Consider the following 72,089-nt stretch of genomic DNA (forward strand, 5'->3'; position numbering starts at 1 on the left):
TTGAAGGCTTTACCCAGGGGAGCCGACTTACAAAAAATATTGGTGGGGCCCAAACTGGGACCTTGCCCCTGTAAATTTTATAAGTAGTGAATTTTAAGTTTTTAAGTATTTTAGAAGAGTCAAATGATCAACATTAGAACCTTATTCCCTCGAATCTCGATATCTGGACACTCCGGGAAAAATCGACAAGCCTCACACATTTTTTCCTCACATCCGTAACGAATTTTTGGGGGGGCTCGGGCCCCATGGAGTCGGCGCCATTGGCTTTACCTCATCAATTTCGATCGAGTGACGTAATGATATTTTATGTTGATGTTGCGAGAGAACAAAATTTGGCGTTCCATGCAATTTTTATCACACTGGGGCTAGGTGTTGCAAGAGGCGGCCTTCATGTCCTTTCCATCCCATCTCATCTGACGCACTAGGAAAACCTGAACCTCCCCACGCTCAACACTTCCTGCCGGCCATCTCGAACGCTTAACCTTTTCCCTACCGTACACGTATATATACGTGTGGACGTTTCCTGACCCGGGAGACCACGGGCGTATATATACGTGTGAGATTTTCCCGGTCAAGAAAACGAAACCCGTATATATACGTTTTCTAGCTCTCCCCCTTTCAGGATGGTCGTGGGTTTAGGTCACCTTTGTCTCGGGACCCAAAGCTTCGGGGTTCAGGATTAACCCTCCGAATCCGGGAGCAGGTACCCGGACCCTTCGTCTTTTATAACCCCTCTCAGCGGTAAGGGACAGCGGTCATACACTTGTTTATAGAGTCAATTTTCGAAATAAATGTTTGTTCATTTCTCAAGAAATATAAACTAAGAATTAAATTGTTTGTCTTTTGAGCAGCGTTTAGAATTTTTAAACGAAATTCTACGACAAATATTAACATATATCTCGAGTTATGTATAAACATCAACATGGAAATTGTTGGTGCGTTAAATGCTTTGATAATGGCCTTAGAACTTCGTTTAAAACTTGACAATTCTCAGATAAAAATGAGGAATTATATTCAATGTCTGTTATTTACGTGCAAGCAACAATTATCCATTTGCTAAATACATATAAGCAATACATAAGTTGACCGCGAACCAATGCCGCAGGTATGGTCGTAAACCCGGAAAGGAGGGAGCACAACTACTCTCGGAGTCCGAGATAATGCGGAGTCCCACCGTGGAGGGATCGAAAAAGGTTCAGCGAGACCCTTCTTAACGAATGCCCTCCAAAAATGCTCCGTACCACGAGAAAGAAGAGTCTCTTGGGGCTCGGTACAGCAGTCAAGCTAAGACGAAAACTCCGCCGTCTCGAAAGGGTTAATTTCCCAAGTAATGCCTCGTTCACATTACGGTTCTCCGAGCGATCGTCCTAACGATATTTGGCCGAACCAGCCGTGTGAACGCATGTCCTGACAATAGTTAACGTAGTTCCGAACGTTATCACTTTACGATTGTTAGGCGCCGGGAGACCGGAGACGGAGGCGACAAGAGAAAGACAAAAAGTTCAGCTCTTTTCGCTTTATTTATTTTCAAGGATTTGTCCTAGAAAGGAAAAATATGGGCGGAAGAAAAAATATTATGCAAATACACGGTGAACATAATAATATCTTGACCCTTCATACCCCAACAGCTTTGCCAACAGTCAATTTCTCGTTCGCTTTAGATGTCAGCACTAGAGGGCAGCTCAGGTTTTCACCATCGTCGTGTGAATGCACGATTGTTCCGACGATTGCTGGAACAATCGCAATCTCAACGAGGCATAAGGAGAAGTGTCCTTTGGACCCGAAGACACGAGGGCATGCAGGACAGTGGGGAGAATATTCTCTTCCGGACTGAATGAGAGAAGGAAAACGACGAGAAAAAAGTCTCCTGTGAATGCCTTACCTAGGAACAAGTAATATGTACTGTGTTGGATACAAATATGGTGCCTGATCTAATAGGTAATTAATTTTTTTAGTAAAGATACTTTTTTATGAACAAGCGACCATTATCTAATGAACTGTGGTGAATCAAACACAGGGCATAGTTTTAAACGCAGCAATCCGTGCGCCATTTTGGGAGACGTGTGTGACGTCACATATGCCGTTGGGTTCCGATTTCGCTTTTTTATACTCAATCTGAGTGAGTTACCGGAGTTCTTTGAGCTGTCAAAAGTTCTTCCTATGGTTTGTCTCATTATCATTTATTGGAGTATTCTAGAGGATTTTTCGTCGTCCTCGGAAGCCTGATCCGTATCGTTCCCCGCGTCCTCCTCTTCGTCGGACTCGTCACTGGTAGTGGTCCAGGACTCGGTGGACTCGGGCTCCGCCGAGTTGCACCACTGGAGGTAGACAGATTCATTAGGACCCAACTCTCTCTCTGGTATGGAGAGAAGGTGGAAATAGGAGGTGCGTCTTCTCCCTCGCCGTGAGCTACATCCACGGCTTGGGGCGGCTCGAAAGGGCTGCCTGGGTTGCTGCACTGGTGGTTAAGGAGCGGGTTGCTGCTGACTGGGGGTGAATCCGGGTGGTAAGTGGAGAATTTCACTTGGGACGTTAGGGGCTAATCTAAGGGCGTCGGGCCACCCGAAGGAGGCCACAGTTAGCAATAATTTGGCTCTGTTATAGGTTGCAAACTGTGTTAGTTCGGAAAGGGGGTCCCAGTCACTGGCCACGGTAAGGATGAAGTCAATCTCGTGCACATCCCTAGGCTTTAACTTAAGGGAAGATCTATTTACTTTTAAATGAGAAAGCAATTGCAATACCTCAGCTTCCTCGGGGACTGGGATTGCCCGGTGGTCTGGTTGGTGCCAAGGACTTAAACGTTGTGGGTAGTGCTGCAACGGGCTGCTGATTCTGCTGGAGAGCGTTGACCTGCCGTCAGCCAGGTTGTAACTTGTGTGAGTTGCTCCTCCATACTGTTTTCTGAGATAGATGATAACTGGCACTCCTCCTGCTCGTAGTCTGCGTGAAATGTATCCTCCGACTGTGGATCGATGTTCTGTTAACGCGACTTTGCCCGTGTATGCATTCGGCACACGCTAATGTTGTTTATCCACACTGCTGCTGACTCTCCCTGTCATCCCCAATAGCTCAATCCCAACTAAACGAAAAAAAAAACACTCAACTGTCACTCATAATAACACTCATGATTTACAAATTTTTTCCACATGATTTGGTGGAATTCCGATAGAAGACCCAAAGTTAAAAACTTTCTGAAGCACATGTTCACAGGGAACAATCACGGAGGTATTTCTTTCCTGAAAGTTCATAAAATGTGTAAGAGCAAATCCTGTTTCTTTGTGTACAAATTTGCGTAACTTCTTTTCCATTTTAAATATTGTGATGACAGCAAACATTTTATTTCCACATCGTATGAAACACTGCACTTGCCCGAAGGACTCACATTTCCTGTCGGTAAATTTTACTGTGCTACTTGATCGCAGCTGTTCATGCTGGTCACATTTAGAAGTAATAACTCCCAAATTAGCTAGTTCAACGCGAGCATAAAATATTGCATTACCCAAATCATTTTCAGCACAGTACAGACAAACAACACGTTCAACTTCATCATTTGGGCAATTTATGGTGGCACCAAGAGGTTTTGCTGCATCAGTGCTGGAAGAGCTGTGAATATTGAGCACTTGCTTCATTGTCTCTAGAGAATGAATAATTTTTACAGCATTCCCTATCTGCTCGGACACTCTCTGAGTCCCATGAGTGAGGGATATTAACAATCCATTTATGTTTTCAAAAGGGAAACACGATGTTGCCCACAAGGGACCCCAGTTTTTAACTGATTCCCCTAGGTGTAGGAGTTGATGTACATTGAAAGACATGTACCGCTTACTGTACAACTCCTCTATGCCTTCACAAAAAAGGTGCAGAAGGTGATGAGAGAGCTCCACATCTCTAATAGAAATTTCTTGCTGCAACAATATATATACAGCACCAACCAGCAAAAGCCAATGCTGAAAGAATTCTTTTGGTAGAATTTCTATGAGACACACGGGAGAATAGAAGAGCAACCAGTTCCTAAATTCTGACGTTTTCCAGTATTTCCCCATTGATACACTGCGAGGTGTTCGGCAAACGTCATTTGGTGGCCTGATGCTCAAAAGGATCTTATCCACATCACCTTTCCTTTTCCCAATATATCATGCTTCCCGGTAATGCTGACTGTCAAACCACAGCCAAAAGAATTGGCGAACTACTCCTTGTGCCACACAATGCATATAATCGGGAATGAATGATGCAGAAGGATCAATACTGGGGACAAGGGACAACACTGTGGGGCGAACAACACCATTTTTGCTTACACCTGTCTCCACAGCAACTTCTGCCTGCTTCATCATTTTCTTTCCATTCCTCAATGGAGGTGGAGGGGTAACAATGGGGTATACTACCACGTGCGTTTTTCCTGTCGCAACTACCTCCCCTTCATGCTCACAAAAAGAGCAGCCATATCTCCCATTGCAAGAAATCATCCCTTGCATAGCACTGCGAGCCCGAGCGTCCACAGTGATAATAGGTGCACTCACTTTAGAGTTTATAACATGGAGACTTTCGGGATGTTGCCACTTCAAACCATGTTTTGCCAGATTTTGGAGGGAATCCACAAAAGGTTGAAGGAAGGTATTCATGATGGGTTTCTTGTGACCAAACCAAAGACCTGCAATACATACATTTTGTTGCCTTACATTTGGTGGCAGGTTTGATACACTAAACAAAATGGGCCAAATTTGGGCATTTGAGCTATTAAACACTGGCACACCATCAGTGTTCCATAATAAAGCTATGGGGAACTCATCTGTAAGATGCTGTGATGCCAGGCCACCATCACAAATGTCCATGATTATGCCACTATCTGACTTCTTCGACGTCAAATATTTGTATAGGTGGCGAACTTCCATTAAAGTTTTAAGTGTGTCCTCCAGTGGAACTTCCAAAACAACTCCCCCTACCTCCACAGACCCACAATATGGGCATTGCTCTATATCAATAGTGGCATTAAATACACCAAGGTATAGATCACAGTCACTGCAAAAACGATGTTTTCTAAGGGACAAATCATCCCCGTGTTCAATAAGCAGTTTATACAACCAGTACTTTCTTCCTGGAAAACAATTAGGGGGTGGCAAAAACTTCCTGATTAATTTCAATATGTTATCCAGGCATGCCTTTGTCAGCTTGTGCCTCATGTATAAAGTGATGACATCTACTACCGCCTCACACAGAAACACATATGTCCCAGAATGCAATGGCTTTTTCCATACATTTTCTCCTTCATCATCATCATCAGAAGACAGTGAGTCATCATCTTCAGATGATAATGGGGAGGTAGTAAATGATGTGTCTGCAGAGTGTATGCTAAAGTCTGCCTCCGATGAAGGTGCTTGCTCCATGTCAGGTGTCGATGAAACAGGAAACCTCAAAAAATCAGGTGATGACGGTGCCACATCCGACCCATCTTCATCAAATGCAGACGGAACATGAATTGATGAGGAGTTAGGTGATATTTGCTGCCAGGAAAGTTCCACAGATGGATTACTGCTGGGCGATTGGCAGGCACGTTCAGAATTTTGACCTAAACCAATGACGTAATTTCAATAAGACAGGCACTGTGAGGTAAATACATACCTATATGACATTCTTTTAACGATCATTAAATCAGGAATTGAGCGGAATATCGTCAGAACTTACTGTGGTCATCGAATACGCCTTCATTAGAACTTGTACAAGCATCTCTGGTTGCTTGATTTTTCCTTCAGAGGGTCTGGATGGGAACCTACACGAGAAACACAATGATGATATCAATCAATCAGTTTATTTGCCGTTAAATGATGTAAGACACAGTAGAAATTGTGAATAGATAGACAAAGAAATAAAAGGAAAAAACAATATGAAACAAAATTGATACTGTTAAGTTATACGCCTCACCTCGTTAGGGAATCTCTTTTGTAGTTCATTACTGAAACCATGAATGAAACACACGAGTTATTTGTCAACGGTGGTGTCCGCCATGCCACGGGAAGGGAGCCAGGTAGACTGCCACGAACGATCGGGAGAAGAGGGGAGAAGAAGGGAAAGAAGGGGAGGCATGAGCGAACTCACCAATCGCCTTTATTCTGCAACAATGTGCATACATAACACATTCCTTCCCCTAATTTTTGACTTCCATAACCAAAAAAAATTGTAACATAATACATATCTATGATTATACAATCAGCACATCAATCACATTCAGATAGGAGAAAGAAAATACGATTTCACAATAAACCACAGAGAAAATAACTAATAATAATTTCACAGACACACTTTTACAAGTTCAACCGAGAGATTGGCTTTCTCTCTCTAGCTGGATAGCGACGTATTGGGCTTTTTGGAAGTTGCACTTGTTCAACCACCTGATCAGCTGATGTTAGGGGCACCCCTGCAGTGGATTCACCCGATGTTTTCTCCACAATGGAAGTGTTCTCTTGTGGTGGTGAACCATGTACCATGCCCATTGGTGATTTAGGCAAGTCATTACTTGGTACTGTACCAACATCATTTTGGAAAGGCAAATCAGGGCTTTTGACATCAATTCCGTCTAACCAAGATTGGATGCCAATCAACTGGTTAATATGGCGCTTCCAAATGATGCCGTTATCCAATTGGACTAAATATGACACTGGACTCAATATCTTTGAAATTGTACCATCTATCCATTTACTTTTGCCTCTATAATCTCTACAGAGTACCGGTTGTCCAATGCATAATTCTCGGGTGTTATGCACATTTGAATTATGAGTTTGCCTCGTCTGACTATTATGAACTGTTTCTTAACAATTGTAAATTGGGTCGGATCAAATCTAATCTGGTTCTTAAAATACGATTGAACATAAGTTTAGCAGGTGTCTCTTTTGTAGTGCTATGAACTGAATTCCGGCAGGCAAACAAGAATTGACTTAATGCCATTTCTGCATTTTCTTTACCCAATAATATACATTTTAAGTATTTCTTGACAATTTTTACTGAGCTTTCAGTTTGCCCATTACTAGCTGGATGGTAGGATGGTGTGAACGTATGTCTCACTTCATTCTCCTTCAGAAATTGGTCAAATTCACTAGACGAAAAGGGTGGACCATTGTCTGTTACACAATGCTGCGGAAGACCAAATCTTGAAAATATGGGTCTCAATTTGGAAATGGTTTGCTTTGCGGAGGTGGAAGTAACTTCTTCTACTTCCAACCACTTGCTATATGCATCCGTAATAACCAGATATATATTGGCATTGAATGGCCCTAAAAAGTCTAAGTGAACTCTTTGCCAGGGTGTCTGTGGGTATTCCCACACATGCAACATACTTTTCACTGGGTTTTGCCTCTGTGATAAACATGATAAACAGGAATTAGCCAGTTGTTCAATATCAACATCAATACCCGGCCACCACAAATATGATCGAGCTAATGCTTTCATTTTTACGATGCCTAAATGGCCAATATGGAGCTCATTTAAAATCAATTTTCTTAAGGATTTGGGTATTATGACCCGGTGACCCCACATTAAGATATCTTGCTCAATGGTGAGCTCACTAATCCTTTGAAAATACGCCTTCAAGGCATCATCGACATTCCTTGGCCAGCCATACAAAACATAGCCTAAAATCTTACTCAACTCAGGGTCCCTTTTAGTTTCCACCCTTACATCCTTAAAATTAAGGGGTATATTACTCTCCTTCAAACACTGTAAGTAAGTTCCCTCACAATTTACATCTATCCACTCCTTTTGATTTTTGGGGGGTTGCGTTAAATCCTGTAAATTCAACGGTAGTCTAGAGAGTCCATCAGCTGGTCCATTATCTTTAGAGGGGGCATATTCAATGTCAAAATCATAACCTGATAGGAAGAGTGCATTACGCTGTAGTCTACTGGCTGCATAGGCTGGTAAGCCTCTCTTAGGACCGAAAATAGATAATAAAGGCTTATGGTCAGTGACCAGCGTAAATTTCCTACAAAACAAGTACTGGTTCCACTTTTTGATACCAAATACAATGGCTGTTGCTTCCTTATCAATCACTGAATAATTAAGTTCATTTGGGGTTAACGTCCTGGAAGCAAACCCAATAGGTTTTTCACATCCATTAGCTTGAATTTGAGCTAATACACTTCCTAAACCATAAAAACTACTGTCTGTGTACAACTTAAGCGGTAGATCTGGATTGTGGTGAGCTAGGATGGTTGCTGATATCAGCTTTTGCTTAATGATCTCAACAGATCTTTTACAAGGCACACTCCAAACAAAGGGTACATCCTTTTTTAACAAATTATACAACGGTGCTGCAATAGAAGATAACTTAGGCACAAACTCAGAGTAGTAATTAACCAGGCCTAAAAAACCTTTGAGTTGGGAAACATTTTGTGGAATAGGTGCTTTAACAATAGCTTCAATTTTGCTGGGTGAAGTCTGAAGACCCTCTTTACTTAGTACATAACCTAAGTATTCTACTGATTTTTGAAAACATTGACATTTCTCTTTACTTACTATCAATCCATGGCTACTTAATCTAGAAAACACTTCCCTTAACTTGGTTAAATGATCATTCTGGTTTTCCCCAGTTATGAGAATATCATCTAAAAAACAAACTTCTCCCGGTATTCCCTGTAGCAACTGCTCCATTATCCTCTGAAAGAGCCCAGGAGCGGATGTTATACCAAAGGGCAGGCGATTAAATGCAAATAGTCCTTTATGAGTGCTAACAGTGCACAGCTTCTTAGAAGCTTCATCAAGTCTAAGCTGGGTATAAGCTTGAGAGAAATCAATCTTTGAATAAAACTCCCCCTTTTGTAAACCGTTCAACAGATCCTCTATTCTAGGGATTGGAAAGCGATCAATTTCCAGGTATGGATTCAAAGAAACCTTAAAATCCCCACATATTCTTAACTGACCATTCTTCTTTAAGATAGGAACAATAGGCGTCCCAAATTCACTGCTTTCTATGGGAGTCAAGATTTTATCTTCAACTAACCTATCCAGTTCTTTTTCTACCTTTTGCCTCAACGAAAAAGGGATTGGTCGGTGTTTGAAAAACTTTGGCACAATATTAGGTTTTAAGTTTAGCTTAACTGGCTCACCCTTGTAACATCCCAGTTTGTCTGTGAAAACAGCAGGAAATTCATTGAACAAACTCGTTACTATCTTTTGGGAACTGATCTTAAGCTTACTTGTCTCGTCATCTTCCACCTGGTTCACCATCATTGGAATGCTGATGGTAACATGAAATTCCTTGATCCAGTCACGACCCATTTAAGGATTTGCACCTGTTTTGAGCACAAAAAGATCAAGAGTTTTATGCAGATTAATATGTTCCACATTAACAGATAGTTTACCAATTGGTTTGATTTTCTCATTAGTATATGAACTCAAAAGCAAATCAGTAGGCTGCAAGGTAATATGATTGAAATATAACTCATAACATTTCTGAGATATTACTGAGACACAAGCTCCACTGTCCACTTCAAATATCAAGGTTTGACCTTCTACCTTTAAATTAACATGAATGGGTTTGACTCGTACTTGATTGATGGACATTTTAACATTTTGCAAGTTAAACACACCACTCAAGTCAAAATCATCATCGTCATTGATATCAGTTTTGTCCTCCTCAACATAATGTTGGCGATCTTTGGCAAATTTAGTACCCTTATTTTGCACATGCTTTGAACATTCAGCCTTGGGTTTCTCATAACATACAACGTTTGATGGCGAATTAGTAGACTGCTTCTTACAAATACAAGCCTTCTCCAAATGGCCTTTCTTACCACAGTAATGACAACTGTAACTTCTGAACTTACAAACATTAGTCGTGTGACCACTTTTACCACAGCAAAAACAATTCACTTTTTCACTTCCGATTCCCTCCTCACGGCGGAAAGGACGTTCCTGCCCCACCGACTGCTTCGGCAAATGCTGAGGTCGCCTTGGAGTTAATGCCTGAAGTCTAGATGGTGTTGCCTGGCCGGCCGTATGATGGTAGGTCAGGGTAGATGAGTCCCGGTCCGCAGCCTCCAGTGAAGTAGCCAACTGCACCGCTTTCTCGAACGTCAGCTCCGGTTCCCCTGACAGACGTTTCCTGATAGCCTCGTTACGTAATCCACTAACCAGACGATCTCGCAGATAGTCAGAAAGCCTATTACCAAATTCACAATGAGTAGACAGTTTTTTTAGTTGTACTAAGTACTCAGCCACCGTTTCATAATCGTGTTGATTACGTTGACTAAACTTATATCGTTCAACTATGAACGATGGTTTAGGGCTTAAATGCTCCTGTAACACTTTGACTATTGCCTCAAAAGACTTAAAACTTGGCTTTTCGGGTGTACATAGGTCTTTTAACAAATTGTACGTTTTCACACCCACGACCGTCAAAAGAGTACTGACTTTCTTTTCCTCCTTAATGTCATTACATTCAACGAATAAGTTAAATCTTTCGATGTAAGATTCCCAAGATTCATCTGCTCCCTCAAATGGGCCTAAAGAGCCTATAACGCCATGTGCCATATTTGGATATCTTTGATAATGATGCGCGTGCCTTACTACGCGTAACTCACTATAAAGTTCAATGTCACAGTCATTTGCACACGCTCTCCATTACTCGTCGCCAATTGTTAAGTTCTACGCCTCCCCTCGTTAGGGAATCTCTTTTGTAGTTCATTACTGAAACCATGAATGAAACACACGAGTTATTTGTCAACGGTGGTGTCCGCCATGCCACGGGAAGGGAGCGAGGTAGACTGCCGCAAACGATCGGGAGAAGAGGGGAGAAGAAGGGAAAGGAGGGGAGGCATGAGCGAACTCACCAATCGCCTTTATTCTGCAACAATGTGCATACATAACAGATACAAAAACTATGTATACGTCGGGTATTACAAATATATTACAATAATTGACATTTTAGTCACAAAGACCTTCGAAATCCCCTGACATGTATTCTTCAATTGAATACAGGGGTTTCCCGCACAACCATTTCTGGGCCACTTTTTTAAAACCTATTTTTATCTTTTAATTTCACTTCCCATGACAGAATGTTGTATGTCCTTATAGCCACGTTTTTTAATTATTTTTTTGTTTTTGACAGTCTATGGAATGGTGTATCCAGGTCTCCAGGCCGCAATGTACCATTGCAGTGTATTCATTGGCTTCGAAACCTTCCATAATCTTAGCACAAATACTTTCCACAGCATGAGGGGTAAATAGGCCATCAGTTGATTTTTCAATATTGTTTCTATTATTCTGGACATGACAGGTACTATGGACACTTGTCTATAGTTGCCTAGATCTGTTTTAGTCCTTTCTTGTAGATGGGTGTTATTTTTGATAGTTTTAGCATGTGTGGAAATTCGCCTTGAGAGAGACAGCTGTTTATGAGAAATGTCAAAGGTATTGCAATTATATCAATTATTTGCTTTATTAGATTATTAGAGAAACCAAACCTTGTGACTAAATTGATAAATTCTTGTGGTTCAACATGTTTCCATTGAGAGAGTTGGGAGATGTTACTTTTATCGGTAGATTGCAAAAATGTTGAAGGTGATGGTGGTAATTTTTTCTTGCTCTCTTAACCGCTTCAATGAAGAAATCATAAAACTCATTCGGGTCTATGTCCAGCTCTGTGTATTTATACAGTTGATTGCATTCTTTCTTTATCACTTGCCAAGCCGCCTTACATTTATTGTTTGCATTTTCAATGAATTTATCATTAGTTTCTCTCTTTTCTTGCATTATCCGGGTTTTAGACGTTCTTGTATTGTTAATACTTAGATTTTGCGTCCACTCTCTTTTTATTTGAATATTACTTGTGCAGTATCAAAAGTTGTTTTCTCATATCCAGCAAAGCCTTAGAAAAGCTATTTTTCTTTTTGTGAGGCTTGGCACCAATGACTTTCAAGGTGACTTAAGACAATAAATTTTAGTGGTCTCCCTTATAATTTTGACTATGATATATAATAAACGAATAACCTAAAGGCCGCTGTTCACGGTGAAAGATCATTCGAAAGATCTTTCGAAAGATCATTCGAATGATCATTCGCAAGAAATTCATTCGCCGGTACCGCCGAACACGGTGAAAGATTTCCGTGGATGATTTCGGTGAAAGTTCTGCGCAGAAACGATGCGCACTGGTGCGACTATCGATAGTGTATTTCGATTCTAACGATATTTCCGACCGTTTCTCACCAAATTATTTGTTTAGGAGCTCGCAGACGATGGAACGCTTTGTTTACATGTGCGCTTCAATATACTTTGGTATTGCTTTTACTTTCGGTGGGGTATGACGCACTAAGTAATGAGAGGAATTAGAACGGTACGCATTGACAGCGGAAAACCACTTTAATAAATCGTGCGTTTTGTAATCCCGTAACGAAGTACATAATTGGTTGTTTTCGCTGCAGAGCAAAGATGATTATGCTTCAAGATAGTGTCCTCTGTAACATGAGCAGAAGGGAACTTACTCTTCAAATGGCTGCCCGAGGTCTTTTCCCTCGCGATTCATTAAATTATAAAGTTAGTGAAAATATAATTTGGGGAAAAACTGCACATTGTTACTCGTTCAGAAAAATCCTATCTCAGTCCCGTATTGACGCCGCAGCGTCCAGCTCCCATAAAAAAGAACATAATAGCATAAAGCAAAAGCTCCTCAAGGTTGAAGGCCGGTCGACCACGAGTTTTTATGTTTGGGGTTCCTTCGTGTACACAGCCTTTACAATGTAGTCGAACAAAGGTCATTCCTGTGCGAGAGAAGAAAGGTAACGTGAAGAGAAAAAAGGAAGCGACCTGTTCTATTTTCGAAAGAGTGCGCTTCAGCATCCTCATACTTTCTACAATGAAGTTGGCTCAGTGTCATCTCATTGCTTGCTATCGAAGCAGGGGAAGAAATTGGACTGTGATATTCATGGGCTAACTTATAGGGTTTGCCCCTTGAATTATAGGCAACCCCGTGAGATTGTGACTTCCTAGGTGGGCCAATGTGTTGTCACGGCTCGTTTTGGCTGGAATGTGTTCACCGAATAAACAGATATTTTGTCATTAATTGGGAGTCTCACCCCAAACTTAAGCGTTCAAATCATTGAATACAGTTTGATAATTGTAAATCAAACAAAATATAGACGCAATCGAGGAGAAAAGCGACGATTTTGAACTTTAAAAATCCGGAATGTTTTTTCCAAATTACTCAATTTTGAGGAATGATGTTTGTGAATTTACTTTCTTTCAAAGTAAATATTAATGATTTAAGCTATCGCATGAGTTAATATGCTTCCAAAGTTTATATATATGATCTTAAAATTCCGAGGTGGTGCTAATGGCAAGATGGACGCCATGCGCTCATATCATTCACGGAATCATTCAAGCAAATTAGGACATGCTCGAAATTTCTTTCGGGTGAGTTCCTTGAATGATTAGAGATAGGCAATATTGTGATCCCATAGGTGAGCCAAGATAACGTAGCGGCTCGTGTTGGCTGGAATGTGGTCACCGAATAAACAGATATTGTGTGATTAATTGGGACTCTGACCCGAAACTTTAGCGCTCAAATCATGAACTATAGTTTAATAATTGTAAATTAAACAACATATAGACGCAATCGAGGAGAAAAACGACGTTTTTATTCATTAACTATCCGAAATGTTATTTCCAAATTACTGACTTTAGACAGTGGATGTTTGTGAATTTATGTTCTCTCATAGTACATATTAATTATTTGAGCTATTTCGTGGGTTACTATGCTTCCAAAGTTTTTATATAAAATATTAAAATTCCGAGGTGGATGCCAATGGCAAGATGGACGCCGTGCGCTCATATCATTCACGGAAATCATTCAAGCAAATTAGAACAGGCCTGAAAGTTCATTCGAATGATCATTCACACTGGAAATTTCCAGGAAATTTCCGTTGTACACGGTGAATGATGGATCATTCGAATGATCTTTCGAAAGATCTTTCGAATGATCTTTCACCGTGTAAAGCGGCCTTAAGTCCCCATTGCAAATAACATAAGAATAACTTACCTGAATTGTTTCATCTTTATTATACAATTTGTAGGACTTTCACTTCTTCGAAGGCAACATTATTGGCCAATTCTTCCTGACTTACAGCTGTCACCAAGACTATTCACGTAAGGGTGAATGACGTTAGGAAACACCGAAATATAAAAAAAACTCCACACTCAAGATAACCGTGATCGAATAATCGTGACGCGTTGCGATACGAATCCTGCCATGAACACATGAATGCGAAATTCGAGATGGCGCATGCGCATTGATGGACCTAGGCCTAGGACGCTGCCACCCCTACCACCGACCACGCCATAGAGCATCTATGCTCTATGGACCGTGCTACCTCCAATTCCATGTTTCCGCCATCTTGACAATATATCAGCTCGTGTATCGGTGACTTCTTTGTTGGTAGCCGTTCTTTTAAAACTTTCACGATGTACGCCCTTGCTAAATTCATCGACGGCGACAAGGAGGAAGTTGCAGTGATTTCCGAGGAAATGATTACTTCGCCGATGGAAAAAGGTGCCGAAAATTACGTTAATAAAGAAGTAATGGTGAGGGACTCCAGTAAGAAGGGTGTCAGGGAGTACCCTGCCATAGTCCTCGCTCATTCTGGTAAGTAATGTTTTTCTGCCCTAATTTTCATAGCGTCGGACCTAAACTTCTAAAAAATATGTATATATTTATTAAACCTGTAACATTAGATCAACAGGCTACGTGCATTTCTGCAAACGTTAGGTCTTGGTTCTCATTATTATGTTCTTGTTATGTCGGCTTCAACATCTTTAACGATTTGCAGCTGCATCTTATGTAAAGGAAGGTTATATGATGTTATGCTGTGTAAATTCCTCTAAGGAACATCTTATAAGATACAGAACAGATTACAGAGTAGTTGGCAATTTCAGCGCTTTTAATCTCGCGGTTCGTGCTTTAAGGTGTACAACTAAAACTCTTTCTTTTTCCCACAGATAATAGACCACGTTTATGTGCGTTATTGGAGACGTACGTAAAAACCGGCAGGTTATGTACTCCGAGTAATTCAAAGAGGCCGCACATACCGAAAACCGTGGAAAGTGATTCCGATGCTGAGCTTGGTGGAAGGATTGGGGTATTGAAAAAAGTAAGTTCTCTTCACTTTGTCATTAACTATTCCCCACGACTGTGCTACTGTGAACATTTCAATATGTGCATCCACTTTCTTTTCCAACTTTCAGAGTGCGCAATTGAAACGAAAGAAAGAAAACGCCCACCAAGTAGCAGCGATGAAAATAATTAAAAATTATGATAATGTGCTGACGGAGTCCAACCACGTCAAAAGAAGTAGTCAGATAGACTTATTAAAGAAGGAGCTTGAGGAGGAGAAGGAAAAAGTGAGGAAGCTGCAAGCAAAGCTTGCTGAAGTTACCGAACAGAGAGATAATTTGATTCGTAAGTGCACAAGTTCATTTTCTGTCAGCTTGTTTTTCAATAATTGCGTAGTTAGGGGGGAAATGTAACACCCAAACTGATATGTTGTTTGAATTTCCTTGAATTACAATTGCATTACCTGTTGCAGAAAGTTGGTAAAATATTGTGAATTTAATTAAAAATAAGAGGTATTGCCATATTGTTACTGCTGGAAGATATACTGTCACTTGAGATACTCTTCGTACTCTAAGGCATCCAATTTCAAAGAAACTTCAGTGGATATGATAGATGGCATATTTAGCCTTAATTGCTTAAATTTAAATAATGAGTGTTATATGCACACATATTAATGCTATTTCTGTAATTTCTCCCTGGTGAAAATGGCCACAGACGGCCACAGGAAAATTTTGTGGCCATCCTGTGGCCGTCTGTGGCCAACTTGTGGCCGTCTGTGGCCATCTTGTGGTCGTCTGTGGCCATTGTGAGACTGTCTGTGGCCATCCTGTGGGCTCTGTGTCCAGACTATTATCTCTGTGGCCATGGACATGAGTAACCTGGAACCATAGGAAGAACCTGTGGCCATGGCCGCAGAACTTTTAGCCACTTAAGATTAATACTACTAGGCAAAATTATCTCTAACTGATGCATTCACCTCATTTTTAATGGTACATAATGTAGGATTTCGTAATTTTGGGAAGATATTTTTCCTGTTTTCGAATGATAACTTAAATCCTAAATCAAATTATGTTCTACTTATTTAAAACTCATAATTTCTTAATGAAAATTTCCAAATAGCAATGAAAAACGAAGGCTATGGCACTTGAACCCTTGAGGTTGGTTTGATTATTGAGAATGGTTTGACATTCATCCCTCATAACGTGTTAAATTAGGATTGGGGCAGCTCTTCTATTCCCTGTGACACCCATGTGCCAGAAAGATTTAGGGCCAAGAATGTCATTCACCGAAGCTTTAATTTGGGAAAATCAAGCCCAGGCCTTCAGGTATTAGCAACAGTAGACGTATGGTGCAACCACAATTTCCAATTATTGATATGATAAATTTATGACAGCACTGCTGATTACCTAGAACAGGGTCATTAATGAAATCTCAGGAAGGAAAAGTCAAGGTTTAACAGGAGTTTTTTTTTATTTTCAAGAAATGAGGATCATTACAAAATTCTTGTTAGAGTTAACTTTTTTCAAATTTGTTCGAACATTCAGAAATATAAATTTTGCTGTCTACTGCCATGAGGAAACATTTCTTTTTAATGTGTGAAAAGGGAAAGGCTTTCACCTGACCATAAGGATCTATTGCACACTGCTTTAGATGCGGAGGCACATTATTATCACTATTGATGGCGATGTTCAACACAGTGCCAAGACACCACATAACTGGTTCTACTGGGAGTGAGCACACAGAAATTATCAAGTCAACCATTAAAAATTCTCCAGTCACTAAACGTATGCAACTGTCATTTGAGACTTTCTGTCTACTTAAATTCCTACTGGAATACAATATACCATGCATAGCCACTCTATTATACACTTTAGCCACATTGGCAATGGTGATTCCATGCACCTGCAGAGCCTCCTGATGCACTTTTTTTAAGACAATATAATTAGGCTTCCCAAATAATAAAATATCTCCACACTTTTCAAATGTCTTATTATAACTATATTCCACAACTTTGCTGCAAAAATCTACCACTGTGTCCCTCGCACCATAGTTCTTAAGCAATTTAGAGATATTGAGGGTCATCAAATACTTCCGTGCAATTTGGCCTCCTACACTCCTAGTTCCCTTCACTATGCGCACTAGTCTCCCATTGGCACTCTCAAAGGGAAACAAACTGTATGCCCACAGAGGACCCACTTTTAATGCCTGGGTAGGCAAATGGCCGAGTAAATGCACATTGTACACCATATTTTCTGGACCATATAAGGTTTGGTAGTCATCCACAAATCTCTTTAAAATGAACTCGGCTTTCCCTGCCTCCTCATGACTGATGGACCCTTTGCATAGAGTATAAATGGATGCCACCAATTTACTAAAATGGGCAAAATATGGGTCTGGAAGGACATCTTTCAGACATGGCAAGCCATAATAGAGTAGAAACCCCCGCCACTCCTTTGCCTTCCAGTGGGAACGATCACTCATTGCTCTAGGTTTTGGCATGATGGAGGGGGGTGTAATCCCTTGGAGTCTCTTATTCACGGTACTTATTTTTAGTCCTATGTAGTATGGCTGACCAGAACTAGTAGAATCAAACCACAAGCATGCCAATCGCCTCATAACACCCAAGAGCACTGAGTGCATGTAATCAATAGGTATTCCAAAAACCATATCCATGGATTCCAGAGGTAACAGGACACTCATACCTTTGTAGCCATACAAATGTTCTAGATCTGATTCTGTAGCCATTTTCATTAATTGCCTCACTTCTTCATCTGTCCTCAAAGAATATTCTTTCCCTGCCAAGTAACGCTTCAACTGTCTGCGACGAGTCAACTGTCTACATGGGTCTGCATCTTCATTGTCACCTTGCACTGCATCTGATGATATTACAATTCTGGAATTGCAAGGCATGGGCTCTGTGATTGTAAATGAAATATTTGGATGTAAGCAATAAGAGCAACCATAACTGCCATTGAATTGTAACATATTCTGAATTTTTGGCCTTGCAACGGAATCAGCACAACAACAAATTAAAAAAACTCTGCTCTCAACAATAGTTCCATCTGGTTTCCTCCATATTATCCCATTCTCACCTAGCGCCTTCATCTCATCCACCAATGGTTTCAAAAACATTTGGAGGTCTGGTTCACCTTTCTTAGAAAACCATAGGCCAGCAAGCATAATGTTCTCTACATCAAATCTCTCATCAGGAACAATTTCATTTAAGTAGAAGTGTATAGGCCAAAGACTATTAGGCCCATTCTGATACACTGGAGAACCATCAGTACTAATTGTGATAGACAATGAGTTGGGATCATGAAGGACACAGTTAGCAGCTAAAAGATTTTTATAAATTTGCCCATCAAAAACATCACATATAACTTGATCATGCCTTTGCTCCCTTGAAACCATTTTGATATGTTGTTTGTCCAATAACATTTGAAGTTGTTCCCTAATGCTCAGAGTCACAAAGTAATTCCCTGCATTTAAATTGCTTACAGACTGTGACCAATTACAATGGTCACATTTGACATCATTTTCAAATGATGCCTTACACCCTAAGTAGATGTTGCAAGAAGGACAGAAGAAGTGTACATTTGGGTCAGATCCAAACATAAATAGTTTTTGAAATAAATACTTTGAGCTGGGAATAGCTTCAGGTATACCGACCAATTCATTTACGAAACTAATCAGATCTACAACAAAAATATCGGTCATGCTGTGTCTCATAGCTAAATGAAAAATCATGAGTAAAACCTCAAACTTTGTCACATTTATACCAGCCGTTAATGGTTGGTTAAGAATTTCAACACCAATACTTTTTGATTGCAAAATGGATGAAACCTGAGTACTATCAGCACAAACATCTCTATCATTAAATCCAGAGAAAAAACCATCAGGCTCCACTTCAAGGTCACTACAGCTGTTTTCTGATGTGTTCTCACCACCCTCCTTAACACTGTGGGCTGGAGATCCTTCACCGGAGACGCTCCTACGGTTTAGGCACGATTTCTTTGGCCTTCTTTTCCTCCCTGGAAATCATTGTGAAAGGAAAAAAAATAAGGATTGGCTCGAAATCAAATAATTAATTTTGAAGTATGGCACTCTGTATTAGAGAGGGGTAAAACTTACATCATATTTACTTAAACAATGTTATTTACTTATACTATGCTTTTCTCACAGAGTTTAGATTTTTCAGCTGATTTATATTGACTAATTTCTGATGAGAACTATAAATTGTAGACAGGGCAATTATAAGTTTGGATATGAAATAAATTGACCCCTTTCAGGGACAAAGAAATCCGGTCGATACATTATTTACAATAGAGAAAGGATACTGCTACACATTATAATTTAATCAAAGATCTTGATAGCAATCTAAGTCAACTTGTGTAACATAGTGAAAACTCACCAGGATTTATTCCAAGTTGTAGTAGCCTTTCCTCGGTGATTTTTCCTTGAATCAACCAACGACGCCAGGTAGAACGAGGAATAGAGCAAGACTGAATATTGTCCCTCAAATACGAACAATACACCTTGCTTCTCCTTCGCAGTGCCATGATCACACTCCCGACTTTCCTTTATTGTTGTCTTTGTTTGGACAATGACAATCCATACAATACAATAATCACATTTATAAACTTGCAGTTGGAGTAATGTGCCTAATCGGAGATCTATGAAGTAATTTATCGAAATCCTAACTTGAAACTTGTCGAAAGAGTACTTCACGATTGGTATTAATTTTCTTATCACTGCAATAATGGATACCACACTGATGTATAACATGCGCTTTGAACTACTGCTTTCATTACATAGATAAATTCGGCATCAACAAAATACAATGCTTTAACATGTAATAAATACAAAATTAAAAGTCTTTATAAGTTAATCAAAATAGCTGTACAGTACATAAATTGCACTAAAAATTAAATACTCGTGTGATATGAAGAATGGATTCTACATTGACTCCATGCCTCGGAAAAATTTAAATCTTTCTCCGGAAATACAGCAAAGGTTTATAAATATAAAATTTGGGGTGAATAAAATAATAAAACGAATGGGAGCCTTTGCTCTTCCAATGTACCTAAGCCTAATTAGGAAATATGCTTTATTTTAAATTTTACTGACAACGGAATACATACGGAAAACGCTGCGCTACTGTCTTCCGGTATTCATTTGTCTGTAGTTTCGGACGCCGATGAAGAAAGCACATGTGGATTCAGTTAGCTGGGCGACATATTGAATTTACAGTTCCGTTTCAAAGATTAAGTGGTAAAGTCGCAGTGTAGTGGTGTAGTTGCTTCAAGTGTGTGGAAAGTATCCAAGCCTTGTTGTTACTGTGACGCTGGTGTGGCTTGTTTCCTAAGGAAATCTGTTTGCTTAAAATCTTGGAAGCATTTACTATGGCTAAGTGCAATGGCAAGAGGAACTTAAAGATTTGTTTTGAGGAGGAGCCTCACGCATTAGTAAAGTATTTGGATAGGGAGGGCAACAAAGAAATTGTACCGGTGTGTAATATACCGGAGTTGAAAGCACCAGATTTTGCTTTCGACAAGAAAGCCGTGTACGATGTATTTTGGGCGCCTAGTAAAAAAAGCAAGGCGGAAACTCTGACGGACTACCGCCGACTTGTCTCGGAGATACCCAGGTTTCCTGCTGGTTCAGGAAACGACTGCGGTCCTGGTTTCTACCCAGCAACCGTGCTAATCGTCTGTGGTATGTATCTATTGATTGTGGTCATTTGGAAGTGGCTGTATTGTAGACTCTGTAATAATATATTTACTTCCATTCCTCAGGCAACAAGAAAGACCTTCTTATGAAGATGGAGGTTGAGCGGCTTAAAGAGCCTTCAAGAAAAATATTAGATTTCATGTGCTCGGTAAGTACCTCTTTTTAACTTGTCATTACATATTTCTACTACAAACAGTTACTGATGAACTACTAATGCAGATTGTACAGTAACTCGTTATTTTTCATTTCATTTAGAATGGAGAAAGGAACAGAGAAGATGGGGAGCAGAGTTCGAAGGGTAAGGGTACTGGTGGCAGGAGAAAGAAGATTGGCGTACCTCGTCCTGCTGTACCAGCAGGGACCTCCGAGTCTTCGGACGACTCGGATCCTGGTGTGATCCCGGTCACCGATTACCGGAGGGAGATGAAGATCCGGGAAGAAATGGAGGAGAAGTACGAAGATGTGGTGAAACGCTATAGGAAGACTCGCGAAGAGAACATTTCCCTGCAAAAACAGGTTCAGTCGGGAGAAAGGAGGATTGCCGAGCTAGAGTGCCGTCTGCTTGATGTTTTGCGGCTTAACATTGAGAACCAAAAGCATATGTTAAAGTGCTCCCGGGTGGGGTCGCAGGAAGATGGGGTGCCCGAGGAGAGAAACGGAGACGCATCGTTTGATGGAATGGTAAGTTTAATAACAGTCCAAGATCACTATTTCCATGTGCTTTTCTTGCTGATTCCCTTGAATTTCGTATTCCCTTGTATTTTGCAAGTTGTATCTTAACCATCTATTTTAATCTGATATGGGCATATATTTCATTTTTTCAACTGTAGATTGCAGATAGGGTTGGAGATAAGCCCAAAACTCCACCTTCAGCAGTGATTTCCAGCCATTCTCCAGCTCTTGTTGCCACTGTGGAGGAACTTTCAGTGCCAGAGGAGAGAAACTCAGAGATGGAGAGTCTAACAAAGGAGACTGAAAATGCCAATACGGAGACCGCCACTTCAGTTGTGGATGATTCAAAGGTAGGAAGCAATTGGTAGCTTGTATACTTATAAGTTAATGAGAATACTGTTTTGAAGAAGTGAATCTGTAGCTCGTATTGACTGATGTTTTAATTGAAAATATTTCCGATTAATATAGTGAGATAATGTTTTTCTAACGATGTAATTAACTACAATAAGACTTATTAAAGGAATAAAAGAGGAAAGCTGTTAAAAAATTAAAGATGCAGTAGGTACAATTTTTACGTATAATACATGCACTGAATATTTGGAGTCTCTCTTTGATTGCAGGTGGAGATATATCCGAGAATCGGAATTTGCAAGGAGGTGTTTTCCTGTACCTCCTTCAGGAACTTCCTAGAAAACCCCCTGAAAACTTACAGGGCTGGTGCAGCAGGGGATAGGGAATTCATTAGAGATGCCACTCATGTACTGTGGAATGATGAAGAGCTAGCTAAACACACAGTGACTGGCAAGCAGAGTAATGCTTACAAGACATCGGACAAAGCCTTGCCAGCACTGTGTGAGAGGAGGATTGAAGCAATCCTAGGTGAGTTAATTTTTTTAAAGCAAATAACGATGAAAATTTGATTATTTAATCTTCCAAAGAACCTGGCATCTACATATTTATCTCTGAAGCTGCAGAGATATGCGTAAAATGTTTCCTTAATTTAGTCTACCTAAATCAATTGTGATATTGTCTCCAAGAATTATTTCTAAAAAGTTGCCTTCTTTAGAGTATCCATTACATTACTGCTCAGGAGATGGTTGTAAATATTTTCTTGAAAATTATGAACTTCCTTGAAATTACTCAACTTCTAGCGACTTTAAAATATAGAATAGTTGAAGCATTTAAGATGGTTGATTGTGTGTAAGCTAACCAGCAATTCAATGTGGTTTGAGAAAGAATTACTGAAAATTAGACCTTGGTTTTTCAATCCCAGATTTTCTATGTATGAAGATCAGTGCCGAACAATTCTTACAAAATCTTTGACAACATGTTATCATGTGGTCTGTTTAATTTGAAATGGTTTCACAGAACCTGACTTGAAAGTTTTTATGCTAGTAGATGTTTGATTCCTTGCAACCATGAGGTTATTTGAATTATCATTCATTCCAACTTTTCTCCAAATGATTTCATTCTCTATTTACTGACGTCATGGCCTATACGGTGGCCCAATTCATTCCCTAGAGCATACATGTTAATTTTCTTTAAATGCAAATAGTATGAGGGTATGATGTACAGCTCTCTGACGGAACATGCAATTACCTTTTTATGGTTTTCTTCATATTCATTTGGAAGACAGATTAGTGTCCTGAGAGGATAAATTTCTCTGTATTTTACTCTTGTCAGTAGTTCATACGGGGATTGGTAAAAATGTCCTCTTTGTCAAGGGTAGATTGATAAATCTCTTAAGTGATGTAGATGTGACTGTTCTTAATTAATACTTTTCTTTTCATCTTTGCAATGGTCCTCTTCCAAATTCCTGACCATAGGAGCTTTGCATAGAAGAGTGGCCATGGAGGAGGAAGCTGGTGGAATGGAGGGATCTGTGGCAGGGCGTGTGGTGATGGCTGTGGTTAAGAAGGAAATCGGGGCCGTTATGCACAACGTGAAGAAAAGAATGAGGAGAGCGCAGGGCACAGGAGATATAAATGGAAAGTTGTAAAGGAACATGATAAGCATAAATAAATGTTGAGTATTAATAGAAATTCTATATTGTTTTATTGAAGTTACGCTGAATATATCTTTTCATTTGCCTTCCATGCCAATTGATTGGTGGAGTTTTTTTATTCATTAGAGGTTTCAACTTGTGAAATCTTGAGGTTAGGGAATTGTAGTTTTTTTAACCAATGCTCTACCTTATTTTTTATAGAGAAATAATGTACAAGTATTACTATATTCCACGCAAAATTTGAAGTAGGTGGTGTGAAGGGTGAGGTAAAACTAAAATATCTTCTCATTAAGTTATGAAATCTAGTTGTGTTAGTCACTTGTACTAAATATTGCAGTGCCGTATCCGTTATCCTTAAGTTGTAGGTAATCCAAACTTATACCATTACAAAATTTAGCATTTTAAGTTGTCTTCGCACTATGCTGTATGGACATAGTTGGTTACAGGGTTCTATCGGCCACTCTTTTTACTAAAACTGCTCCACTTTTTGATTTTTCTGTGCATGTGGTAGTATTTCAGGCCAAGCTATGGGGTAATGAGTGGGACATGGCATAACTAGATCCACAGGTATTAGGTGGCCATCCATGGCCACAGATGGCCATCCACGGCCACAGATGGCCACACACGGCCACAGATGGCCACACACGGCCACAGACTAATGGCCACACATTATGACCAAATAACCACAGACGGCCACACAATGTTCTGTGGTCGTCTGTGGCCACGGCCTCAAACTTGAGTGGCCGTCTGTGGCCATGGCCACAAATTTGTGTGACCATCTGTGGCCATGGCCACATAAATATCCTGTGGCCGTGTGTGGCCATTTTCACCAGGGATATACACGTCGAACGGAACATACATAAAAGTGGCTCGAATATTAAGTAAGAGTATTCATAGTTTTAATTAAAATTTCTGTCAATTGCACATGAGTCTGAGTTCTTAGTCCTTGAGGAAAAGGCAATAACAGAGGCCATTAATTATTCGCAAAGATTACTTTGCGCGGGATCAACGGTGGACCAACGTTCATAGGAAAAATTACTATGGCAGTTTGTTTAAGCATCGAAAAAATTAGCATGAGAGCTGTTTTAAGAAAGAAAAAAATTGCCGTACGATTCAGTCGATTTTGAAATCCACCGAAAAGAATCGAGTGCGTAGGGTCGTAAGTATTTGCTCCTTTAGACGATCATCGATGATTTTATGCCAACCGTGAATGATGGAAGAATTCTTATACTACGCCATAAAAAGAGCATAAAAAAGACCTGACCGTAATCCTTATCTATATTGTATTTGAAACGCTGATGAGATGTTCTTATTTATGTGGTTTTGTTTGGTATGAAGTCATCGAGGAAGTTATTTTCTAGCCCATCTTCCAAATTCTCATCGCACTGCGAGTATTTCAACTCACGTGGCTAAACTCAGCGTCCAAAGATAAATGGAGAAGCACTGAGGTCGTGAATGCGGATATCTCTCCATTCCCGATATCTTATCTCCCCACGAAATTCACTCTGCCTTCACCTGTCTTTTGTCTCTTAACAAGTTCGCTGCCGATTCGGTCATAATGACCGAAACACGTACTTCATCTTCTTCGCACCGTTTCGGTCATTAAGATTGAAGAGTGAGTCACTTTCTTTTAGCCTCTCGTAGTACGGGGTTGGTCATGGCTGCTTCAGTTTATGATTTGACCGACACGGCGCACACAGGCGAATGCACACGAAACTCAAATGGAAAGTATCCAATTATTGAAAGGAAACGAAGAAGAGAAAAAGAACGTCGGCGCAATGGGTGAATTCGTTTCAAAATCAGCGGTAGGGAACGTGTTAAGATGAAATAATTCCCATTATCTCTTTCGTTCAAAGCCCGCTCTCTAGGAATGAAAGGGAAAAATACCCTTTTCATGTGGAAGCATTAAACAACAAGTATAGCTACAGTACAATAGCTATATGGGCAGAGATAAGTTCCAACGAATAAAAGTCTTCCCTCTGCAGCCATTTTCTTGCGAGCGAAAATCAAGAAAACCCAAAGGCTGCCGCCCACCTACCATGAGTCGATGACGTCAAGAGGGTTCTCGTTTGTGGTCAACTTAACTCATTGCATGAAAGCCTTGATAATATAGGACTACATTTCCTTAGCGCTGGCCCTGTACGATTTTTCGAACAAAAGATATGAAATGCTAAACTCCGAGAAATTCTAACCAAGTGAAATTGGCAAAGAAGAAGTCAGATCAATCTCTGCGAAAAGTGTAGTAAGAGTACTCTTTACGCTGAACTTTTATTACTATTGATCACCGAACTTAGAGCAATCTGTTTGGACCACTCTTATTTAAAATACGTTTACTCTTTTTCTGCCCCTTTGAAAATTTGCTGTCTCTAAAATTTTTTTCTCCTTATAATTCATTGCCAGCCGTGGTAGGTTTACCATTGACAAGAAATATTACGTCGTTGCTGGATAGCAGGATATTTTTAAGTAATATTTAAAAAAATACCTCAGTAGACATTTCCACGCACGGACTCGAATAACATACCTATAATAGATTAGAATTTTTTTATATTATTCTATAAAATCTCTCCTTTAAGTCAGAAACAAGACCTTTCATGGATGAATATATATGACCGAGATCACGGATGTTAGGAAAAAAAGCTACGATTTATGCTGTTATGATCAGATAACTCAAATTGCCAACGATTTTAAGCGTTGCAGGGGCGCAGCTAATAATTAAGGCTAGGGGTGTTTAGGCACAACTAATACTTAGATGAGTGGAGGTAAAGCATACCCGCAAGGATAAACAGGAGTTTAGGTGGCTCTCCTCCAAAACGTTTTATGAAAATTGGTTCGAATTTGCGTGTTTTACGGCTTTCTGAGGGATGTTTGATTAACCCTAACACTATTCTATAAGTAATGTAATAGCGATCCGAATAAGTAAAATGGACCAATCTTAAAAATTTCTCTGAGCCTTGGGGGGAGGGGAAGTATCCCCCATATCCCCCTCTCGCTGCACCAATGCCAAAAACGATCATAAAACTCCCCTGTTACCGTTTTTCCTTTTTCCACGTATTCGATGTAGATTATTCCATATGCATCCAAATCGTCGTTGCTATGACCTGACTGGCCCATTTTACCATCTTCGCCTGCTAAGTAGCCTTTATCTTCAAAAAATCCCTTGTTTTACCTGCTAATTTACGTATTTAATATACGTAGTATAGTGATGAATCCATACTTCATCGAAGGCAATGTTTCAACGTGGAAAAACTCTAGGACTGCGAAGTAAGAGCGCCAAAACAACCTTTGAGTTGACATGTATTTATGAAATACATGAATGCATTTAAGTGCAATGGAACACAAAATTTGTACACTCATATCAATTTTGAAAATGAGGTTGGTGACGTAAATATAGATGCTGATATTGACGGAGCCTTTGAAATAAAGGAAGAGACATCTGGTGTAGTGCATCATGGCGGTCCTCTTTCTAAACACCTATGAAAAGGTATTAGTACTTTTCATTTAACTCATTTTCAAAAAGCGGAGTTGTGTCCTGAGTAGAGGAAGAACTAAAATATTGCATTAATTATTTCTCCTGATTCTTTAATCGTAATGTGCGGAAAGAAATTAAAAAAAAATTGAGTTGACACCCTCCAATTAAAAAATTTCACCAGGTCTTTTAATGATTTTGTGTAAGAAAAATTACCTATTTCTCAAATAGATATTCTTTCGACCACAGTAGGCATATTTTGCGTCTGTCAATAAAATATATCAGAAAAATTCCGTTTTTTTGTGTGATTTGAGTTATCACTGTCTTTCACAACAATATATTGGTCGAAAGACGACGATAAGGCGTGGATTTGGTTAGGAAATCATTGAGCCAAAGCATATTTATATTATTGAAAAAATACACTTTTCAAACACATCCTCTCTGGACAAAAAAGAAAGATTTATAAATCATGGCCTATATTTGATGACTTGAATTTTAAATTTTTTACATTCGGGATACTTGCGCATCATTTGTCAATTGATGAGCAAATGATACATCACTTCGCCGCAGTGCAAAAACTTTCTTTAAAAACAAGCCGTTTAGATTTGGCTTTAAGCTTCGGTGATTATGTTTTTTAGACGTCATTAGGATTCAACCAGGCGATGGTAAACGACTTTGATCGAGAGTAAGGCTAGGAAGCAAGTGTTATTCTGGAATTTCTCAAGGTTTTCCCTGAACCTACTAACAATCGCATGTTTTTCAATGACTTCGTTATATCGCGCATACTATTTATTGTTTTGAAAGAAAAAGGATTTTTGGCACTGGAATGCGGAAGTGTCTGATAGAATATAGTAAAAACGTCGACATAAAACCGAGAGAAACATGAAAATAAGCAATTTTTTTAATTAAACAAATTTCTCAATTTTTCCCTGATCCCACTAATCAGCATATGTTTTTCAATAACTTCCTTACATCTTAAAAAACTACATTTGTTTTGAAAGAAAAAGGATTTTTTACACTGCCTTTATACGTGAAAATAGATAGGGGGTGCCTGATATAATTTAGTAAAAATATCGGTATAAAACCGAGGGAAACGTGAAAACAAGCATTTAATGAAGCTGTAGGTCAGTATTGTTTGATGGAATGATAACTCGGATGTCACTGTAGACAACAATACATGTTCTGTGCTTACATTGGGCGAAAGGGAAACGTTTCAGCAGACAAAAATACTATTCCACTGCCTCGAGTTATTGGGGAGTGTAGTAAATAGATAAAAGGTCTGTACATAAATGATAATGCAAATTCAAAATACCACATTAAAATTCGTAGGGAAAGGAGGTCCTAGTTTATAAACTCATGATTGGTAGTAAATTCAATGTAGTTACAATAACTGCGGGTTGAGCTGGGTAATTATTACTTTTACTCTTAAAATGGATTCATATCATATGCATAACAGAATTGAAGAGTATAATAATACCTTTGATAGGCGATTAGATTAAAAAAATTAAGGATGAGGTAAGCTATGGAGCACAGCACTAAAAAGCATGGCAAATAAGAGGTGAACATCAGGAGGTCCTTCTGCCCTTTCTTACAAAATTTGTCATCATTGAATCTGATACACCTTACGGGATATACTCATTTCAAACCAAAACAAATACTGAAACTTTAACATTACAAAATTTATTCTATCTCTGTGGAGCATGAAATGCAATTTTGGATAAAGGTCCATAACAGTTTGCAGCAAAAATAAAAAAACTGGTTTAATCATATCACATTCAATGAAATGCTATTTCTACAAATGTGCCTTGAATGGCATCGTACAGAATATAGTGTGATACCACATAAGTAATTTAATTATAGAAACTATACGCATACATTTACAACTACATGATAATCCATTTGATTATTAAAAAAATAAATACATTACTTCCTCATAGTGTCATGACATTTTTAAATAGAAAAATAAATGTGATGAAAAATAATGCAAAATAAATGAGAACAAGCAATACCTTAAGTGAGGATATCTTGCAATTCCTCTTCAGAGAAAAGCCAACTGAGAAAAATTCAAAAGAGAATTATTCAGAAATGCATGGTTTTTCTCATAGATATGCATTTATTATCCTAGACTATCAAAATCAAGTAATAATCATAAAGCAATTTACATGTAAATTATTTACCATCAGATATGATTATAAAGTATTTTTTTAAATCCACATATAATGAAACTACTGCAGATTATTTAACGAAATAAATATATTATATTTATATCTAATGGATCATATTTATAAAATCTGGATGGTTAATCTTTCCTTACCAACTAGAGTGGTGTAGCAGAGGTAAAATTATCAATTCAGAAATACCTTAGAAAAAATCAATCGTTGCAAATGGATTTTCTTTTGGAAAAAACTACACATCATAACAACCATATCTCTGTTGCCACCAGGTAGCAGAGAGACAATAAAATAACACCCAATTATATAATTACAGACACAAATTAGCAACAAATATTAATGCAAAAAATAGAAAAAGTAAAATTGTGAAACATAAAAAGTAATAAAAAAACCCCAAACCCATTTACCAAATGGAGATTGGACAAATGAAGAGCCATTTAAGAAAAAAACCTAGATATACGATGAAACTCAAAGAAAGGAGGCATCACAAAGCCATGAAATAGGAATAGCTATATTTCTTATAAAGAGAACTGGTAACATGTTTAACCATTATATTCACTTGAATCCTTGAAAACCCAGCAGCAATCCTGAGGATTACGAGATATTTACTGTTTGCTTATAAATAAGCAAATGCACATTTCCAGTCAACTGAATACTATACAAAGGATATGTGAATGTTGGAAATATATACGTGCATGAATGATTGCAAAGATCTTCTCTAACGTCTGTGATAATTTGAAAAAGACCAACTACAATAAAAATGGACTAAGGTCACAAACATGTAGGAAAATGAATTTAAGAACCTAATTACTTAATTACGACATTTCATAAATGCCTTCCAACTAGTAAAAACTGAAAAAAATCCCATCTTAACTATTGTATGTCAAATATGACAAGATTGTAAATTGATATTCTACATCACATTTAAATTGTATAGCATACCTTTGAAATTAATAATCTTTGACGAATATAGTGTTTTGCCTACTACACAATGTTATGCCTACATCATTATAATTGCAAACTACAGGGAAATGTCTCACAAGTGAATGAGGCCAAACAAGGTCAGAGCAATGAACCATAACAAACTAATGTTTATCAAAGGGCTACACAAACATGAATACATCCAGCGAAATATGATTATAAATCTGGAAAGAGCTGTATATGTTCCAAATAGATTTATGTGCACAATGGCTTTCAGATAAATTGTAGGATTACATTGGTAAGCTAAAATGGTCCATTCCTTCCATTTACTAACAGCGCAAATGCGATGCAATATGATATATTATCAAAAATACAAATATCCCAACGGCATGACTAGGAAAAGACTGATTAATTATGTGTCCAGAAGATGAAAACAACAAGCATCTCAAAATGTGATTACCTACCACATGAAAAAGTGCCATGAAGCAAGCATGAAATCAACATAAATGTCTGAGTATAATCATAAAATAGGTGTTACGATTGCACAAAATACACAAGTAATTCAAATAACCCAATCAAAACTGAGAGGATTAAAGAACATTAATAAATATAAACAAAATTTCATCTTCAGGACTGGCTCCATCACAATCTCCAAAGTATATCAGTCCAAATTCATCTCTGAAACAGAAAATATAAATTAATTGATTGAAAAGTAGTGCAATCACAAACAAAATGCAATGTCAAAATTAGGTCAATATTCATAGTGAGATAAAATATTACTTCCATTTACAAGAATGCAATGGCAGTATCCATAAGCAACAATTGTTAAACATCCTCGAACAAACCCATGTTCAACAAGAATCATTCATTTTATAAGTGAAAAGTATTGGAAGACTTTCACTATTGTTTAGAATTCACACAAAAATCACTAGATTGATATATAATAGATTTGAATTTAGGGACTCTTCAATTTCCTTATATTATTTTATCCTTAATTCGATATTTATCCATTAGATTAGAGTTTGTTAGTTTTGAAGCCACTTTCTTAAACTTATGACATATAAGATCTTAAAAACATGTTACCTTATAACAAGAAACCTTCATCTTGGAATATTGAGAAGTAGAATGTTTGCCCAAAATAAATTTTATTTAAATATTCTAATACTACAAAACCTGACACTCATTAAATCAAACTACTCATAGAACACATGAGAGGATGAACTCTTATGTACCAGAAATTTCATTTCAACTCTACATGCCAACCAATCCACCAGAAGCTTCATTTCACCTCTATATGCCAACCAATGAGTTGCCCACTTTTGGGAAATCATGGAAAATTAAATTGCGAACAATTCTTTCAATTATTCAAAAGGATGTTTACATTTACATTTATTATTTGCCGATTTATTGGCTAATACAGCTTCATATAATGATTTCAATGTTTTAATGAAGACCATGATGTAAAGAAGAAACTGTTATAAATAGACATAGGACCCACCTTTGCACTGGCTAGAAGTTTTCCCATCACATTGTTAGAATAGAGAGAGAGGAGGAGAGGGGCTTGTTGTTGCAAAATAGCTCTTCCTGCTGTGGATCCATCATAAGCGATAATCTGAGGGACAGCTGCCGCAAGCAAACATACCCTTGCCTTCGGTGTCTTCCTATTCAATGCGTATCTGATATCCTCATCTAATTCCTCCCCCCTCTTCCTCCTCTTCTCCAACTCCTCTAGAGCCCTCATCCACTCACGCTCTCGTTCCATATCTCCCTTGCTATATGGCCTCCATTCATTATCATAAACTAATTTAACGGATAATTGTGAGAGGGCCCAAGCTAACTCAGCACATATATATTTCTCACTATAAAAAGAACACTCCTTTGCACCCAAATAGACTGTCTCACTCTCAAAATCACAAAATGAATACCAATCCCTCCCATTCCTCTGAGTCCCATCCAATAGCACAACCTTCTCCTTCATCCTTTCAATGTTCACAGATTCTATATCCACCATCACCTTCACCCGATCATTCCCACACAAATATTTAATTATGCAAGCAGTGAATTCATCTCCATCATACAGTCTCTCATACAATCTACGCATTTCATCAACTCCACTTCCATACACTATCCTAGTCCTACGCATCAAGGCATCCACACACTCCTGCCTTGCTACGACCGGATCGGATGTAGGTTGACTTAAAGATGCCTCCCCAATAAGACCACACTTGATACACGTCACATCCTCTGCTGTTGACGTCACGGATTCTTCCAGACAACGCAACAGTGCATCGCGTCCACACACTTGTGCTTTCAGTTCCTCCAAGGATGTGCTCAGCTGTCGCACAAGAGATTTCATCTCTCGCCTCAATGAGTCCACAGAGGACTTGAGAGATGCAATATCACATTTTGGACTTGCAACGGGTGTCACATGATCAGTGCTCCTACTCGAAGATGCTGCCAGACGACGCAAAATAACTTGGTCTCTCCTGTGAACCAACGTCACCAAATTCAGGACTTTTGAGCGCTCTACATCATCAGGGAACTGCCGCACCATCTCCTCAGCCGAAGACAATGCATTCTGTTGACTGTCATCTGCAATGTCTGTGTTGGACCCTCTCGCCAGTAACTCCTCCACCCAGTCAGCCTTTCCAAGTCCCACACCAACATGCAAGAGTGTTCTTTGCCGCGCGTGTTGTACATCTACATCTTCTAACATATCCAGCAGCTCTTTATGCTGTAGCAATGAGCCAGTTAATAATCCAACAAGAAGCCTCTCCTCAACAAAATGCTCAGCGCCAATAGCAGAAATGTTTCCAGCCATTATTTCGGAAGAATGAAATAATTATTTAAGAGTATGTTGGATTCAGAATACAGGGAGTTTCCAATGGGAACCAGGCGTGGTGGCGTTGGTCAGTGAGGAGTAACACACGATCTTAGTGTTGCTATGAAAGAATGAAATATGACTGCAAAGAAAAAGAATGAATGTGAAATTATTGCCTTAAAATATGTCGGTAGAGGTGTGTGAAAATAACAACTAGCATAAACATGACTCAAGAACAAATATCTCGCTTTTAAAATATATCAATTTTATGATAAGGAAAATACTCTGGAATGGCATTTTTGAAATGAAATAACTATTTAATAATAATTGCTTTAATGAGGAGATAATAATTCCGCTGGAGACCATAATAGATATAGCTGCGCTGAAAATGTCTGGAAAGTATTCTACCAAGCAGGAATACCGATCGTTTATTACGGACCCCATAATAGTGAGGGAAGTGAGGTTCGAATGAAAATAGAAAAGATATGCTCGAAAATCTATCGTGACATGATTAGATGGGAAAATAGGCTGCTGAAAAAAAACAGAAAAAAGAAGTAAGAACAATAGATGAAAATCGACAGATGCAGGTGCTACATGGTGGAAGTTCGAAATATTTGAATTAGAGATGGTGAAACTTTTCCACAGGATTTAATGAACAATTCTTGTCCCATATGATGACTCTGTGAGCCGAAACGGGTCATACGCATTGAAATGTTGTGGAAAAGTGCTGCCCTCTTGTATTCAAATAGAAAATATGTTCCTGAGTAACAACCTAATAGCGGATGCCATGGATGGAAATACATCAAAAAATTATAAATATTTGCTCGGTTACTTTCTGGACGGCAAGTATATTGTAATTTCTCTTTCGTCAAATCAAGTAAAGTCCAGGTTTTCCTCCTCACTTCCTTATCTCCTCTAATGCCCCGTTTACACAACGATCGTCGCGACGTTGATCCGTACGATCGTAACCTCAAAACGTCGTGTAAACGCGCAGAGTTACCATCATAGGCCTTAGTACCTAACGCTGCCGAACTTACGATGGTTAGCGCTTGTGTGCCAAGAAAAAAGAGTTAGGAAATGAAGATCGATGCAAATACGATTCTTTCGCGCCGTTGCAATCTTGATACAATAATTGATATTTCATAATTAAATCTAATATATCTAAGATATATGGCAACAATTGGAGACATTATTGAGCAGGTAATTGAAGGATGTTAGGGGAAAGTTTTTTCTGCTGTTCTATTTAGCAAATGATATCGGATATTCTATACTATACCAGTTTTATTTATTTCTTTATTTACAGGTTAACCTATAACCCTGTATCCTTACATTATACTTCACAGATGGTGGAAAATAACAAACATACTCAAAATATTAACCGATTGAAATCGATGTATACAGGGTTTCACGAAAAAATTCGCCACAAATATCTATAACATTTAGACGAAGACATGGAGAAATAAATATTTGTGCCGAATTAAGACGAAATCTTAGCCTTTTGTAGTTACATAATAAGAGCATGAATATTCTTAAATTTTTTGACACGTTCTCCCGAAGAATCTAGTTTCTCATAGACTTCACGGACTGTTATGACTAGTTATAGTTAGTTATACCTCATCATTCTGGATAGCTGGGAGTTAAAGACATAATTTGCTCCATGAAAATTAAAAACGAGCAGGTTAAGATGTGTAGTTACGATGGGATCCATTAAAATTTACTAATCAAGGAGATAGCAACAATCTAAATAGGAATTGATAATTTTACTGAAGAATAAGGCGTTGTTGAATGATCGTATGTCGTGCAAGAGTTTTCACATGAACAAAGAATTGAAGACATGAAGTGTTGTAATCAGACGGTGAGATCCCTATATCGTAATTATTTAACTTGAGAAATTAATTTTGGACACGTTTCAGCCGGATTGAGTCGATATTGTAATAAGATGACCAGTTGACATTATATTCCAATTTGGAACGTAGCAAAGTGACATATCTACTGTCTTTACCGCATGAATATTATTAAACTATGGACAGATTCCCATAATGAATCCTACATTCTTTAAAGTTTTACCGGCAGGTCGGTCTAGCTTTAGTTTTAGCACGTGAAAATATTAATATTATTTTGCTTCATAATTTCAAAGATTTCAATGTCCTCGCGCAGTATCGTCGTCAGTTGTTCAGTGACACTATTCCACAACGAGGGCAGCACTGAGTTACGATGGTAACTTTTAGACGTGTAAACGTGCAGTTGTCACGATTAACGTCGGTACGTTCATAGTGTAAACGGGGTATAAGAAATATAAATTACCTCAGCTTTCAATTGCCTTCCCCATACACACCATCTTTCACATTATGTTACTTTACTTAACCATGGGACTACAGAATCGACTGGGCAACCTTAATGTTGAAAATGGACAAGAGGTCCTTTTAAAAGATTCCATCTGTCATGCATAATTGGTGATCCTCTTATCTCCATCCATCCATCATTCCATCTTTACGCTGAAGTGAAGACGTGGCTAGGATGGAAGCATTTTCAAAAGGGGGATGAGCTTCAGGACAAAATTGATGGAAGTCATTAGCGGGAGCATCCTATGAAGAAGGTATAGCAAATCGTGTCCGCAGGCACGACCAATTCCTCAATCACCGAGGCAATTATGTCGAAAGAACACCATAAGTATGCTCAATGTTTAGCAAAGGAATTATTTCTAAATAATCACTTCGTCTTCTTTTCATTACACATCGGAAGTCGAAGATAAACATCACTACTACATTATTGAATTTTATGAGCTGTGATATTCCCACCCTTCACAGAACTTTATCCAACGAAATTGTTTGTTTTTCATAAATTTATATCCAGTTATTGAGAAGCAGAACCCTATCAAAATCCATTTCTTAGCAAAGGATTTCCTAAATATTCCAAGGCAGGGCACCCCGGGTAAGGAAATAAAATATAAGATGTTTAGCCCCGGCTGAGGGCCACAAATATTTCCCAATTTTACTCGTTTGAAGCAAACCTTTCATTATGGCCTTTTTAAACTTACAGAAATTACAATCCAATGTGATGGACAAATACTTCTCAGATAACAGGTATTGAAGAAAATATGGCGGATCAATTCGTAAGATGGAACTCGCACAAGATCTGCTCGGCCCATAACTTAAGAAATGGCCTTTACGCCCACAGATAACGGGCATATCTAATCTTTAGTGCCTCACAAAAAATGAAGGTTTAGGTGTTGCCAATTTACGACATTGCTAGTCATCGCTTGGGCGAAAATAATTGCCATTTTCTCAACTGAACATAATGGATAAGAAGGATAGATATCTTTTTAACGTTTTTATTTCGGGTTGGTGGCAATTTTTTGCGAGATTACTGAGATATGGGATCACGAGATGAAGATAAAGGTAATGGATTCTAAACTGAACACACTGGCTAGCCTCTACCCTCACGGGTAATCCAGATAAGAAAGCTGACAAGCGTTGTGCTCACAATCAAATAGTGACGCGAACTATTGGCCCAAGAGCTGCAAACGATTCTTCATCAGAGCTTTGATTTAAATACAAACAAAAGCAAGTTTTATTAAATAACTGAATATAATAGTGATAAGCTATAAAAAGTACAAAAAAATTGTTGGTAAGTACCTATATGTTGATATAATTATTTATATGATAATGATAAGATTATCCGTTCCGTGGTTGAGAGAAGTAGGTTGCTTTAGCCGTTTTCGGATGTTAGCGAGACGAACGAAGGACAATTGATTTTTCTATGCAAAGCTTGACAAATTAGGGTGATTTGAGGTTTATTGCGTCCTCTAGTAAAAAATAAAAAAGTTAATTTGTAAGTATCTAGTGTCCTTATGACTCAAAAAAATGAAAAATGCTATGATTATTGAAATTAAAAATAGAAATTTCGAAAGTATTCACGATTAAAAAACGCAACGGTCTCTAAGGCCGCATGCCAAATTTACATAAATTAAATTTCAAAGGCCTGTATGCGTCAAAAATACAACTGAAACAAAAGCCAAAAATAATCAGCTCATAAGAACTGACTAATGATGGCCTGTGATTAAGATGAGTGCCAAAAAGCTACTTTTCTGCACTAAAATTGCAATAAGACTATTTCTATATGAATATAAAAATGAATATTTCTTTTAAATAGAGTTTCGGGATATCGCATTAAGACTGTCAACCTTGGAACAAGTATGTAATACACGGTGGCAAAAAACTTCCTACGGATATAACACAATAAATATTTGCTATTGACTCTTATCATAAATTACGTTCGAACTCAGTTGCAGCCTATTGTATTAGATTTAATGTTTTACTTGAAAGGCATTCTTATATAAAAAGGCAATCACGCTATTATGCATAATTCAAAGAAAACTTATATGGAATGCGTTTGCAAATACTTACCCAATAGGTTAGGCAAATCTAGTTGAAATTTGTATTCGCTCCTTCCTCGGCTCTCCTATTCCCAATGCAGAGAAGGCAATCCTGAAACGTAAAATAAATAACTTATGTTACTGACATGGGAAAATTATAATACTCGTATGAAGTAAACCTTTCTTTAATGCCTTTTCAAACTTGCATAAATGTCAATACAAATTGATGGAAATATACTTCTCAGAGAAAAATAGTGAAGAAAAAATGACGGATCGTTTCCCCATGACTACACAACTCGATCGAGATCGATGGCGTAGGGTGAGGCCTCTACACCCACAGGAGAATAGGCTTATCTAATCTTTTGTGAGGTATAAAACATGGAAGTTTAGAGAAAACCAATTTTTGACTCTGTTACTGATCTACTGGGTAAAAATTATAACGATCCTCTCAACTGAACATAATGGGGAAAAACGGCAGATATAACTTTATACTATTTATCTTTGCATTGTTTGGTATTTTTTGCAGGATTATTGAGATATAGGATCACAAGATGGAGGTAATGGATTCTAAGCTAAACACACTGGATAACATCTACCCTCTAATAATATACTCGTTGAGACGATCATCCGTACTCTTTTATCCAAGCAGTGACTAATGGAAGAATTCTTGTCCTGAGTCGTAATAAAAAGAGTACAATAGAGACTTATCCGCTCTCAAATCTTGATTATATTTGAGACGCTAATGGAACGTATCTCTGAAGCAAACAGGAAGCATTACTTAAAGTTTTGATTACGTGTTTGGATCGTAAGAAGGTATTGAGGATGATATTCCAGCCTATCTTCAAAATTCTCATAGCTCTGCAAGTATTTCAACTCTCGTGGCTAAACTCAGCGTCCAAAGATAAATGGAGAAGCATTGCGTTCGCTAATCTCTCCATTTTCGATATCTTATCTGCGCTTCACATTGACTCTGCCTTCACCTGTATTTGTCACCTCGGAGGAAAGGACTCCCAACATCTATCTATCGCAAACGCCGCTTTAGAATTTATATCTACAAATCGCGTACAATTTAATGAACATTATCTCTGAGAACGTCAGAGATAATTGTTGTACTTATAATTGAAGAAATCAAACCCATTTCAGATTTCAGAGGGGGATTTTAGCATTAAAATTCAATGATTTTCATAAAATTTGTCTTAAAGTAATTCATTGGATGCGGAGATACACGCTTGGTAGGAGCTTACTTGGATTGTAAAAATATTTAAATGCCAGTTATGAATTTACTCATATTTTATAGCATTGTGCTGACAATGAATGTGCACAGGAAGAGTTGTCCCAACAATATTAATTTAGGTATTTGGAGGCACAAATTTGTCTTTTGTGTTTTTTACATTATAATATTATAAACTAAATTCACTTCTGCCTATTTTCATAATATGTGACCCCACCTAGTCGCGTACCTAAAGATATGTTCTGTCAATGTACTTAAAATGTGCGGTAAATTTGTCGAACGGAAAGAAAAAAATGCTTCGAATGTCAACGAAGAATATTTATTCGGAACAGGCTATTTGTGCTTCCAGCCGGGTGGTTCCCCTCCATTCTGCCAGGAGTACTATTCATTTTAAACAAAAGCAGTAAATAATTAGTTCACAAGAACTGCCTTATGCCGGCCTATGATTGAGGTAGTAAAAGAGCTATTTCTTAAATATTATTTTGCGATAGCCTTACGTCTCGTGGAAAAGGAATTGGTGGATTTCATTTGAAATAGATTTTCGTAGTGGTGTCTTTCAGCTACGGAATAATTACGAGGTAAACTGTGGCAAAAAATGTTTTTGGGATAAAACAAGAGACGTATTTACTATCCATTCTTACCATACATTACGTTCAAACTCAGTTGGTGTATTGTATTAGATAAAATCTTGCACTTGAATGGCATGCTTATTTTAATAAGGCAATCACGCAGTAATTGGTAATTTATAAGAAAAAGCATAGATTAAATGCGTTTGCATGTACTTACCCAATAGGTTAGGCTATCTGGTTGAAACTGTTATTAGCTCCTTCCTCGTCTCTCTTATTCCCAATGCAGAAAAGGCAACCCTGAAACGTGGAATAAATTACTTCCGTTACTGAAATGGGAAAATGATTATACTCGTACGAAGCAAACCTCTTCCTTCAATACCTCTTCTAAGCTAACAGAAATATCAACCCAAAATGATGGACAAATACGTAAAGAAAACAGGTTTTGAAGAAGAAATGGCATATCAATGTGTCACATGCTACTCGCTCGAGATCTACTCATCCTCCGGCTTAGGAAGAGGCCTTTACACCCACAGAGAATGAGCTTATCCAATCTACAGTGCCTTTTAAGAAATTAAAGTGTAGGGATTGCCAATTCACGACACTGACAGTCATCGCTTGGACGAAAGTAATTACAATCCCCTCGACTGAACTTAATGGATTAGAAGGACATATATCACTTCTTACTATTTATATTTGGATAGATTGCGTTATTTTGCGAGATTTTTGATATATGGGATCACGAAATGAAGATAAATGTAATGGATTCTAAGCTGAACACACTGACTAGCTTCTACCCCCACGGTCAATCCAGATACGAAAGCTGGTAGGCGTTGTGCTCACAATCAAACAGTGAAGCAAACTATTGCCCAAGAACTGCAAACGCATCTTCTTTAGGTCAACGATTTAAATCAAAACCAAAGAAATGTTTATTAAATAACTGCATTTAGTAGTGAAAAAACATAAACGGTACTGAAAAAAATTATAAATAGGTACTTATTTGTCGATATTGCCTGTATAAATCGAAACTCCATCTGACACAAAAGTAAAAAATAATTGACTAATGAAGGTCCCTGAGTAAGATGGTTCAGACCGCCCACAAGCTATTTTTACGAATTAACGTTGCAATAACTTTTTGCCCCATGAATAAAAAATGAAGATTTCGTTTAAATAGAGTTTCGAAATATCGCATTAATTCTAAGAGCCTTCGAAAAAGTACGTAATAGACGGTGGCGAAAAACTTTCTATGCATAAAACACGTGAAACATTTGGTCAACATTCTTATCAAAAATTACCTTCAAACTCTGTTGATCGATTGTATTAGATTTAATCTTGTACTTTAAAGGCATTCTAATATATAAAAAAGGCTATCACGCTTTTATGCATAATTTGAAAAAATGTTTAGATTAAATGCGTTTGCATTTACTTACCCAATATAAAAGGTAACCCGTTAGTTATCGGTATTCGCTCCTTCCTCGGCTCTCCTACTCCCAATGCAGAGAAGGCAATCCTGAAACGTAAAATAAATTACTTGTGTTACTGACTTGAGAAAACTACTTCACTCTCATGAAGCAAACCTCTTCTGTGAATGCAATTTTAAACTTACAGAAATTTTAATCCAAAACGATGGACAAATGCTTCTAAGATAACAGGATTTGAACAACAAGATGGCTGAACAGTTCCCAGATGCAACACGAACGAGATATGCTCATCCTTTGGCTCAGAAAGAGGCCTTTACACCCACAGACAGCGGGCTTATCTAATCTTTAGCGCCTTATAAAAAATGGAGGTGTAGGGATTGCCAATGATCGATGGTGCCAGTGAACGCTCGGGCGAACATAAATTCGACTGAACTTAGTGGATAAGAAGGATGGATATCACTTTTTACATTTTTTCTCCGGATTGGTTGTGATCTTTTGCGAGATTTTTGATACATGGGATCACGAGATGAAGATAAAGGAATTGAAGCTTCCCAATCACTCCATAGAAGGTGCGGCTTGGCAACTGAAAAATTGAAATTTGACTTTGAAAATTGATGACGTATTTTCGCCAGCACGCTGCGCTGTCACAGAAAAATGTATTCGCGTTGAATAATCTCCGCGTTTCGGCAGCAGCGCACAGGCGGTTGCGCATTGGTTGTAGTTTATGGGAAGCTTAGGTATGATGGAAACAGGCATGCAGGAGTAGCTGAATTAGTAGTGATGATTGCCAATAGTTTCATCATTCAATATTGCATTGAAGTTTTAATCATAAATAACTCGAATATTTTCTCAACATAAGACAAGTGTTAAGCTCTAAATTAGACCAAAATCACATAAAAATTGAATTGAATTACCATAACACACATCCGTCATCGGTATTACCAGCTGAACACAGTGTGAGAGCTCCTTGTTAGTGACTACGGTCTCTTAAATACCAATTTATATAATATAATAACTGTACCCTCATAATTGCGGAAGTTGAAGCAATTTGGGTAACTTGGCTGCGCCTATTTGTTTTAGCAATGATGATCCCAAATAAATTTTTCTGATACCATTTCACGTTACTCATTTTCACTATCTGTACGTTATTTTCTATTTTTCATGTAGTTAGATTTAGGAGATAGAATGTAGCCATAATAATGCATAGGCAAGTGCAATCACTGATGATACATGATTTACTACTGTAATCGACACTTCAAATTTTAACGCAATCAACAGCAAGGAAGTAAATTTTTGGGGAATGATGTGTCGCGAAAATACAAAAACAACATTCGTATTGCGCAATTATCGAAATCATGAATCGACCTGTTCCCGGGCCAATGTTAAGGAGCCGACGACTCTCGCAATTCATTTGTTTTAGCAATTCAGAGCTGTCAAGGGCAATATTGACGATAGGGCTAGAGCTTTCGTCGCGGCGACGCAACGCAATGCTGTGAAGGCATCCTAGTCACCTGTACAATGTACAGTGGAAATGCATGCTAATTATGGATGTCTAATTAGAGTTTTCCTATTGTGATCACTAACATTGCTGTAATCAATGCAAGAAATCATTTAAAAAATGCAAAATGCTTAAAAATGTCATTAATTCTTTCAGAAGAGTTAATTATTGAAATACAAAAGAAATGTTATATTTAAAAACACTGGTAACTCAATGAATTGACCATGGACTTGCGCAAAGGTGGGGTTAGAATGTATATTTTAGTGACGTCAAATGACGCATAACCAAATTAAAACACAATGAATAGCCCAGTGACCAGGGCGGGCACATGTTGAGTTTTGTCTCAAATTTTATCCTACTCGTAAGACGGAAAAAGTTTTCCTCTCGTAGGCGCCGGCAGGAAAGTGCTATAGATGTTTTACTCAGTGGGTATTAAATCGAATGGCCATGCGGATGATTTAGGGAATGACTTTGCGAATTACCATCATTCACCGTCTGAAACTGAAATTCTCTGCATTCAAATGATTATTGGAATAAAATTTAGACCATGTTCATATTTGCTTGAATGATTTCCATGAATGATATGAGCGTGCGGAGTCCATCTTGCTACTGGCACCACCTTGGAATTTTATGATAATATATAATAAAATGGTCTCATTTGGTATGATTTTAATAACTACGGATACTTTAAGACATATAAAATTACCGAAGTCATGGCAACTTTTTTACCATAGCAATTGATATTTACTGTCCATTGTTTTGTTTTGGTACCTTAAAATCTGAAGCTTTAACTGCGAAAATTACTAAATTCCGTCAAATATCCGTAAACACTAGATTAAAACAATTGAATAACTCTAGGCTGTGTCCAAGTAAGTTAGCTCAAATATTTTTTTCTGAAAACTTGAAATGATATAATCTTATGATATTCATGCCATTCGATACCAGGAATGTAAACAGTAAAATTTTTACCATAGCAGGCAATTGCCGAAGAAGAGCCGAATGCCATTCGTAGATGCCTTCTCCGCTCTTCTGAGGTTTTGATAAACACTCGGTGTCTCCAGTGACTGTTCGCTCGCCTCCCAGCCCTCCATTGTTTGCGGGAAACCGTGCGAGTCGATCGCTCTTTCCCTTCAACCGTTGCCTTCTCTCGTCTTTTGCGGCACCTTGATTTAAGTTTCCGATGCATTTGATGCGCTGTGACACCCTCATAAAATCAGGGATAGCCATCGTGCTCATAGTTAACAAAATCAAGAAATGTTGATTACGATCTCTAAAATTCCTCCCCGTTATATACCGCGCGGAGTGCAAAATGAAACTTTACAAACAGCCCTTCCACGGAAAAGATTGCACAACAGAGAGCAGTAAAATGGGCACAAGTGATGTCAGTTAATGAAGTTTTTTACATTTATTATAGAGCAATATTTTATCTCTTTTCTTATTAAATGCAACTTAATTTTTCGTTTGAGTGAATATGTTTTCTTCGAAATTCATTCTCAGTTGCGGCTAGTATCGTTTCTTTCAAAGAATATATTAAATTGAAACTGAATAATCAGAGATAAGTCGAACAATAAATACTAAAAGTTCATTCCAAAATAATATTGCCATACAATCTGTGAAAGGTGAAAAAAATTAAGGGAGATTAACTCTTGTTCCAAGAAAAACTGCTTTTTCTGGATGTTTCACAACTCGATATTTCACGAATGCGTACGTGACCGAAGACACGATCGTTAAGAAGTAAAATGTTGTTTTTTTTCGTTATCACCAAATCACTCAATGTTATCTCTCTGATCCATTTCAATTTCTTCGCACGTTCGGTGAGAGAAAAGAGTAAGTGGTCACGCACACAGAATTCTGTCTAGAAAAAGCGATCGCTAATTTCCGAGAAAGATCAAAAGAGGTTGGAGTGGGAGATAAGAGGAGGACAGCAGGAGAATACAAATAAGATAAGAAATAAACACGATGGGGATAAGCAGAGCGACGGCGCATTAATGAAAGATTGAATCCTGTGAAAGGGGGTCTCCAAGGAAGTGGCCTGGCGAGAGGGGAGGTCCGGGGGGTCCGGACACCCCCCCTAAAATATGGGAACACAATTACTCACATCCATCAAAGAAAACACAATATTGAAAATTCAATAATTTTAAAGATTTATTTGAAAAAATGAAGTTATTTTCAAAAATAAAAATTAGTTGAAACTATTCTGTTTAGTAGCCTGATTAAAAAAATCCTGTTTTGGATGCCCCAGAACGAAATAACTGACTACCCTACATTTCCATGGTAATGTTTATGACTCATTTGTCGGATGTTCATGGACATTTACAGGGGTGAAAGATGAGAAGACAGTGCGTAGGAAATCCCGGCGCTGAAGGCTGCTAGCAGGTGGCAGAGTAACCAGCTTGCAGAAAGCGCTTGGCTTATTTTATTAGGATTACTAATACCTTATCAAACGAAGAAACCATAGGAAATTTTAATGGGTGAATACTATGAGATATTTCCCTGAGCTCTTTGCCTCATGTATGCTTTGGTAATCTCAAACTATGAAAAACCATTATCTGGTCGTATAGATTCTAGGTCCCTGTGACGTCACGTGGAGTGGTATCGCATGGGCGCCAATCTGGCTTTTTCCAAATGAAGTTAAAATTGACCATTAACATCTGTATAAACTGGGATTTCTTAAACCAAATAATTTGTATGTTATGAATTCACAAATTGTGGGTAAGGAATCGCAATCAATGCCTTTCGTTTTCTTTGATGAAGGAAACTATCCTATTCTGCCACTATTACTATCAATGATCCTCATTATTTTTTCCCTGTTATATCATATTACGCATTCAGAGTATTGAATATTCACAAGGGAATTCGAAAAAATGAGAATATGCGAGAGAATGCATTGTCTTATTGCCTAGTTCACAATAGGGTCGTTTCCTACTATGCTTTTAGTGTCTAAATCGAAAGATTATTACTCCTGGAGTACGCAATTCATCCTTTTAGATTTTTAAATCAAGATTTTTTTGCGATAAAGCAAATGCAAGATTTTCAAGCGCGCGAAAACGCGACGGGTAATTATGAACGCTGGAGAAACCCCGAGTGACGTCGTTCTGGTTCCCGCTGTCACTGTGTTAGGTGACATTGAGGCGAGGGTATGTGCGCTGCTGCTATGAAGGCTGCTAGCAGGTGGCAGAGTACCCTGATAGCAGGAAGCATTTGGCTTAAATAAGGATTATTATTACCCTATCAAGCGAAGGAAACTTTGCGACCTTAGGCAATTTTAATAGGTGATTATTGGGAGATGTTTCTCTGAGCTCTGTGCCTCAAGCGTACACTGGTAGAGACGATGTAAAATTCCTATTTACTCGTATAGAAAGTAGATCCCTGTGACGTCAAATGGAGTGGAATCGCATGGACGCAAAACTGGCCTTTTTTCTAATGAGGTTAAAATTGACCATTAACATTCGTATAAACTGGGATTTCTAAAACCAAATAATTTGTACATTATGAATACACCAGTGGTGGGAAAGGAATCGCAATCAATGCCTTTCGTTTTCTTTAGAAAAGGAAAATGAAGGAAACTACCCTATTCTGACACTATTGCCATCAACCATCCTCATTAGTTTTTCCATCTTATAACATATTAAGCATTCAGAGTATTGGATATTTACAAGGGGATTCGAAAAATGAGAATATGTTGGAGAATGTATTGTCTCGTTGCCTAGTTCACATTTGCCGCACTCGACTTGACTCGATACTAGTGATGTGCGAGAGTCTCGTCTCGGCGGTCGAGACGGGAATTTCATTTCTCAGCATTGTCGGGACGAGACTCCCTCGGCGCGGCGAAAGTCTCGCCTGGCAGTCGAGAGTCTTGACGAGACTCGTCCCGACAATGCCGAGACATGAAATTCGCGTCTCGAGACTCATCTTGGTGGTCTCGAGAGTCTCGCACAGCCCCACTCGATTCCCGACCCGAGACCAACGAGTACTCCTCGCTCATCCCCGACACCTTCCTCTGATTAAAGTTAAATTTCAATTGCCAAAGTGGTATGAGATATATTTCCTGACATTTAAAATTGTCCCGAACTCCCTGTTACCTAGGGGGGTCACTTCCAATTCCCTCCGGAGCATATCCCTTGCTATAACACTGCACTACTGCAAAGGCCGCTCAAAGAATGTGATGGAAAAATATCCTTTGCTTGTGGTAGCACTAAGGAAGATGTGTTCGGAAGAGATAATTATTGGAAATACATTTAAAATCGAGATTAATTTCTTTGATATTACTCAATACTTTCCATTATTATTGGGGATGGCTACTGTGCCGTTATTTTAAAAAAACAAATAAAAAAGGTTTTAACCCTCGCCACCTGTTACTAAAAAAATTACGTCCTACCTACTTGGGGTCTTTTTTGACCCCATCATGGATATTATTTTTTTTAATGAAAAATAATACTCCAATGACTTATATTAATGAGTATTTTATTTGAACACATAACAGGTCAATTAACAGAAAAATCCCACTCCAATATATACATTGGATAATTTACAAAAAATTAAAAATATTACAATTTTTAGAATTGAATGAGGACACAATAGAACTACATATTTAAGTACATAGTTTGATTATCTGAATGCATATTTTTAAAAGTTAACATTTGCACTGTAATTTTAAAACTTTGTTATTACAATTTACAAAGAAATTGTAATAAAAATAAAATATTTTAACAAATTCTGATGACTCAAAATATTTGTGGCAAATTTTAATCTGAATCTTCATCTCCACTACCATTACTGTCACATTGCATACAGATGCTTCTCTTTTGAACATGATTACTACACACATATCTATTGCAAATATTACAATGAGTATTGGTTTTTTTGTCACTCTTACGTGGGCATATGCAACATCTACCACGCTTATTTTTGGACATAATTTCGATTTCATTTTCTGGCAGAATGTTGCTAATCCCAGCATTTTTTATGGCAGTCGGAATTCTTTTTGTTTGGCAACCGGTTTTTCCTATTCGACGATGAATTTCAGGCGTTATCAATTCTTTTGCTAATTCTAAAAGGAACCGCCGCCTAGAATTTTTTTCCGCGGAAAGAGGGGTATTTTCTCAAATACATTTGATATGCATTTATACCTGCAAGGTCCACGATATCAAAGAAGATAGTCAATGGCCATCGTCTAGTCCCTCTTTTTACAGAATACTGTCGAGCCATTTGATCCACAGTATCCACACCAAATTTTGTTGAGTTGTAATAGAGAATTACTTCTGGTTTTTTCTTTTCAGAGGAACATATTTCAAATTCCTTATGTTGAGTAGACAATAATACCACTGATTTTCCTTTGCTGGGGACATAAGAAGTCAAAGGTGTGTTATGGGAAAATGCAAAATTTGAGGAATTAATCTCCCTGTTTTTTGATGGGAGCATTATTGGTGGCAATTCCCTGCGATTTTTTCGCATTGTACCCACGAGTGTTAGGGATAATTTTAATAAATCTTGGCCAAGATCAAAACTTGTAAAAAAATTATCTGTGGTGATGTTTCGACCAGACCCACTCAAGTGACTCACCAGATCCATTACTACCCGCTTCCCTTGCTGTATTTCACGCATATCTCCATGTTTACCTGCGTAGATTTGCAAATTTACAATGTACATATTTTCGCAATCCACAGCCATCCAAATTTTAATGCCGTATTTTCCTGGTTTCGAGGGAATATATACTTTAAAAGCACACCTTCCTCTAAAAGTACATAAATGTTCATCAACAGTGATATTCGGACCCGGAATGAATGAACTTTTACATGCACTAGAAAATAAGTTCATCATTTCTGACACAGCTTCTGCCTTGTTTTTTGTTTCCCTTTTGCGTGCTTCCCGAGTTTCTTTATTATCAAATCTTAAACAGCTTAGAATATTTTCAAAGCGACTTCTTGACATAGTTGCTTTAAAAATTGGAAATCCAAATTCATCTGACCAAAATTCGTTCAAAGGTTTTCCTCGCCCTTTCTGAACACCGTATGTGATACACAGGCCAAGAAAAGCTAAAAACTCAATGGAATCGAGGTTCTTCCATTTGCGTAAGCTTTTCCTATCCTTGATTTGATTTGCCCGTTGATTAGTGTATTGACAAATATTTTTAACCATTAAATCAGTTATAAAGCATCGAAAAAATTCAGATTTTTCCACACACTGAATATGTCCTGGGAAACCTGCGTCCTGCCTGATAATATTCCTGGAGAGTATTTTCCCAGGCGTCTTTGGCTCCACAGTATCCCATTTTATTTTTTCATCTTTACTCACCATGAACCGTGAATCGTCTTTGACATATTCATCTTGTATTTCCTCATCCTCCTCTTGGTCTTCTATTTCCACCTCCATGTTGTCTTCCTCTGCTTCACTTCCATCACTCTCATTTGGAATGTCTTCTTCATCTGAGCCAAATAAATCGGTAAGAGCTTCGTTCTCGCTGTATCCAGGAGCAAATTTGACTCTATAGGCTGCCATAATTAGGAATTATTCCTGTATAACCTAATCCTACATTCGACAAGAGGAGATATGCATAAGAATACACCCTAATAAGTAGGAGTTGCAATTACATCGCACTTGGCAAATAAAACAACACTAACCATTCAACAAATGCATATGCCGTTGACAAAGTGATTTTTTTGCTTTGCTCTTAAATCCACTAGATGCAATATTTAAAACACATCGATTCCTTCAAACCCCTCACAAAAATATTGTGATTATTTCCTCACAGGAGCTGAAAAAAAAGGAAAGTGGAACTACGAGAGGCTTCAAAAACTTCATATAACCTAGTAAATATATGAATCAGAACAATTTCCCGTAAAGGAAATAAAATTAGTACTGAAGTAGTTGGTAGGTAGTACTATGGTTTACAAAGAAACACTTACCGGTCCGCTAATAATTCGAATGTGGGAGATACTCTTGAGCCGGATACAAAGGTTAGCTATGACTTCTGCAGTCGACGGAGGCGTGACCACAAGTGACGATTCTCACTGTATATGCCGAGCTCATATCAGAGGCCGAATACTACTACTAATTGTAAGTAAGTCAAGATACGAGTGGAGAGAACAATTGAGAGAGATTGCTGGTTACAAAGAAAGCACACTGTTGATGAAGAATCAGCTCTGCGAAGATAACAGTTAGATTCAAAGTTGCAGAGCAATGAGGGCTTCTACAATCATCAGAGGAGCGACCACAAGTTATCTCTCTGTATCAGCTGAGCTTATTTCAGTGGACGAATATTACGACGCCCGGAGAAAACATTGACTAGGCCTTGCTGATTACAAAGAAAACACCCTGATGGCGAAGAATTAGCTCTGCGCTGATAATATTTGGGTTGGAAGCTGCAGAGCAAGCTGAAAACGTAGTTTGCTAGCAATCACTTGGTATTATTCAGCTGTTTTTATGAGATGGGGTGAGGTGAACATGATTGACTGCTTATGAGTTAGTCTCCAAGTTCAATCATTTAACACTGCTGGTATGGAATAGATTTTGCTTTTGGTTAGCTAATCCTCTATTCATTTCCCTAAGTGGTAATAAAGCTTTTTCAATACGACGGTGTATATTACCATTATATCAAATTCGGTATCACATGCGAAGGAAATACATCCAAAAAATCCATGGCGATCTTCTACGATGTTCTTCCCTTCTAATAATTTTAACATTCAATATGTTACTCATTTTATGATTAAAATGCTAATACATATTTATTCCTTACATGACAGAGTCATCAAAAAAGCAAACATTTGTTCAATTATTTATGAAAGACGATGATAATTCACCTCCAGGTGTTGAATCACGATCGGGGAGATTTTAGTTCCACATGCCCTACCTGGGGTCAGAATTGACCCCAAGCCAGAAATTATTTTTTTTTAGGATTCTTGATGCAAATGCTTTGAAAATAAAAAATGGAATTGATGTAAACTTGTTTTATAGGAGCATTCCTAAAATAATATGAATTAAACTGTAAAAGTTAAAAAGTTATTCACATTTTTCTATGAGCTGGGGTCAAAAAAGACCCCAGGTAGGTAGGGAGGGTTAAAATACTAATTGTTGTGGGATGAGAAAAAAGGATCCCTATGAAATTTATTATGCTACTATCACTCGAGTGAAATATGTATTTATATAACTATTTGTTATTAAACATTGTTATATATAACTATTTGTTGTTAAACATCGTAGTGAATATCGATTGTCGGTGGGGTTGGTGGACTGGAAAAACCCTTTCCAGTCCACCAACCCCACCCCCTCCCTCCGTCTCACCAGCGCCGTCCTCCAACGGTTGTTTTCTCAATACAACCCCCACTTGGGGTTTCCAACCCAGCCCCTTCCACATGCTACTCGCGTAGTACATTTTGTCGTTTGAACAAGACAAGGTAGACCATCTTCATTTTATCTTCGTCCGAATTAAGCGACGGTTTATCGGGTGTCCATCTGCGAGAGCTGGTTTCGTGACGGCCGATATTTTGTGGTCCAGATGGTTACTGAGATAAGGTGATAATTAACTGCTTTTGAATCTAATTTTGGTTTTTTCCCGGCGAACAATTGCAGTGAAGTTTTCTCGGTCTTCGCACCTGGTCAGATCCTCCATTTCTCCATCCAACGTTTCGATTGTCAACTTGCCCATCGTCATCGGGGATTCAGGAATCCAAAATTCAATGGATTCCTGAATCCCTGATGACGATGGGCGAGTTGTCCATCGAAACGTTGGAAGGGGAAATGGAGGACCTGACCCGGTGCGAAGCCTGAGAAAACTTCACTGCTTAAGAATCGTTCCTTGAGTTTTACTTCACATTTCCCACGAAATGACATCATGAAAACGGATTTATTTTTCAAAATACCCCACGAAACTGTTGTCCACAACGCAACTGCGACGCGGTGAAACCCGGAAAATGCAGCCTACATTACCAGCACACCGCGTAAACCTTTGCTTGTTAATGTTAGAAATTTCATAATTTATAGCTTGATTTTATACACTTTATAAATGAATCACCTCACGTTTTATAGTATTTAAGACTTAGTTGGAAACCACGAGAAAAGTTTTGCACAGAAAATTTTCTTATCTCTGCTTCGAACTTCCTAATGTCCGACGTCCATGACCTTTAACACTTTGAGTGCCGACCGCTAATTTTAAAGCCCTACATTCAGGCACTTTTAATAAATTTGTTATTTCTTTATTATTAGCTTCAAAATATATATTTACATCGATTACAATAAAAATGGACTTTGCCTTTCTTTATGAATGAGTTGAATAACATTTATTGCTAATTTTTTTAAATATATATTTTAATAATGGAAAACCTACTGTTTTGAAAAATAAAAAAGTCACAAAAAATAATGCACCGCCATAAAATAAATATAAGTTTTTTTAAAACGCTAAATTTGAACTACTTAAACCATGGAAATCACACAAAAGCGTATCATTAGAAATCCTGAATGTCAAAAAGGGTCACTGCACCCTCCACGAACGGTTGTTCCCTACAAAAAAATGTTCACACAAAGTGGGCTAAGATGAGGGTGCCGGTAGCTACGGAGGACTTTTCTTCCTTAAGACATTAATAGATCTGTTTTTCCATCGAGCAGTTGTTTTTTGAAATACCAGAACCACTAAGCAGTATACGGTGGAAGTTTCATCGCACAAAAATGGCAATATAATTAAAATATATAGGTATAGAACCTCTGACAAAGCAAAAAACATGCAATGATGCATAAAGAATGAATATTCACGCCTTCTCCGCATAACATTGTGACGCGACGGCACGCGCGACTATAGTCGCTCTCCCCACATGGAGAGCGGAGTCCGCTTGCGACTATAGTCGCTCTCCCCAGTTAAGGGGTATCTCTAGTTATCCGGGCCACTGCGCAGACCACTACGCTATCCAGGTTCTTTAATTCCCATGGCAATTATACCGAGACTCATGGCACTAGGTGTTAGGCCCTCGCGGTCCATCAAGGATGGCAACGCGAGGGAGAAAGGACTTCCAAGAAGCCACAACCGGTTGAAAGCCTCAAACCTGCGCTAAAGCCGCTTAAAGCGGTATGTGTAATATTTCTAAACCTGCCGCGTGAACGGCGGTGAAATATACAAGAATTGCCATGAGAAAAAATTCCCCTGGACCGGGAATCGAACCACGGACCTTTGGCTTTCCGTAATATAGAAACAATACACATGTAGAAATATAATATAGAAATATTACACATACCGATTTGCGCGGCTTTACCGCAGGTATGAGGCTCTCAACCGGTTGTGGCTTCTTGGAAGTCCTTTCTCCCTCGCGTTGCCATCCTTGATGGACCACGAGGGCCAAACACCTAGTACCATGAGCCTCGGTATAATTGCCATCTCTAGTCATAATTTATCATTTTCACCAACATTATCATTAATGTAATTGTATATTTATGACTGATGGCGTTTGGCATAAAAATCGGTGCGCACATACGAGATGTGAGAATGGTTTACCACACAGTGAAGAAAGTACAATATTTTTAAGTATAATATCTAGATGGTGGAAATTAATGAATGTAAAAACTCTTAACAAAGGTACGCGCCACAAGGACATATTCTTTGAACCACTGACTGATAAACAAGATGACCATAACACTGCACTTCCAAAAAATTTCTTTAGCTTTAATTGAGGCCTGGGATAATCTTTCATTGAGCACAGGCAGCCTCACTCGAGAAACATATACTGATATCCGCCACACCACTCATGCTATCCTTGAAATTGTTTCTTATTGTTAATTATCTTACATTCTTCCAGGAAAATTCCAGACAGATGCTTTAGAGGCAAGATTTGGTCTGTACAGGCAAATGGCTGGAGCCCAATATCACCTCTCAGTCAGGAATGTTTTTGAGGTTGAACAGAAGTTGAGAATGTACAATATTTTAGCCAATCAGACAAATGAAATATCGGCCAATTTTAAAAATATTCTTGATTCTGATGAAAAAACTGCAGTTCTTGATTCATTCCCCAGGGTGTGTGTTACTGCAATTGACAGACAAGAAGTTGGCGATGACATGCCAATCATTGCCTATGTTGCTGGGTGTTGTGCTTTTCAAGTCCACAAAAGATTGTACTGCTGTCAATGTAAAGACTTCCTCTAATCTGACTTCCCCTCAGATATTGTCTTGTGAGTTTACCTCAAATATAAGCAAAGGAGGGTTGCACTACCCTCAGCAAGCAGTCATTCAACTGGTTTTATTCAATTTTGTGGTCCTCAAAAAGATTATAAGCGGTGAAAATGAAAAAATATTCATACATTTTAAAAACCATCGAGTTGTTGCAATATTTTTTAACAAAAATGACACTGGAAAGTCATGAATTCAATTTAATGCCGGATTGCACTAATGGCCATATTTCATCGATGTTAATAGATAAATTGTTAACATGTAGCACAAACTGTTTGATTAATAACTTCTGCAAAAACAAGAATCAGTCTACAAAAAAAGGTGTAAGAGAAAATAATGTACACTTTCTAAAACATGACTGTCAATTTATGCATGTGTATGTAATTTATAATTACCTTTCATTCAAATATCACCAAATCACAAAGTTTTGTACCTATATTGCCTTCATACATTATGTACTAACCAACTCTGTGTTAAAGACAAAGAAAAACAAAAAAAGAATTATTAAAATCGGACGTCATCTTCTGATCCCGCAAAGCACCTGAAAAAATGACAAAAATGAAAAAAAAAAACATTTTTTTTCGTTCTAAAAAAATTAAATTAAATTAATGTTTTTTAACGCTGTAGCAAAAAATGATTACAAATAGCATAGGGATAATTTATATTAATGGATTTTAACTATTATTACTGATCACACAAGATCATTAAAAATGTATAAATTTTGCAATTTTGCCGGTTTTTCAGAGTTGTGTCATAATAACTAAAGGTAATATTTTAGTCTAATATACATGTTTCATTATGCAGCTCTTCCTTTGTTTATATATGATTTAATAATATTTAAACAACCTAGAACTCACCGCGGAGAGGTGGCTGCACTTTGAGTTCTACCCACACCGTCCATCCATCCAACCAATGAGGGATACTGCTTCTACAATATTTATATTTTTAGTCCTTCTTTTAAATTTTAACTTATGAAAACTACTTTGTACTGTGATTTAGTGGTAAGGTCTGGCATAATGGACCTTGATTTGAATTAGCCCTAATAAATCCATCTCTGGATCGATAGCCACAAAGCTTAAGGGATGCCTACGTTACCAATTTCACACACGGCTCCATTGTTTGCGTGTGATATGGGAAGTTATAATATCCCAATCTTGTTTATCGCCAGATTCAATGAAGAAAGCTATTTCTTCATTATTAATTATTCTCGCAAGAAGAGATGGAGTAGATATTTCGACTACATTCCAGTTAATCAATTCTATATGGTCAGTTATTTCGAAGTTCATGGTAGGAGTAATGAAGTTTACGATAGGTTTGCCTTTCGGTTAAGTCTGTCTGGCTTTAAATACTCTTTTTAGCCCTAGCTCTCTAATGTGCCTCCTGTGATCAAAAACCATCGCCATCAATACATTCTATTCGTGATCAAAGTTAGAGTTCCGTTTAATAACAGGGAAAACTACTTTCTTTTAATATCCAGGTATGTATCGAGAGGTTTCCTTTGCTTTGTTCACACAAGCCATCTAGCATGTGAAAATGGTCCGGTATCCCGGTTTGCTAATTCATTTGGAAAGTCGCCACTTGTGATTGCTTGACTAATGTCAATAAGGTATCTTTGGTCCTTGCTCAAAATTTATATATCAACTTGTGGAATTTCACATTCAATTGTTTGGAAATGCAGTTTGGAAGCTTTCCATAACCATTCATATTAGTCCAATTGGCCCACTAAATGATTTTTGGCCACTTGTTTCACCATCTAAATACTGAAAAATATGACAAAATTAATTCAATGAAATGAAGTAACACAACTGCCCACTGCAGCGGGTATCTTTGGTGTTTTACGAGCTTTCTAATAATGCAACCTTTCCATCTAATGTTGATGTTCGTGCCATCACAACAAACTAACTCTAATAACTCTAATGATACTCCTTGATCAGAGAGATAAGATAGTATGGAGACCACTATATCTTAAGCAGACCCGGAGCTTGGAGAAACATAACTCAAATACACAAAAGCCGGTTCTTTTATTAGAGAATGGTGTTCCGCTATAACTGTCCGACAGTACTCCTTCGATTCAATCATTTCTATTACTATGGTATTGTCTATCCTTCCGTCAATGTATAACCCGTGTAGCTCACCTAAATCAAGATGGATTTCCTGTTAATCGCTTATAATATTTTTCTTTTCCCTTTTAATTCTGCATCGGTCAATAAACTAAGAAGTATATTCTTCAGTCATAACACCAATATCTACAAGTACACTTGATGCTATAGCAGCAGCTGTACGGTGAGACACCCCGTATTGATCACAATGAAAACCTGTACTTTGGAATTTTACCCTCATTTCCCATGGCGATTTATATTTTCTTGGATGTACTAGGCATGTAATCTTCCTAGTCAACAAATTTTTTCTTGATTGCTGAACTTTGCGTTGCGTCATTTAAAACCTCAGCATCTTCACTTTCGGTTTCAATAGGGTTAACATGCTGCATTTTTAAAGTGCAATTTTGCCTTTTAATTCTAGTGGTCAGTTTTATTGTCATTTTTGATCGAAAGAGCTAATTAAAACTTCTCAAAAATTGTCCTCAAGTAATTATTACAAAACTCTGAAAAATAGGCGAAATTGCAAAATTTATACATTTTTTATGATCTTGTACGATCGGTATTAACAGTTTAAATGCATAAATATGCATATATAAATAATAAACTATGCTATTTGTAATAATTTTTTGCTACAGCGTTAAAAGGTATTAATTTACTTTATTATTTTTTATAACGAAAAAAACAAAACTTTTTTTTCATTTTTGTAATTTTTTCAGGTGCTTTGCGGGATCGGAAGATGACAGCCGATTTTAATAATTCTTTTTTGGTTTTTCTTGTACTAACGTATCGCAACTTTTCCGCATTATTACGACACGAAATTTGAAACTTGAGTTTTTTCGCACCACCCTAGTGTGCATTGAGGATAGCACCTGATGATGTCGATAATATATTCACTGCTCAACACTGCAATGGAGACATAAGAGGAGCAGATGTTATACAAGTGTCCTATGCAATAACTTCCTTGTGGAGTGAGGAGTATTAGCATGTGGTTTATATTAGTTGATTCAGCAGTTAATTGCTCAGCGGTGTAATTCATGTAATGAAGGAAATGTTATTGCATCGGTGACAATTATAATGCACATATTGGTGTGTACCAGTTCAGGATGGCATAAGTTGGTTTGATAATCTGTGGCCAGATGTACTATCTGAGTCACGCATTATGCTACGTATTTACATTAATTCCCAAAGAATTGTTTTAAGTGCAGGTTCAGGGGAACTAACAATTTTCCTATCTGAATGCATGATATGCTGCATTAATTTTGTGTTCTCAGATAGGATATGGTATTTTTTCATTCAAAACAATCTCCCAATGCACTTGAAGTCAGCAAATCCTAGTTCACCATTTCTTAAGAGGTTACAATTCGCCCTGTTGAATGCATGATTTGCCAGGAAAATTCTTGTTTGCCGCTCGATCTTTTTAAAACTATCTCTAAGACTCTCGAAAGAAGCACAATAATATTTCCTCCTTATATTACCCAGTTTTAAGAATAATACTTTTGAACTATATCATCGTTAAATTCAGCAATTCTGAAAAAAAAAGAAAATTCGTGAAGGATGTAAACATCATATGATCTTTAATTTCTCACTATCACTATTGCGTAAAAAAATTTATACTAAATATAGGGGTTACAGTGATATTTTCGAGTTTTCGAATGCATTTGGAAGCAAGCTGTTTCTCTTCGAAGAAGATCTTTCGGCGAAGGCGTTGGTCCATTTGAAACAATTATGTTTCCCAAGGTAGGGATTTACTGTTAACATCATTTAAATGTAAGTACATATGATATTATAAAAGGAAAATTGCAGCCGGAGAAATGTTTATTCACATATCGTTTGGTTTTCTTACGCATTCCCCACCAATCGGCGCTATCAATGGCAGCCTTCGCTACTCCCGCCGGCTCCATGCTACTGACTTGTCAGAGAAACTCAAATTTTGCCCTGCTTGCTCCTTCCTCTCCTACTCACCTCTCATCTCATGGCACCTACGACATCCTTGATATAGCCCTAACCAATAACTTGCCATCCTCCGCTGCTCCTACCACTCTCGATTCCACAGCCTCCGACCATTTCCCAATTATCTATTCCATTCCTTGTTCCCCTGAGCAGCGGGTTCAAAACCTAAAAACGAAAACAAATTATTCAAAATTTCGACGAATTGTAGTTGACAACTCGCATGAATTGTCTAACCTCCCGCTCACCACCAGAGCTGATGCTGATCTCTTTATTGAGAAAATAACGTTTCTGATACAAGATGCCGCTAAAGAGGCATCCTTTTTACCGCCACCTTATTCGTTCTCCGAACCCATTCCTCCGCTCATTCTCACGACGATCAGACATCGAAACGCTGCCAGAAAGGTTTGGCAACATACCCGGCTCCGAGAAGACAGAATGAAATTTAACGCACTTCATAACAGGGTGCAAAGACTGATTAAGGAACTCCGACAGAAATCCTGGGACTCTAAATTGACATCGTTGCAAGGCCCTGACGGCATCATCTGGCCGATCACTAAGGCCCTTAAGAACCCAAGGCGCGATCCCCCGTCATTTATCACTCCGGACGGAAGAGCTACTACGAACTTGGAAAAAGCAGAGGTGTTCGCTTCCACGCTCGAAAAGAGATTCATCAACGGCCTGCAATCTCCTCAAGAGGAATCCTGTGAAGACACTTGGCTGAGTCTGCAGCACTGCCCAACTAGTGAACCAGACCTCAGAGGCCACTATCCGCATCCTTAAACCCAAATCTGTTCCCGGACCGGACAACATCCCCAACAGGCTCCTTAAAAACCTTCCCCAACCTGCCATACTTCTCCTGCAACAACTTTATAACTTCCTTCTATCCACCTGCTTTTTCCCATCTTCATGGAAAATGGCCAAAATTATTATGATTCCCAAATCCGGTAAACCTCCCACCCTTCCTTCATCGTACCGGCCTATCAGTCTGCTCTGTACATTATCTAAACTTTTCGAAAAAGTCATTCACAGCTGGCTCAGCTAAGTTCTTCTGAATGAAGACACAATTAGACCGGAACAAACAGGATTCCGCCGAAAAACCTCCACAGTTCATCAGATTGTTCGCCTCGCCGAAGCCATAACTTCCGGCTTCAACCAACGGTTAATCTCACATGCAGTGTTCTTGGACCTCGAAGCAGCCTTCGACCGTGTTTGGACCCTGGGCCTTATCCATAAGCTTTCCTCTTTAAAAATTCCCTCCTACCTCCTTAAAATTGTTCAATCATTTATATCAGACCGCTCCTTCTTTGTAACCCTAAATACCGACATCTCTTCCCGCTATCCCATATCCTCTGGCGTCCCGCAAGGCACCATCTTATCCCCCATACTCTTTAACCTCTATGTAAACGACACCCCTTCCCTTCCAAACACCCAATGATTCCTCTATGCAGACGATACCACCATCCTTGCCCAGGGTTCGGACCCGGAACGAACAGCTGACTTTGGGCAAACTCACCTTGACGAATACGAGGACTGGGCAAACGAGTGGAAGCTCAGCGTTAACGCGTTCAAGTGCACGCATGTTGTGTTCTCCCGGCGAACCAGGACAGGCGATGGTCAGCGGCTACATTACGGAAACCAGCGGATTCCAAAACAGCAATCAACTAAATTTCTCGGCGTTCTTTTGGACAAGAAACTCACATGGAAATCACACATCTCTTCCTCTATTACCAAGGCGAAAGGAGTCCAAGCGGCTTTATATCCTCTACTGAAATCAACCTCGCCATTGAGCTTAAAAACGAAACTACTTCTGTATAACAGTTGTATCAAACCCTTATTATCCTATGCATCTCCAGCCTGGCTTTATGCAGCATCTACGCATCTGAAGAGGATACAATCCACCGAAAATGCCATTGTGAGGAAAATTGTCGGGGCTCCCTGGTTCATCACCAACAGAAATTTAAGAAAAGATTTGAAGATTACTCCCCTTCTCACAACCTTGAAGGCTTATTTGGCGAAATTTGAAAGATCATTTGCCGCCACGCAAAACGACCTACTGAAAAACCTTTGTGATTACACCCCTTCAGAACTGGCCAAGCACAACGTCCCTAAAACCGCCCTTAACCCTTCCCATATCCCCACCCCTACTCAATAAAATAAATTTATGAAATGCGATGATAAGTAAGCGATTTAAATATTTCTGAACCTACTCACTGAAATGAATCCCTCAGTAGACAGCTTCATAGCTGGGAGCTTGAGTCTACACACCAACAGCGAAAAATCAGCGTTGCGTTGCGTTGCTCAAGTACCTTGGATGTCTCAAGTAGGTTCTCCGCTGATGTAAACATGCGATTCGAATAGGATAAATGCAGATTGCTTCACATAGAAAACGAAAAAATCAAGAATGATAATTTCAGAATTACGGACGATGAGTCGATAATATCTATGGAAGCAAAAGAGAACTACAAATACTTTGGATTCCTGCAAGGAAAATGAATACAACATAAACAGATCAAGTAGGAATTAACGACTGAATTCAATAAAAAACTAAGACCTATACTTAAAACAGAATTAAATGCACGAAATACAATAAAAGCCATCAATACTTTTGCGGTACCTGTGTTGACGTATGCATGTGGAGTGTTAAACTGGACCAAAACCGAAATAGCAGGCATAGAAAGATCAATAGGTACACCACTCACAAAACTGAATTTACATCACCCAAAGGCTGCAATAGAGAGACTAACGCTACCCCACCACATGGGAGGTAGGGGGGTCAATTGATATACGGCAGCTCCTCAAAAATCAAATTCACAGACAAAAAACTTTTCTCTTGCAATAAATCAAAGAATTCGACGCTGCACAAATCAATAGTATGTGCCGACAAAAAATTAACTCCATTGAACTTAAAAAATGGCACGACCTTTGGAACAACCAACACAAGAACCGTTCTATTTAATAGGAAGGTAGAACTATGGGACCAGAAGGAATTACATGTACGACACGTCAGTGACCTCAATCAACTATATATTGATAAAATGTTATCAAACAAATGGTTGCCATTGGGTGAACTTTATTGAGAAACGGAAGGGTTCATGCTGGCAATAGAAGATCAGGTTGGCCGCACTAAAAATTATGCAAATTACATCCAAGGTGATAGAAGCATTACCGATGAGAAATGTAGAAGATGATTTCATGTACCAGAAACAATCCAACACATTTTATCTGGCTGTAAGATGTTAGTTAACACAGAATATTTAAGTGGACATAATCAAGTAGTAAATATTATCCACCAAAAACTGGCCTATCAACACAAGTTAATAGATACCAAGGCCTCATAATATAGGTACCGCCCCGAAACAGTGCTTGAAAACAGCGAATTTAAACTTTACTACGATTTGCCTATCCAAACAGATATAACTACAGTTAATAACAGACCAGATATAATGTTGATTGATAAGAAATACAGAACTTGTAACATAGCTGATATAGCTGTGCCACTGTTGCATAACATCGAAAAGACAATATCCGGTCAAATCAATAAGTACCAAGAATTGGCAATAGAAATAAAACGAATTTGGAACATGGAACAAGTTTATTTAGCTCCCATTGTCATCTCAGCTAGCAGTACCATCCCAAAACATAAGCAAAACAGTTTCAAAATACTCAACCTCCATCCAAATGTATACATCGAATTGCAAAAGGCTGTAATAATTTCAACCTGTCATATCACGAGAAAATTTCTCAACGCAATTCAACAGTAAAGAGTTACCTTGGTGAGAACCCGTGCTCCTTACACTAAAATAACTCAGTAAAAACTGCAGAAAAATTAGAGGAAATAATAAGAGCAATATTTCTCGGAGCCGTTAACGTAAGATAGCAGCATTTTTCTCTTCCACCAACTTAATGATCACAATAAACTCGCGGGAGTAAATTGAAGTACGTGCTTCAGGTAATCTAATAGTAATTCCACTTCAACGAATGCTCACTCTATATTTATGAGACAATTCTGATGAGTCAAATTCTAGTAAAATTCAATAAATGCACGGTTTTAAAATACTTTTGAAGTTAAGATAATTCTATGAAAACTTTGAATACCGACTAAATATTAACTGTTGGTTACAATAATAGTTTTACAGCATGAATACGACTCTCATGTTATCAAATTTTTTATTCAAGCAAAATGTGATATCACTACATTTGCCTTAAAATATTTTTCAGTAGGATACTCTCACATATCTTTTCAGTTAAAAATGTCTGAAATGTACAAATAGCAACCACTCATTAGGAGTGAATATTCCACAGATGAAAAAAATTGAATAGGTAGGTATGTCACAGACGAACCGTAATAATATATCTCACTCAGCCATTAACATAAGATTGCACCAAAACAGGAACACACCAGGGGTGGTACAAGTAATTGTGCTAATTTATTTGGTACAACACAAAAGAGTTTAGGGTTTAGGCCCTCTAGGGTTTTTGGCGGGGGTTGATCAAGTCACCCGCATGCAGCATGCAATAGGATTTACACATATACACCACGCGGTCAAAAAGCGTCACAAACGGTAGTGATTGGGTACCTAAATCGCCATTACAAGAGCGAGTTACTAACGCTACCTATAAGAAACATTCTCTTGAAAATTTTTAGTAACTTATGGTGCACAGTCTGGGCTCGTACGGAATGATATCGTTATCGAAACCTCATGTCTAATATTTCGTAAATTTTCGACTTCATAATGTCATCTTAGTTATATAATTGAGAGTAAGGTGTAGTTATATAGCTAAGTTCTAACATTTATAAATGGCATTATTAGATGTTTTTTACTCTGCTGGCATTTCAAAAAATTAATCCCGTTGGATACTTTTTATGGGAAAAGGAGGAAAGTTGTAGTTCGAAGTGTGATTGTTTCACCAGGAGAGACTAATGGTAATCATGCTGGTGGAAGATCGAGCAATGAAAATTTGGAATCGGAGTCGCCCGATGACTCGAAGAGTGCTTCAGAAAGTTTTTCAAAAGTGCACAAAATTCAATGTACACATGCGTTTGAACACAAATTCCAGCTGATTCTTTAAATTTCATGAAAAACAACTCGCTTTACTATTATTTATAGGTACCAAAAATCTACGGCAGTTCTCAAAATGCTTCCACTTTCATTTTTATGTTGTGCTGAAAAGATGACAGTAGATGGTGCATTCATATTATGGTACGTGTTTGATTAAGATATGTAACTCTTTAAATTCATTTCACTAAACAACCTATTTTAAATTAGGCTCGTTATTATGTATTCATTCTTGTTTGGAAAAAATAACTTCTTTCTTCAAGCATATATTCTTTTTATGCTGCCAGCTCATGTTCGATTGTAATTGAGTTATTTGTGAATTCCACATTGCGCCTAAGAGATACGTTATGGAAGGTAAAATTTGAGCAGGAATGTTTCAATGTTTTTCTTGTAAGACTAAGTATTGTAAATAGGCAGTTAAGCACCATTTAATTCCTTTTTATCTTAAAAAACAGGGCGGGTTGCCTACCTTCTGGAGGAGCTTCACTGTGTCGGGATTGCCCAATGTACCGAATATAGCAAATGCCTAAAATTCTATAAACTTTAAAAAAATAAAAAATGGGTGAGTGTGCTTTCTATGAAGGAAACATTTTTTTCCAAAGGTAAACAAATTGCGGTCCAGAAATGTGTGCCAACCCTTGTGAAATCGTCATATTTATTCACACTGCCACATCAGGGAAATACAATGGAAATGAAATTGAACGCTGGTATCCGTGGAGGGTGGGCGAAACGAATGTGGTGAACAACGAATGAAACCTTTGGAAGCCGGGCAAGACTTCGCGACAATGATGCACTGGGAAAGAATTACATTAAATTTTTCCAACCGTTGTTGTTTTGTTTGCCTCGATTGCTGGTGTATGTCCCCAGGTGTCTATCTTACGCTTGTGTATACATTCCACCTAAACGTTCCACCGCGGTGTTTACCGCCTTCAGGTCATTCCATAGTCTCTTTCTGAGCGGGAAGGGGTCATGTTGCTCGCAATTCGGTGACGGTTTGAGCATAGTTTCATTGTGCTTGAGAAGAATTGGCAAGACGACCAAGTAAATGATCAATATAATAACCTTGATGTCCCACCGGTAGTCTGCTAAAGGATGACCATCTCCTAGCAGATATGGCCACGACAGGATCAACGCCAATGTTTCCAAATGGTAGAATACATCGTTGTACGAGCTAATGCACCAAACTTTCTGGTGGTACGGCGTGATGAAGAGGCGGTTGACAATCCGTAGTGGCCTGAATAAAATTTTCTTCAACTTCCTATTGGGAGAATAAAGACATGATTTCATGTAAAACACACATGAGTTATGCAGCAATGGCTCAGTTGAAATTTGATTAGTACTTATGGGTGTCCTGCAAATCACCTATTAAACAATATAAGTTAAAATATTAAATACTGAGGGAAAATAGTAATTTTTTAAGCGGAAATCAGTAAAAACCCGGAAATAATCAGTCAACATTTGCGGTAACCCCGTACATTTAATTCCTCATAAAGCTATGCATGGAACTGTAAAAACTGGAAAGTAAAGATACATAAGTAACCATGATCATAATAATTAATAATAACAATATTTATACAACTGTTACAAAATGTCTCAGCACGCATAATCAAATCAAAAAAAAAACATTTACCAAAAGCTAGTCAACCACCTCATATTCATAAACGATAAGATCCCATATTATGAATACGAATGAAACAAATATGTTTAAAAATATTCAGATAATTCCAATTCAATAATGAATTGCGATGTCGATCTAAATAATAATACTGTCAACAATAGACCAGATCAAATTAGATTAAAAAAACTTGTTATGCAGGACCACTCTCCCACAACAACGACAGAACGAAAGCCGGAAATAATCTATATCTTCTTATCTATATTATATACAATTTTTATCCTTATACAGCCGGATGTGTGCCTCACTCACTCACTCATGGATACAAATTCCAGACTACTTCTAGACATGCTGGAGAGCTGAAATTTGGCACGCGTGCGTGGGACCCGAAATATTTCGGAGGAAAAATCCGAAAACCGGAAGTTTCCGCCACGTGTCGTCGCAAGGACGACAAAGTGGCCGAAATCGCGCCTTTTCCGGGGACAGTCTTTCGGTTTTTATTTTACTGCGCAGACTCCCGTAAAAGTTATCACCGCGGCTAGTCCCGGTATACTTTAAACTAGTCTAGCGCGAACACCTCTATGTGTTCTATGTCCGGGCCTGCTTTCCGGCTGTGGCGCTCTGCGCACGATTTCGACTGCTAGTGGCATCATTCTCTGACCAGCTCTCGTAGAGTGAGGTTGTGTTTGCCGTGCGCTCCTGAAACCGGTTCTTTACTGACCGACAGCGATCACCTTGGACTTTCACGCCGTTGTTTCCGTTTTTCTTAGTGTAGTGATTTCATCTACATCTACATCTACATAATACCCTGCGAGCCACCTATAGGGTGTTTGGCAGGGGGTGACCAATCACCAACATGCAGCATGCAAGAGGACCGCCACATGCACACCACACAGTCAAAGAAACATTACGCACACTAGAAAAATGCACATGCTTATTCATAAAAAAATTGCTAATGGTTAGTAATTCCTAGAGCAAATACATGCAAGGTTAGAACTACGAAAAAACATGCAATGGGTGATCCTAGCGAGCGTTGCCATTAATCCTTTCAATTGAGACAACATTGCTATCCTTAATAGTACGAGGGAAGAATGACATTTTAAATCTCTCTGTTTTGCAGTCTATTTCTTTTATTTTTTTCTCATGATCGCGTCTACTATAGTACGATGGTAAACGAAGGATATGATTCACGTCGTCTGAGAAAATATCTTCTTCGAGTTTCCTAAGTAAGTTAAGCCTATACTTCGATCTACGCTCCTGTAAAGATTCCCATCCTAACTCGTTTAACATACTTGAAACGCTGCACTTTTTGTCGTAACAACTCATCACAAATCTGGCCGCCCTGCGCTGTACTCGATTAATTTCACCTATTAGTCCTACCTCGTAAGGATCCCACACGCTAGCAGCATATTCCAAGTGAGGCCTCACTAGAGTCAGGTAGCTTATTTCTTTCACCTTTTTTGGGCATTTACCGAGAATTCTTTTTACAAATCCAAGTTTACGGTTAGCTTTCCCGCATACTTCACGTATGTGCTTACTCCACGAAAGATCCCGGGTAATGGTGACCCCCAAGTATTTAACGAATTCGGTATTTGGTAGTGGAATCCCGTTAGCGGTGTAGCTCCTTCTTGAAGATATATCCTTTTCCCAAAAATTCATCACCATACTCTTTTCAAGATTTAATTCTAACTCCCAAGTACTGCACCAGTCATTTACGGCAACGAGGTCCTTTTGTAATGCTAATCTATCGCTAAGGTCGTAAATTTCACGGTATACCACTACATCATCTGCGAAGAGGCGGATTTTGCTCGTGACCACGGTGGTTATATCGTTAATGTAAAGAAGGAACAAAAGAGGGCCGATAACACTTCCTTGGGGTACGCCTGAGGTAACTTGAATTGTATCCGAGCTAACTCCATCCAAAACAACTCTCTGTTCGCGATCCTTTAGGAAATCTTTTATCCAACCAATAACGTGTGTATCTATGCCGTATGCTTCCAACTTTTGAATCAGCTTTAAATGCGGAACCTTATCGAATGCTTTTCTGAAGTCTAAAAATATGGCGTCGACTTGAACATATCTGTCACCCGCGGATAAGATATCGTGAACGAAGAGAGTAAGTTGAGTTTCACAAGATCTCCCTTTCCTAAACCCGTGCTGCTCTTTTGCTAACAGATTTTGGCTATCAAGATGAGCCATTATCGAACTGAAAATAATATGTTCCAATATTTTGCAAGAAATGGAAGTAAGTGAAATTGGACGGTAGTTACTAGGCTTTTCCCTATCCCCACCTTTAAATATAGGCGTGACGTTCGCTGTTTTCCAATCGTTAGGGACTGTGTGTTCTGCTAGAGATTTTTCGAACACTATCTTCAAGTAAGGCGCTATCTCTGACGCTGATTCCTTATACACTCGAGCTGGAATGAGATCAGTGCCTGTCGATTTCTTTGGATCAATAGAGCTGAGTTGTTTTTCTAAACCACTGTTTGAAATACAGATAGACGGCATCTGCTCTTGGTAGAGTCGAGGTAGAGGTGTTGACATATTGGTCGTGAAATTAGAGAAGATACTATGGAAAAAGTTATTTAAGAGATTAGCTTTATCTCGATTGTTCGTCACTCTTTCGCCACGTTCATTAATGAGTGAAGAGACTGTAGCGCAATTTCCCTGTACCTCCCTCACATATGACCAGAAAGCCTTAGAGTTGTCATCTAAATATTCGCCCAATATTTTTGTTTTGAATTCACTCAACGCCTCCCTAAGTGTTTTTTTCGTCTCTTTTTTCAATTTTTTATAATCTTCACGCATTTCTTGTATTTTCTCACAGGTAAGTCCCGCATGTATCTTTTTTATTTTAGCGTGAATTGCTCTCTGTCGCTTAAGAGCTTTACGGACTTTAGCATTGTACCATCTCGGTTCAGTATTAAAACGTTTTAACTTACTGGGAATCGTTTTATCCACGGCTTTCTGCATAATACTAATGAAATTCTTCCATGCTTCGTTTACCCCAAGATTGAGAGTGGCGTCTTTGAAAACAGTGAATGAGTTCGTCAAGTACTGCTTTAACCCTTCAAAATTCGCTTTATGGTATAAATAGACCCTTCTTCTTGACACAGGTTTTCTATCGGAGACGATACGAAACTTTCCATGCACTGCCTTGTGGTCACTTATACCAGCCACAGCCTCAGTTCTGATAACGCACTTTGGAATATTCGTTGCTAATAGGTCTAGTATGTTGTTACCCCTGGTTGGTGTATCTACTAGCTGAGTCAAGGAATTGGAATAGAATGAGTATAGCAAAGTTTCGCACAGGTCCTTGTCTTTCCCTCCATTTTTAAAACAGTATTTTTCCCAATCGATTGATGGAACATTAAAATCGCCGCCAATTATGACACTACTACGATTTTTCTGAGAAGTAAAACGTCTTATCTGGTTATCTAACTCTAAAACTGAATCTATGCTTGAATCTGGTGGTCTATAATATGCGCATATAAAGTATCTCTTAGCTGAGCATTCGATTGAGCACCAAACACTTTCCAATGCACTATCTCCAAAATTCTCGGCTCTGCTTTTGATCTCATCCTTGACGGCAATGAATACTCCTCCTCCTGTTCTCGTTTTACGGTCCTTTCTGTATATGTAATATGATTTCGGGAAGATCTCTCGGTCGTGTATTTCATCCGATAGCCAACTTTCAGTTCCTATGATTACATCAGCTTCTGTATTTAGAATTAAATGGTGGAAATCAGCAACTTTGTTCTTAATACTACGGCAATTTACAACTACGATCGATAAAGCTTCTTTTATACACAGTTTTGTGGACTTTCCTGATAATTTAAGTTTCTCATTGCATGCTATATTTGATTTTTGTGATGCTCTATCACTATTTTCACTAGGGCTATTTTGACGTTTTGAACGCTTTATTGCTGTTTGGACGGAACCTTTTACCCCACGATTTACTATACCCATATCTACCCTACACTCTGCCCTACTCACTAACCTAAAAAAGGCCTACAATGCTCGAAGATTCTACTCGCTACACACCTCGCTGACTCGGCCGTGTAATGAACTCCCGAACGATCCAGAGTGTTCCGACACGATCGGATTACCGGCCGCAGATCAACGAAGGAGGCTCCGATATCCTTGCAGAACTGACGCAGCCTCTGATTTATGCCTTCCACTCGGCTCCAAATCAGGGGTCCACGATCGATCCTCGGGACAAGACTACAGATCGAAAGCTCCATGCCGACCCCAATGGTCCCACCCACCCGCTTGACTTCGGCATTCAGATCCCGGAGGGAATCTAGAATTTCCTCAGATCCACGGAAGGTGGCATCATTGACGCCGACATGAGCCACAACCCGCAACCTGGAGCACTTCGTGTCCACAACCGCCGCACCAACCGCCTTCGTCACCTGCGGAACGCCGCCACCCGGAATGCACCAAGACGTCACGCGCTGGCTCACACCCTCGTCGCGTGCCCTTTCACGCAAAGGAACCATCACACGGCGGACGTTACTACTCCCTATCACTAAAATTCCCGTCCCTTCCCTCTGTAGTCTCTTCCTAGGTGCCGGTCTCGGGGTAGGAGTAGGCACGTCAGATACCTCGGAGTTCCCCTCCGACAGCAACTGGTATCTATTCGAGACGGGGATGGGGTTAGCCTCAGCATCCCCCAAACCTCGTCTTAGAGTGACTCTACAACCGTCCCTCCGAGACACGACCCTCCAAAACTCAGTAGTACGGGGTGGCGTTACCCCTTCATCGAGAGATGGACCACGAGGAAGGCTCTCGATCGACCAGCCGGTATTTGCAATCGGGCGAACCCGTGCAGCCCCCGTGGCACGGCGATCTTTCGAAGAACCACCCGAAGAACCATTCCTCTTAGGGGTATTAGCCACCCTTTCCAACTGAGCCCGAAGTTCCCGCACCATCGTCTCCAACGCGGCAATGCGGGCCACGAGAGCCTCGCACTCACCGGCATTTTCGACTCCGGCAACGGGTGACCTATTCAGAGACATCCTATCACTAACGCAACTTTTTATTTCCCAAAAGCTAACCTAAGGGGTGCTACACTTTATAGATATACGAGTGAGAGTAAACAAAACCGAGAGACTAACTACCTTTGCCACTTAACGAAAGTAAATAAGAAAATGTCACTGAACTTATAGATAGGCGAAAGTGATCAACGAATTTATTCCGGATAAACTATATAAAATTCAAAGAAGGTTAACGAACGAAACTTTGATAGGATTGAACGCGGAACAATTAGAGTTAGACTTACGATCAAAATCAACACGAAAACGGAAAACAAAACTAACCGGGTTGAAAGACTCCTGACGACTCAACAGGCGATGTAATCTAATAAGCACAAGCAAGCTCTGCTAAGTCACGAGAAAATATAACTATTAAATATAAATAAAAATATAAAATAAAAACACTTATCCCAACACCAAGCAACAGTCTACTACGCCAAGAGCTGACAAACAACGGCAAGCAAGCAAGCAGGTGACCGCAGCAGGTAGAAAAGAGTCCTGCGCCAAGAGCTGACAAACAACAGCAAGCAAGCTGGTAGCCGCAGCAGGTAGTAAAAGGGTCCTGGGCGAGGGTTAATGACAGTTCCAGGAGAGGTCTGCTAAGCACGTCCGCTCGGTCCGAGAGCCAGGAGAAGAAAAATGAGAAACGTTGCTCCCGACGGCCGCGACACCTTCGTCATCGTCATCCACGCCCCACGGCCGGATTTCTATTCTATCGAGTGCTGAGAAGCCTTCTGCCGCGCCAAAAGCAGTAGAGAGGTGTATCCAGATCTGCGTCCATCCTAGGGCCCACAGGAACAGCGATGTCTTCCCGATGGCCAAGGGCCGTCTCCCGGCTTCGCAGGGCCCTCTCGCGGGCCACGCCCTTCCCATGATTGCCCGGCTTCCGATCGCGCGGAGAAAGACGCACACGGTGTCAAAGGGCGATTTTAGTGTGTACTTCTGCAAATCATATTTTGCGAAGTAGTAAGAGTAGTAAAAGTGTAATAGTGAAGTAGTGTTAAGAAGCCGCCTGGTCCTGTAGCTGCTGCTGTGCCTGCCACGCGACGGGGAAACGGATAAGTAGTCGCTGACCAACTTACTTGCTTTTAATTTCTCTTCTCTCTTCCTTATTTCAAGTTGCCTTAATTGTTTGTAAAGATTGCCTAGTTATAATACTATTAGAACTTATTGATAGATTTAAGGTATTAGTGTTAATTCCTAAAAGTTACTCGATCCTTCACTTGTGTGCGAGCTCTATCATTCACCCTTGTTATTCATCATTATTACCTGTCTTAACTAACTCGTTTAGAAAACTAACTTCCTCTTACGCAATATTTGTATCATTATTATCGATTTCTGTAATTTCATAGCGTTTTTATTAAGTCGATAAAGCCCCTAGAGTAGTATGGCTGGCCGATCTTCCGTCACCAAGATCAAGAGTAAGGCGAAAAGCGACCTTCTTGAGGCACGCGTCACCGAACTCGAGAAATTGGTGGCAGAAATACACGCCCGGGTAACGGGTTTTGTGGAAATCCCACGGTCCGGGGATCGTAGCGTCCCCTCTACGGGTCCGCGCAATTCCAAGGTGGAGTCTCGAGCAAGCTCGGGGGCGGTAGCCTGCGCGGAGACCTTGGAGAGGACGGTGCAGTCTTCGGGTCGGGGGATTACTCATAGCCTGAGGCCCGAGTGGGTGGTTGTACCCCAAGGGCGGGGGGCGGTGGCACGGCCGAGTCGGGGAGTGGGGGAAGCGAAGGGTAACCCCATCCCCGTTCACAACAGCTTCGAGGTCTTGTCGGAGGACAATTCCGGGGAGCTAATTGGCGAGGTCGTGAAGGAACCCCCTGTCGCGAGGGATGCAGCTTCGAGAGGCAGCCGGGGAGGGAGGGCGGGGATTGTTCTGTTAGGGAGTTCCAACGTCCGGCGGATTTTCCCCCAGTTGGAGAAGAGGGCAAGGAGAGACGGAGCGGACCAACGGGTCTCTTCCTGGTGTATACCAGGAGGTCTTGTATCCCACACTACGGCGGCGGTAAAAGCAGCGGTGAAGGACACGGGCTGTTCTAGACTGCGGGTGGTGGCCCATGTCGGCACTAATGATGCCTCCGAACGCAGAGCTGATGAGATCTTAAATTCCTTCAGGGATCTAAGCTCGGAAGTGGAACGCGTTCGGAGGGGCACTGGTGTTGATATGCGACTGTCCATCTGTAGCATTGTTCCACGGACGGACTGCGGCCCTCGAGTTTGGGACAGGATTTCCTGGATCAACAAGAGGCTGTGGGAACTCTGTGTGAGCATTGGGGCAGAGTTCGTGGATCTTCGGCCGGTGCTTAGATCGTGCCGGGCTCCCCTCAATTCGTCTGGGGTGCATTACTCCAAAGAGGCGTCGGAACGGGTGGCTCGTAGGATTTTTGAGCACTGTAGGTATTTTTTAGACTAGAGGGTAGGTCATCTAGCGGGGTTATCAATGATTTAACTAAACGTAGCCTCCGAGGAAATACGCAATGCGAAAGATACAAGAAAGTAAGCGTAGGAGCGGTTACGCAGGAAAATAGCGTCATTATTCCCAAAACGCGTGCTCCAGAAAAAGAAAACATGTCAAATATTATTAGTACTGCCAATAAAATTCACCCGCTGAGTATACAAAAGCTTGGAAAAGAACCAACCGAAACTCTAATTGCAAAATATGATATTAACCTTGTTGTAGTTAATTTCCGTAGCGTAAAAAACAAGCGCGCAGAAATCGAGCATATTTTTCAGGACGCAGACGTGGTAATGGGGACAGAGAGTTGGCTTACGGAAGATATAAGTGATAGCGAAGTTTTTCCTCAACAGTATAAAATTTACAGATGCAATCGACGCAATAGAACAGGTGGCGGAGTTTTTATAGCAGTTAAATCACATTTACACAGTGCCGCCCACGAAATAATTGACAATGAAATTGAAAGCGTATGGTGTACAATTAAACAGCTAAACAAAAGGAGTATTCATGTTTGCTCTTTTTATAGACCGCCGAACTCCGAAGTCGATATTATGTACCTTCTAGAAAATCAAATATCCGCATTTACTCAGAGAGACAGTAAAGGTGTAATAGTAATCGGGGGAGATTTTAATCTTCCATCCATAAACTGGGATACTTACACTGTAAAACCGAATTCAAGGAATAAAGAAATCAGCGAGGTATTACTCAACATACTTGCAAATCACTCTCTCGCCCAAGTAGTTGACAAACCTACGAGAGG

General features: G+C 39.0%; 3 protein-coding genes across 9 annotated transcripts; 1 reads left to right on the plus strand and 2 right to left on the minus strand.

Annotated features, from left to right (window-relative positions):
• Positions 1-16,542: 16,542 nt before the first annotated feature.
• LOC124172516 lies at positions 16,543-20,633 on the minus strand. Its single transcript, XM_046551955.1, has 2 exons — positions 19,503-20,633; positions 16,543-19,122 (listed from the first exon to the last, which is right to left on the minus strand). The coding sequence occupies exons 1-2, from the start codon at positions 19,648-19,650 to the stop codon at positions 16,604-16,606; spliced, it is 2,667 nt and encodes an 888-aa protein (XP_046407911.1). The 5' UTR covers positions 19,651-20,633; the 3' UTR covers positions 16,543-16,603.
• Positions 20,494-23,526, plus strand: LOC124172072. Its single transcript, XM_046551479.1, has 6 exons — positions 20,494-20,806; positions 20,887-20,969; positions 21,077-21,502; positions 21,652-21,843; positions 22,114-22,372; positions 23,320-23,526. Exons 1-6 carry the CDS (start codon positions 20,494-20,496, stop codon positions 23,490-23,492), a joined length of 1,446 nt encoding a protein of 481 aa, XP_046407435.1. The 3' UTR covers positions 23,493-23,526.
• A 5,096-nt stretch (positions 23,527-28,622) lies between these two features.
• Positions 28,623-42,993, minus strand: LOC124172519. 7 transcript variants are annotated; one of them, XM_046551968.1, is made up of 6 exons: positions 40,656-40,745; positions 40,480-40,559; positions 39,270-39,349; positions 37,284-37,364; positions 31,555-33,019; positions 28,623-30,734 (listed from the first exon to the last, which is right to left on the minus strand). In XM_046551968.1, the coding sequence occupies exons 5-6, from the start codon at positions 32,875-32,877 to the stop codon at positions 30,729-30,731; spliced, it is 1,329 nt and encodes a 442-aa protein (XP_046407924.1). In that variant the 5' UTR covers positions 32,878-33,019; positions 37,284-37,364; positions 39,270-39,349; positions 40,480-40,559; positions 40,656-40,745; the 3' UTR covers positions 28,623-30,728. The 7 variants fall into 7 exon arrangements, with proteins under 7 accessions (XP_046407924.1, XP_046407919.1, XP_046407917.1 ...); XM_046551963.1 differs by lacking the exons at positions 28,623-30,734; positions 40,656-40,745 and adding an exon at positions 42,938-42,993 and having other exon boundaries at positions 31,339-33,019; XM_046551961.1 differs by lacking the exon at positions 28,623-30,734 and having other exon boundaries at positions 31,339-33,019.
• Between the last annotated feature and the right edge of the window lie 29,096 nt (positions 42,994-72,089).

The sequence above is a fragment of the Ischnura elegans genome, assembly GCF_921293095.1.
Source record: "Ischnura elegans chromosome 13 unlocalized genomic scaffold, ioIscEleg1.1 SUPER_13_unloc_1, whole genome shotgun sequence".
In the NCBI taxonomy this organism is placed as follows: Eukaryota; Metazoa; Arthropoda; class Insecta; order Odonata; family Coenagrionidae; genus Ischnura; species Ischnura elegans.

Coding starts and splice junctions, on each gene's coding strand:
- LOC124172516 (XM_046551955.1), bottom strand. CDS start 19,650: ATGGCACTGCGAAGGAGAAGCAAGGTGTATTGTTCGTATTTGAGGGAC. Junction 19,123..19,502: donor ACAACTTGGAATAAATCCTG/GTGAGTTTTCAC, acceptor AATGATTTCCAG/GGAGGAAAAGAAGGCCAAAG.
- LOC124172072 (XM_046551479.1), top strand. CDS start 20,494: ATGGCTAAGTGCAATGGCAAGAGGAACTTAAAGATTTGTTTTGAGGAG. Junction 20,807..20,886: donor AACCGTGCTAATCGTCTGTG/GTATGTATCTAT, acceptor TCCATTCCTCAG/GCAACAAGAAAGACCTTCTT. Junction 21,503..21,651: donor ACGCATCGTTTGATGGAATG/GTAAGTTTAATA, acceptor TTTCAACTGTAG/ATTGCAGATAGGGTTGGAGA.
- LOC124172519 (XM_046551963.1), bottom strand. CDS start 32,877: ATGGCTGGAAACATTTCTGCTATTGGCGCTGAGCATTTTGTTGAGGAG.